Raw genomic sequence first — 71676 nt, 5'->3', positions numbered from 1 at the left:
CAAATATAAGAAAAACGCAAATATTGTGCCACATTTGCGTTGGTGCCGCATTTCCGTTCTTCCCATATTTGCGTTTTTCCCATATTTGCGTTTTTCCCATATTTGCGGTTTTCCCATATTTGCGGTTTTCCCATATTTGCGGTTTTCCCATATTTGCGGTTTTCCCATATTTGCGTTTTTCCCATATTTGCGTTTTTACCATATTTGCGTTTTTACCATCTTTGCGTTTTTCCCATCTTTGCGTTTTTCCCATCTTTGCGTTTTTCCCATCTTTGCGTTTTTCCCATCTTTGCGTTTTTCCCATATTTGCGTATTTCCCATATTTGCGTATTTCCCATATTTGCGTATTTCCCATATTTGCGTATTTCCCATATTTGCGTATTTCCCATATTTGCGTATTTCCCATATTTGCGTTTTTCCCATATTTGCGTTTTTCCCATATTTGCGTTTTTCCCATATTTGCGTTTTTCCCATATTTGTGTTTTTCCCATATTTGCGTTTTTCCCATATTTGCGTTTTTCCCATATTTGCGTTTTTCCCATATTTGCGTTTTTCCCATATTTGCGTTTTTCCCATATTTGCGTTTTTCCCATATTTGCGTTTTTCCCATATTTGCGTTTTTCCCATATTTGCGTTTTTCCCATATTTGCGTTTTTCCCATATTTGCGTTTTTTTCATATTTGCGTTTTTCCCATATTTGCGTTTTTCCCATATTTGCGTTTTTCCCATATTTGCGTTTTTCCCATATTTGCGTCTTTCCCATATTTGCGTCTTTCCCATATTTGCGTCTTTCCCATATTTGCGTCTTTCCCATATTTGCGTCTTTCCCATATTTGCGTCTTTCCCATATTTGCGTCTTTCCCATATTTGCGTCTTTCCCATATTTGCGTCTTTCCCATATTTGCGTCTTTCCCATATTTGCGTCTTTCCCATATTTGCGTCTTTCCCATAATTGCGTCTTTCCCATAATTGCGTCTTTCCCATAATTGCGTCTTTCCCATATTTGCGTCTTTCCCATATTTGCGTCTTTCCCATATTTGCGTCTTTCCCATATTTGCGTCTTTCCCATATCTGCGTCTTTCCCATATTTGCGTTTTTCCCATATTTGCGTTTTTCCCATATTTGCGTTTTTCCCATATTTGCGTTATAATAGCGTTTTTCCCATAATTGCGTTTTTCCCATAATTGCGTTTTTCCCATAATTGCGTTTTTCCCATAATTGCGTTTTTCCCATAATTGCGTTTTTCCCATACTTGCGTTTTTCCCATAATTGCGTTTTTCCCATATTTGCGTTTTTCCCATATTTGCGTTTTTCCCATATTTGCGTTTTTCCCATATTGGCGTTTTTCCCATATTGGCGTTTTTCCCGTATTGGCGTTTTTCCCGTATTGGCGTTTTTCCCGTATTGGCGTTTTTCCCGTATTGGCGTTTTTTCCGTATTGGCGTTTTTCCCGTATTGGCGTTTTTCCCGTATTGGCGTTTTTCCCGTATTAGCGTTTTTCCCCTATTAGCGTTTTTCCCCTATTAGCGTTTTTCCCCTATTAGCGTTTTTCCCCTATTAGCGTTTTTCCCCTATTAGCATTTTTCCCCTATTAGCGTTTTTCCCATATTAGCTTTTTTCCCATATTAGCGTTTTTCCCATATTAGCGTTTTTCCCATATTAGCGTTTTTCCCATATTAGCGTTTTTCCCATATTAGCGTTTTTCCCATATTAGCGTTTTTCCCATATTAGCGTCTTTCCCATATTAGCGTCTTTCCCATATTAGCGTCTTTCCCATATTAGCGTCGTTCCCATATTAGCGTCTTTCCCATATTAGCGTCTTTCCCATATTTGCGTCTTTCCCATATTTGCGTCTTTCCCATATTTGCGTCTTTCCCATATTTGCGTCTTTCCCATATTTGCGTCTTTCCCATATTTGCGTCTTTCCCATATTTGCGTCGTTCCCATATTTGCGTCTTTCCCATATTTGCGTCTTTCCCGTATTTGCGTCTTTCCCATATTTGCGTTTTTCCCATATTTGCGTTTTTCCCATATTTGCGTTTTTCCCATATTTGCGTTTTTCCTATTCCTCATGAACCCATCCTACCAACCATTTCCTTCTTCCAGCCAAGGTGTGCCAAAAATTCTCTGGGGGAAAAACGCAAATATGGGAAAAACGCAAATATTGTGCCATATTTGCGTTTTTCCCATATTTGCGTTTTTCCCATATTTGCGTTTTTCCCATATTTGCGTTTTTCCCATATTTGGGTTTTTCCCATATTTGGGTTTTTCCCATATTTGCGTTTTTCCCATATTTGCGTTTTTCCCATATTTGCGTTTTTCCCATATTTGCGTTTTTCCCATATTTGCGGGTTTTCCCATATTTGCGGTTCTCCCATATTTGCGGTTTTCCCATATTTGCGGTTTTCCCATATTTGCGGTTTTCCCATATTTGCGTTTTTCCCATATTTGCGTTTTTCCCATATTTGCGTTTTTCCCATATTTGCGTTTTTCCCATATTTGCGTTTTTCCCATATTTGCGTTTTTCCCATATTTTCGTTATAATTGCGTTTTTCCCATAATTGCGTTTTTCACATATTTGCGTTTTTCACATAATTGCGTTTTTCACATAATTGCGTTTTTCACATAATTGCGTTTTTCACATAATTGCGTTTTTCACATAATTGCGTTTTTCACATAATTGCGTCTTTCACATAATTGCGTCTTTCACATAATTGCGTCATTCCCATATTTGCGTCTTTCCCATATTTGCGTCTTACCCATATTTGCGTCTTTCCCTTATTTGCGTCTTTCCCATATTTGCGTCTTTCCCATATTTGCGTCTTTCCCATATTTGCGTCTTTCCCATATTTGCGTCTTTCCCATGTTTGCGTCTTTCCCATGTTTGCGTCTTTCCCATGTTTGCGTCTTTCCCATGTTTGCGTCTTTCCCATATTTGCGTCTTTCCCATATTTGCGTCTTTCCCATATTTGCGTCTTTCCCATATTTGCATCTTTCCCATATTTGCGTCTTTCCCATATTTGCGTCTTTCCCATATTTGCGTCTTTCCCATATTTGCGTCTTTCCCATATTTGCGTCTTTCCCATATTTGCGTCTTTCCCATATTTGCGGTTTTCCCATATTTGCGGTTTTCCCATATTTGCGTTTTTCCCATATTTGCGTCTTTCCCATATTTTCGTTTTCCCCATATTTGCGTTTTTCCCATATTTGCGTTATAATTGCGTTTTTCCCATAATTGCGTTTTTCCCATAATTGCGTTTTTCCCATAATTGCGTTTTTCTCATAATTGCGTTTTTCCCATAATTGCGTTTTTCCCATAATTGCGTTTTTCCCATAATTGCGTTTTTCCCATAATTGCGTTTTTCCCATACTTGCGTTTTTCCCATAATTGCGTTTTTCCCATATTGGCGTTTTTCCCATATTGGCGTTTTTCCCATATTGGCGTTTTTCCCATATTGGCGTTTTTCCCATATTGGCGTTTTTCCCATATTTGCGTTTTTCCCATATTGGCGTTTTTCCCATATTGGCGTTTTTCCCATATTGGCGTTTTTCCCATATTGGCGTTTTTCCCGTATTGGCGTTTTTCCCGTATTGGCGTTTTTCCCGTATTGGCGTTTTTCCCGTATTGGCGTTTTTCCCGTATTAGCGTTTTTCCCGTATTAGCGTTTTTCCCGTATTAGCGTTATTCCCGTATTAGCGTTATTCCCGTATTAGCGTTTTTCCCGTATTAGCGTTTTTCCCGTATTAGCGTTTTTCCCGTATTAGCGTTTTTCCCGTATTAGCGTTTTTCCCGTATTAGCGTTTTTCCCATATTAGCGTTTTTCCCCTATTAGCGTTTTTCCCCTATTAGCGTTTATCCCCTATTAGCGTTTTTTCCCTATTAGCGTTTTTTCCCTATTAGCGTTTTTCCCCTATTAGCGTTTTTCCCATATTAGCGTTTTTCCCATATTAGCGTTTTTCCCATATTAGCGTTTTTCCCATATTAGCGTTTTTCCCATATTAGCGTTTTTCCCATATTAGCGTTTTTCCCATATTAGCGTTTTTCCCATATTAGCGTTTTTCCCATATTAGCGTTTTTCCCATATTAGCGTTTTTCCCATATTAGCGTCTTTCCCATATTAGCGTCTTTCCCATATTAGCGTCTTTCCCATATTAGCGTTTTTCCCATATTAGCGTTTTTCACATATTAGCGTTTTTCACATATTTGCGTCTTTCACATAATTGCGTCTTTCCCATAATTGCGTCTTTCCCATAATTGCGTCTTTCCCATAATTGCGTCTTTCCCATAATTGCGTCTTTCCCATAATTGCGTCTTTCCCATAATTGCGTCTTTCCCATAATTGCGTCTTTCCCATATTTGCGTCTTTCCCATATTTGCGTCTTTCCCATATTTGCGTCTTTCCCATATTTGCGTCTTTCCCATATTTGCGTCTTTCCCATATTTGCGTCTTTCCCATATTTGCGTCTTTCCCATATTTGCGTCTTTCCCATATTTGCGTCTTTCCCATATTTGCGTCTTTCCCATATTTGCGTTTTTCCCATATTTGCGTTTTTCCCATATTTGCGTTTTTCCTATTCCTCATCAACCCATCCTACCAACCATTTCCTTCTTCCAGCCAAGGTGTGCCAAAAATTCTCTGGGGGAAAACGCAAATATGGGAAAAACGCAAATATTGTGCCATATTTGCGTTGGTGCCGAATTTCCGTTTTTCCCATATTTGCGTTTTTCCCGTATTTGCGTTTTTCCCGTATTTGCGTTTTTCCCGTATTTGCGTTTTTCCCGTATTTGCGTTTTTCCCGTATTTGCGTTTTTCCCGTATTTGCGTTTTTCCCATATTTGTGTTTTTCCCATATTTGCGTTTTTCCCATATTTGCGTTTTTCCAATATTTGCGTTTTTCCCAAATTTGCGTTTTTCCCATATTTGCGTTTTTCCCATATTTGCGTTTTTCCCATATTTGCGTTTTTCCCATATTTGCGTTTTTCCCATATTTGCGTTTTTCCCATATTTGCGTTTTTCCTTTGTTGCGTTTTTCCCATATTTGCGTTTTTCCCATATTTGCGTTTTTCCCATATTTGCGTTTTTCCCATATTTGCGTTTTTCCCATATTTGCGCTTTTCCCATATTTGCGTTTTTCCCATATTTGCGTTTTTCCCATATTTGCGTTTTTCCCATATTTGCGTTTTTCCCATATTTGCGTTTTTCCCATATTTGCGTTTTTCCCATATTTGCGTTTTTCCCATTCCTCATGAACCCATCCTACGAACCATTTCCTTCTTCCAGCCAAGGTGTGCCAAAAATTCTCTGGGGGAAAAACGCAAATATGGGAAAAACGCAAATATTGTGCCATATTTGCGTTGGTGCCGTATTTCCGTTTTTCCCATATTTGCGTTTTTCCCATATTTGCGTTTTTCCCATATTTGCGTTTTTCCCATATTTGGGTTTTTCCCATATTTGCGTTTTTCCCATATTTGCGTTTTTCCCATATTTGCGTTTTTCCCATATTTGCGTTTTTCCCATATTTGCGTTTTTCCCATATTTGCGTTTTTCCCATATTTGCTTTTTTCCCATATTTGCGTTTTTCCCATATTTGCGTTATAATTGCGTTTTTCCCATAATTGCGTTTTTCCCATAATTGCGTTTTTCCCATATTTGCGTTTTTCCCATATTTGCGTTTTTCCCATATTTGCGTTTTTCCCATATTGGCGTTTTTCCCGTATTAGCGTTTTTCCCATATTAGCGTTTTTCCCGTATTAGCGTTTTTCCCGTATTAGCGTCTTTCCCGTATTAGCGTTTTTCCCGTATTAGCGTTTTTCCCGTATTAGCGTTTTTCCCGTATTAGCGTTTTCCCGTATTAGCGTTTTCCCGTATTAGCGTTTTTCCCGTATTAGCGTTTTTCCCCTATTAGCGTTTTTCCCCTATTAGCGTTTTTCCCGTATTAGCGTTTTTCCCCTATTAGCGTTTTTCCCGTATTAGCGTTTTTCCCCTATTAGCGTTTTTCCCGTATTAGCGTTTTTCCCCTATTAGCGTTTTTCCCGTATTAGCGTTTTTCCCGTATTAGCGTTTTTCCCATATTAGCGTTTTTCCCATATTAGCGTTTTTCCCATATTAGCGTTTTTCCCATATTAGCGTTTTTCCCATATTAGCGTTTTTCCCATATTAGCGTTTTTCCCATATTAGCGTTTTTCACATATTAGCGTTTTTCACATATTAGCGTTTTTCACATATTAGTGTTTTTCACATATTTGCGTTTTTCACATATTAGCGTTTTTCACATATTAGCGTTTTTCACATATTAGCGTTTTTCACATATTTGCGTTTTTCACATATTTGCGTTTTTCACATATTTGCCTTTTTCAAATAATTACGTTTTTCACATAATTGCGTTTTTCACATAATTGCGTTTTTCACATAATTGCGTTTTTCACATAATTGCGTTTTTCACATAATTGCGTTGTTCACATAATTGCGTTTTTCACATAATTGCGTTTTTCACATAATTGCGTTTTTCCCATAATTGCGTTTTTCCCATAATTGCGTTTTTCCCATAATTGCGTTTTTCCCATAATTGCGTTTTCCCATAATTGCGTTTTCCCATAATTGCGTTTTCCCATAATTGCGTTTTTCCCATAATTGCGTTTTTCCCATAATTGCGTTTTTCCCATAATTGCGTTTTTCCCATAATTGCGTTTTTCCCATAATTTTTGGCACACCTTGGCTGGAAAAAGGAAATGGTTGGTAGGATGGGTTCACGAGTAATGGGAAAAACGCAATTATGGGAAAAACGCAAATATGGGAAAAGCGCAAATATGGGAAAAGCGCAAATATGGGAAAAGCGCAAATATGGGAAAAGCGCAAATATGGGAAAAGCGCAAATATGGGAAAAGCGCAATATGGGAAAAGCGCAAATATGGGAAAAGCGCAAATATGGGAAAAGCGCAAATATGGGAAAAGCGCAAATATGGGAAAAGCGCAAATATGGGAAAAGCGCAAATATGGGAAAAGCGCAAATATGGGAAAAGCGCAAATATGGGAAAAGCGCAAAAATGGGAAAAGCGCAAATATGGGAAAAGCGCAAATATGGGAAAAGCGCAAATATGGGAAAAGCGCAAATATGGGAAAAACGCAAATATGGGAAAAGCGCAAATATGGGAAAAGCGCAAATATGGGAAAAGCGCAAATATGGGAAAAGCGCAAATATGGGAAAAGCGCAAATATGGGAAAAGCGCAAATATGGGAAAAGCGCAAATATGGGAAAAGCGCAACTATGGGAAAAGCGCAAATATGGGAAAAACGCAAATATGGGAAAAACGCAAATATGGGAAAAACGCAAATATGGGAAAATATGTGAAACACGCAAATATGTGAAACACGCAAATATGGGAAAAACGCAAATATGTGAAACACGCAAATATGGGAAACACGCAAATATGGGAAACACGCAAATATGGGAAAAACGCAAATATGGGAAAAACGCAAATATGGGAAAAACGCAAATATGGGAAAAACGCAAATATGGGGAAAATGCAAATATGGGAAAAACGCAAATATGGGAAAAACGCAAATATGTGAAAAACGCAAATATGGGAAAAACGCAAATATGGGAAAAACGCAAATATGGGAAAAACGCAATTATGGGAGAAACGCAATTATGGGAAAAACGCAAATATGGGAAAAACGCAACTATGGGAAAAACGCAACTATGGCAAAAACGCAACTATGGGAAAAACGCAACTATGGGAAAAACGCAACTATGGGAAAAACGCAACTATGGGAAAAACGCAACTATGGGAAAAACGCAACTATGGGAAAAACGCAACTATGGGAAAAACGCAACTATGGGAAAAACGCAACTATGGGAAAAACGCAAATATGGGAAAAACGCAAATATGGGAAAAACGCAAATATGGGAAAAACGCAAATATGGGAAAAACGCAAATATGGGAAAAACGCAAATATGGGAAAAACCCAAATATGGGAAAAACGCAAATATGGGAAAAACACAAATATGGGAAAAACGCAAATATGGGAAAAACGCAAATATGGGAAACACGCAAATATGGGAAAAACGCAAATATGTGAAAAACGCAAATACGGGAAAAACGCAAATACGGCACCAACGCAAACATGGCACAATATTCGCGTTTTTCCCATATTTCAGTTTTTCCCCTAGAGAATTTTTGGCACACCTTGGCGGGAAGAAGGAAATGGTTGGTAGGATGGGTTCATGAGTAATAGGAAAAACGCAAATATGGGAAAAACGCCAATATGGGAAAAACGCAAATATGGGAAAAACGCAAATATGGGAAAAACGCAAATACGGCACCAACGGAAATATGGCACGATACTTGCGTATTTCCCCTTGAGAATTTTTGGCACACCTTGGCTGGAAAAAGGAAATGGTTGGTAGGATGGGTTCACGAGTAATGGGAAAAACGCAATTATGGGAAAAACGCAAGTATGGGAAAAACGCAAATATGGGAAAAACGCAAATATGGGACAAACGCAAATATGGGACAAACGCAAATATGGGGCAAACGCAAATATGGGACAAACGCAAATATGGGACAAACGCAAATATGGGACAAACGCAAATATGGGACAAACGCAAATATGGGACAAACGCAAATATGGGACAAACGCAAATATGGGACAAACGCAAATATGGGACAAACGCAAATATGGGACAAACGCAAAAATGGGACAAACTCAAAAATGGGACAAACGCAAAAATGGGACAAACGCAAATATGGGACAAACGGAAATATGGGACAAACGCAAATATGGGACAAACGCAAATATGGGACAAACGGAAATATGGGACAAACGCAAATATGGGACAAACGCAAATATAGGACAAACGCAAATATGTGAAACACGCAAATATGGGAAAAACGCAAATATGTGAAACAGGCAAATATGGGAAACACGCAAATATGGGAAACACGCAAATATGGGAAAAACGCAAATATGGGAAAAACGCAAATATGGGAAAAACGCAAATATGGGAAAAACGCAAATATGGGAAAAACGCAAATATGGGGAAAACGCAAATATGGGAAAAACGCAAATATGGGAAAAACGCAAATATGGGAAAAACGCAAATATGGGAAAAACGCAAATATGGGAAAAACGCAAATATGGGAAAAACGCAAATATGGGAAAAACGCAAATATGGGAAAAACGCAAATATGGGAACAACGCAAATATGGGAAAAACGCAAATATGGGAAAAACGCAAATATGGGAAAAACGCAAATTTGGGAAAAACGCAACTATGGGAAAAACGCAACTATGGGAAAAACGCAACTATGGGAAAAACGCAACTATGGGAAAAACGCAAATATGGGAAAAACGCAAATATGGGAAAAACGCAATTATGGGAAAAACGCAAATATGGGAAAAACGCAAATATGGGAAAAACACAAATATGGGAAAAACGCAAATATGGGAAAAACGCAAATATGGGAAAAACGCAAATATGGGAAAAACGCAAATATGTGAAAAACGCAAATACGGGAAAAACGCAAATACGGCACCAACGCAAACATGGCACAATATTCGCGTTTTTCCCATATTCCAGTTTTTCCCCTAGAGAATTTTTGGCACACCTTGGCGGGAAGAAGGAAATGGTTGGTAGGATGGGTTCATGAGTAATAGGAAAAACGCAAATATGGGAAAAACGCCAATATTGGAAAAACGCCAATATGGGAGAAACGCAAATATGGGAGAAACGCAAATATGGGAGAAACGCAAATATGGGAGAAACGCAAATATGGGAGAAACGCAAATATGGGAGAAACGCAAATATGGGAGAATCGCAAATATGGGAGAAACGCAAATATGGGAGAAACGCAAATATGGGAGAAACGCAAATATGGGAGAAACGCAAATATGGGAGAAACGCAAATATGGGAGAAACGCAAATATGGGAGAAACGCAAATATGGGAGAAACGCAAATATGGGAGAAACGCAAATAAGGGAGAAACGCAAATATTTGCGTTTTTCACATATTTGCGTTTTTCACATATTTGCGTTTTTCACATATTTGCGTTTTTCACATATTTGCGTTTTTCACATATTTGCGTTTTTCCCATATTTGCGTTGTTCACATATTTGCGTTTTTCCCATAATTGCGTTTTTCCCATAATTGCGTTTTTCCCATAATTGGGTTTTTCCCATAGTTGGGTTTTTCCCATAATTGGGTTTTTCCCATAATTGGGTTTTTCCCATAATTGGGTTTTTTCCATAATTGCGTTTTTCCCATAATTGCGTTTTTCCCATAATTGCGTTTTTCCCATAATTGCGTCTTTCCCATAATTGCGTTTTTCCCATAATTGCGTTTTTCCCATAATTGCGTTTTTCCCATAATTGCGTTTTTCCCATAATTGCGTTTTTCCCATAATTGCGTTTTTCCCATAATTGCGTTTTTCCCATAATTGCGTTTTTCCCATAATTGCGTTTTTCCCATTATTGCGTTTTTCCCATAATTGCGTTTTTCCCATATTTTCGTTTTTCCTATTACTCATGAACCCATCCTACCAACCATTTCCTTCTTCCCGCCAAGGTGTGCAAAAAATTCTCTAGGGGAAAAACGCAAATATGGGAAAAAAGCAAATATTGTGCCATATTTGCGTTGGTGCCGTATTTGCGTTGGTGCCGTATTTGCGTTGGTGCCGTATTTGCGTTGGTGCCGTATTTGCGTTGGTGCCGTATTTGCGTTGGTGCCTTATTTGCGTTGGTGCCGTATTTGCGTTGGTGCCGTATTTGCGTTGGTGCCGTATTTGCGTTGGTGCCGTATTTGCGTTGGTGCCGTATTTGCGTTGGTGCCGTATTTGCGTTGGTGCCGTATTTGCGTTGGTGCCGTATTTGCGTTGGTGCCGTATATGCGTTGGTGCCGTATTTGCGTTGGTGCCGTATTTGCGTTGGTGCCGTATTTGCGTTGGTGCCGTATTTGCGTTGGTGCCGTATTTGCTTTTATCCCATAATTGCTTTTTTCCCATAATTGCTTTTTTCCCATAATTGCTTTTTTCCCATTACTCATGATCCCATCCTACCAACCATTACCTTCTTCCTGCCAAGCTGTGCCAAAAATTCTCTAGGGGAAAAACGCAAATATTGTGCCATATTTGCGTTGGTGCCGTATTTGCGTTTGTCCTATATTTGCGTTTGTCCCATATTTGCGTTTGTCCCATATTTGCGTTTGTCCCATATTTGCGTTTGTCCGATATTTGCGTTTGTCCCATATTTGCGTTTGTCCCATATTTGCGTTTGTCCCATATTTGCGTTTGTCCCATATTTGCGTTTGTCCCATATTTGCGTTTGTCCCATATTTGCGTTTGTCCCATATTTGCGTTTGTCCCATATTTGCGTTTGTCCCATATTTGCGTTTGTCCCATATTTGCGTTTGTCCCATATTTGCGTTTGTCCCATATTTGCGTTTGTCCCATATTTGCGTTTGTCCCATATTTGAGTTTGTCCCATATTTGCGTTTGTCCCATATTTGCGTTTGTCCCATATTTGCGTTTGTCCCATATTTGCGTTTGTCCCATATTTGCGTTTGTCCCATATTTGCGTTTGTCCCATATTTGCGTTTGTCCCATATTTGCGTTTGTCCCATATTTGCGTTTGTCCCATATTTGCGTTTGTCCCATTTTTGCGTTTGTCCCATTTTTGCGTTTGTCCCATTTTTGCGTTTGTCCCATTTTTGCGTTTGTCCCATTTTTGCGTTTGTCCCATATTTGCGTTTGTCCCATATTTGCGTTTGTCCCATATTTGCGTTTGTCCCATATTTGCGTTTGTCCCATATTTGCGTTTGTCCCATATTTGCGTTTGTCCCATATTTGCGTTTGTCCCATATTTGCGTTTTTCCCATATTTGCGTTTTTCCCATATTTGCGTTTTTCCCATATTTGCGTTTTTCCCATACTTGCATTTTTCCCATAATTGCGTTTTTCCCATTACTCGTGAACCCATCCTACCAACTATTTCCTTTTTCCAGCCAAGGTGTGCCAAAAATTCTCAAGGGGAAATACGCAAGTATCGTGCCATATTTCCGTTGGTGCCGTATTTGCGTTTTTCCCATATTTGCGTTTTTCCCATGTTTGCGTTTTTCCCATGTTTGCGTTTTTCCCATGTTTGCGTTTTTCCCATGTTTGCGTTTTTCCCATGTTTGCGTTTTTCCCATGTTTGCGTTTGTCCATGTTTGCGTTTGTCCCATGTTAGCGTTTGTCCCATGTTTGCGTTTGTCCCATGTTTGCGTTTGTCCCATGTTTGCGTTTGTCCCATGTTTGCGTTTGTCCCATGTTTGCGTTTGTCCCATGTTTGCGTTTGTCCCATGTTTGCGTTTGTCCCATGTTTGCGTTTGTCCCATGTTTGCGTTTGTCCCATGTTTGCGTTTGTCCCATGTTTGCGTTTGTCCCATGTTTGCGTTTGTCCCATGTTTGCGTTTGTCCCATGTTTGCGTTTGTCCCATGTTTGCGTTTGTCCCATGTTTGCGTTTGTCCCATGTTTGCGTTTGTCCCATATTTGCGTTTGTCCCATGTTTGCGTTTGTCCCATGTTTGCGTTTGTCCCATGTTTGCGTTTGTCCCATGTTTGCGTTTGTCCCATGTTTGCGCTTGTCCCATGTTTGCGCTTGTCCCATGTTTGCGCTTGTCCCATGTTTGCGCTTGTCCCATGTTTGCGTTTGTCCCATGTTTGCGTTTGTCCCATGTTTGCGTTTGTCCCATGTTTGCGTTTGTCCCATGTTTGCGTTTGTCCCATGTTTGCGTTTGTCCCATGTTTGCGTTTGTCCCATGTTTGCGTTTGTCCCATGTTTGCGTTTGTCCCATGTTTGCGTTTGTCCCATGTTTGCGTTTGTCCCATGTTTGCGTTTGTCCCATGTTTGCGTTTGTCCCATGTTTGCGTTTGTCCCATGTTTGCGTTTGTCCCATGTTTGCGTTTGTCCCATGTTTGCGTTTGTCCCATGTTTGCGTTTGTCCCATGTTTGCGTTTGTCCCATGTTTGCGTTTGTCCCATGTTTGCGTTTGTCCCATGTTTGCGTTTGTCCCATGTTTGCGTTTGTCCCATGTTTGCGTTTGTCCCATGTTTGCGTTTGTCCCATGTTTGCGTTTGTCCCATGTTTGCGTTTGTCCCATGTTTGCGTTTGTCCCATGTTTGCGTTTGTCCCATGTTTGCGTTTGTCCCATGTTTGCGTTTGTCCCATGTTTGCGTTTGTCCCATGTTTGCGTTTGTCCCATGTTTGCGTTTGTCCCATGTTTGCGTTTGTCCCATGTTTGCGTTTGTCCCATGTTTGCGTTTGTCCCATGTTTGCGTTTGTCCCATGTTTGCGTTTGTCCCATGTTTGCGTTTGTCCCATGTTTGCGTTTGTCCCATGTTTGCGTTTGTCCCATGTTTGCGTTTGTCCCATGTTTGCGTTTGTCCCATGTTTGCGTTTGTCCCATGTTTGCGTTTGTCCCATGTTTGCGTTTGTCCCATGTTTGCGTTTGTCCCATGTTTGCGTTTGTCCCATGTTTGCGTTTGTCCCATGTTTGCGTTTGTCCCATGTTTGCGTTTGTCCCATGTTTGCGTTTGTCCCATGTTTGCGTTTGTCCCATGTTTGAGTTTGTCCCATGTTTGAGTTTGTCCCATGTTTGAGTTTTTCCCATGTTTGAGTTTTTCCCATAATTGAGTTTTTCCCATAATTGCGTTTTTCCCATTACTCATGAACCCATCCTACCAACCATTTCCTTCTTCCAGCCAAGGTGTGCCAAAAATTCTCTGGGGGAAAAACGCAAATATTGTGCCATATTTGCGTTGGTGCCATATATGCGATGGTGCCGTATTTGCGTTTGTCCCATATTAGCGTTTGTCCCATATTAGCGTTTGTCCCATATTAGCGTTTGTCCAATATTAGCGTTTGTCCCATATTAGCGTTTGTCCCATATTAGCGTTTGTCCCATATTAGCGTTTGTCCCATATTAGCGTTTGTCCCATATTTGCGTTTGTCCCATATTTGCGTTTGTCCCATATTTGCGTTTGTCCCATATTTGCGTTTGTCCCATATTTGCGTTTGTCCCATATTTGCGTTTGTCCCATATTTGCGTTTGTCCCATATTTGCGTTTGTCCCATATTTGCGTTTGTCCCATATTTGCGTTTGTCCCATATTTGAGTTTGTCCCATATTTGCGTTTGTCCCATATTTGCGTTTGTCCCATATTTGCGTTTGTCCCATATTTGCGTTTGTCCCATATTTGCGTTTGTCCCATATTTGCGTTTGTCCCATATTTGCGTTTGTCCCATATTTGCGTTTGTCCCATATTTGCGTTTGTCCCATATTTGCGTTTGTCCCATATTTGCGTTTGTCCCATGTCTGCGTTTGTCCCATGTCTGCGTTTGTCCCATGTCTGCGCTTGTCCCATGTCTGCGCTTGTCCCATGTCTGCGCTTGTCCCATGTCTGCGCTTGTCCCATGTCTGCGCTTGTCCCATGTCTGCGCTTGTCCCATGTCTGCGCTTGTCCCATGTCTGCGCTTGTCCCATGTCTGCGCTTGTCCCATGTCTGCGCTTGTCACCGAGCGAGGTGGCGCAGTGGTTAGCACACTGCACTCGCATTCGGGAGGACGACGGTTCAATCCCGTCTCCGGCCATCCTGATTTAGGTTTTCCGTGATTTCCCTAAATCGCTTCAGGCAAATGCCGGGATGGTTCCTTTGAAAGGGCACGGCCGATTTCCTTCCCCATCCTTCCCTCACCCGAGCTTGCGCTCTGTCTCTAATGACCTCGTTGTCGACGGGACGTTAAACACTAATCTCCTCCTCCTCCTCTGCGCTTGTCCCATGTCTGCGCTTGTCCCATGTCTGCGCTTGTCCCATGTCTGCGCTTGTCCCATGTCTGCGCTTGTCCCATGACTGCGCTTGTCCCATGTCTGCGCTTGTCCCATGTCTGCGCTTGTCCCATGTCTGCGCTTGCCCCATGTCTGCGCTTGTCCCATGTCTGCGCTTGTCCCATGTCTGCGCTTGTCCCATGTCTGCGCTTGTCCCATGTCTGCGCTTGTCCCATGTCTGCGCTTGTCCCATGTCTGCGCTTGTCCCATGTCTGCGCTTGTCCCATGCCTGCGCTTGTCCCATGCCTGCGCTTGTCCCATGCCTGCGCTTGTCCCATGCCTGCGCTTGTCCCATGCCTGCGCTTGTCCCATGCCTGCGCTTGCCCCATGCCTGCGCTTGTCCCATGCCTGCGCTTGTCCCATGCCTGCGCTTGTCCCATGCCTGCGCTTGTCCCATGCCTGCGCTTGTCCCATGCCTGCGCTTGTCCCATGCCTGCGCTTGTCCCATGCCTGCGCTTGTCCCATGCCTGCGCTTGTCCCATGCCTGCGCTTGTACCATGCCTGCGCTTGTCCCATGCCTGCGCTTGTCCCATGCCTGCGCTTGTCCCATGCCTGCGCTTGTCCCATGCCTGCGCTTGTCCCATGCCTGCGCTTGTCCCATGCCTGCGCTTGTCCCATGCCTGCGCTTGTCCCATGCCTGCGCTTGTCCCATGCCTGCGCTTGTCCCATGCCTGCGCTTGTCCCATGCCTGCGCTTGTCCCATGCCTGCGCTTGTCCCATGCCTGCGCTTGTCCCATGCCTGCGCTTGTCCCATGCCTGCGCTTGTCCCATGCCTGCGCTTGTCCCATGCCTGCGCTTGTCCCATGCCTGCGCTTGTCCCATGCCTGCGCTTGTCCCATGCCTGCGCTTGTCCCATGCCTGCGCTTGTCCCATGCCTGCGCTTGTCCCATGCCTGCGCTTGTCCCATGCCTGCGCTTGTCCCATGCCTGCGCTTGTCCCATGCCTGCGCTTGTCCCATGCCTGCGCTTGTCCCATGCCTGCGCTTGTCCCATGCCTGCGCTTGTCCCATGCCTGCGCTTGTCCCATGCCTGCGCTTGTCCCATGCCTGCGCTTGTCCCATGCCTGCGCTTGTACCATGCCTGCGCTTGTCCCATGCCTGCGCTTGTACCATGCCTGCGCTTGTACCATGCCTGCGCTTGTACCATGCCTGCGCTTGTACCATGCCTGCGCTTGTACCATGAATGCGCTTGTACCATGCCGGCGCTTGTACCATGCCGGCGCTTGTACCATGCCGGCGCTTGTACCATGCCGGCGCTTGCCCCATGCCGGCGCTTGCCCCATGCCTGCGCTTGCCCCATGCCTGCGCTTGCCCCATGCCTGCGCTTGCCCCATGCCTGCGCTTGCCCCATGCCTGCGCTTGCCCCATGCCTGCGCTTGCCCCATGCCTGCGCTTGCCCCATGCCTGCGCTTGCCCCATGCCTGCGCTTGCCCCATGCCTGCGCTTGCCCCATGTCTGCGCTTGCCCCACGACTGCGTTTTTCCTATTACTCATGAACCTATCCTACCAACCATTTCCTTCTTCCAGCCAAGGTGTGCCAAAAATTCTCTAGGGGAAAAACGCAAATATTGTGCCATATTTGCGTTGGTGCCGTATTTGCGTTTTTCCCATATTTACGTTTTTCCCATATTTGCGTTTTTCCCATATTTGCGTTTTTCCCATATTTAGGTTTTTCCCATATTTGAGTCTTTCCCATATTTGCGTTTTACCCATATTTGCGTTATACCCATATTTGCGTTTTTCCCATATTTGCGTTTTTCCCATATTTGCGTTTTTCCCATATTTGCGTTTTTCCCATATTTGCGTTTTTCCCATATTTGCGTTTTCCCCATATTTGCGTTTTCCCCATATTTGCGTTTTCCCCATATTTGCGTTTTCCCCCTATTTGCGTTTTCCCCCTATTTGCGTTTTTCCCATATTTGCGTTTTTCCCATATTTGCGTTTTCCCCATATTTGCGTTTTTCCCATATTTGCGTTTTCCCCATATTTGCGTTTTCCCCATATTTGCGTTTTTCCCATATTTGCGTTTTTCCCATGTTTGCGTTTTTCCCATGTTTGCGTTTTTCCCATGTTTGCGTTTTTCCCATGTTTGCGTTTTTCCCATGTTTGCGTTTTTCCCATGTTTGCGTTTTTCCCGTAATTGCGTTTTTCCCATGTTTGCGTTTTACCCATGTTTGCGTTTTTCCCGTAATTGCGTTTCTCCCACGTTTGCGTTTTTCCCACGTTTGCGTTTTTCCCACGTTTGCGTTTCTCCCACGTTTGCGTTTCTCCCACATTTGCGTTTCTCCCACATTTGCGTTTCTCCCACATTTGCGTTTCTCCCACATTTGCGTTTCTCCCACATTTGCGTTTCTCCCACATTTTCGTTTCTCCCACATTAGCGTTTCTCCCACATTTGCGTTTCTCCCACATTTGCGTTTCTCCCACATTTGCGTTTCTCCCACATTTGCGTTTCTCCCACATTTGCGTTTCTCCCACATTTGCGTTTCTCCCACATTTGCGTTTCTCCCACATTTGCGTTTCTCCCACATTTGCGTTTCTCCCACATTTTCGTTTCTCCCACATTTGCGTTTCTCCCACATTTGCGTTTCTCCCACATTTGCGTTTCTCCCACATTTGCGTTTCTCCCACATTTGCGTTTCTCCCACATTTTCGTTTCTCCCACATTTGCGTTTCTCCCACATTTGCGTTTCTCCCACATTTGCGTTTCTCCCACATTTGCGTTTCTCCCACATTTGCGTTTCTCCCACATTTGCGTTTCTCCCACATTTGCGTTTCTCCCATATTTGCGTTTCTCCCATATTTGCGTTTCTCCCATATTTGCGTTTTTTCCATAATTGCGTTTTTCCTATTACTCACGAACCCATCCTACCAACCATTTCCTTCTTCCAGCCAAGGTGTGCCAAAAATACACTAGGGGAAAAACGCAAATATTGTGCCATATTTGCGTTGTTGCCTTATTTGCTTTTTTCCCATATTTGCGTTTTTCCCATATTTGCGTTTTTCCCATATTTGCGTTTTTCCCATATTTGCGTTTTTCCCATATTTGCGTTTTTCCCATATTTGCGTTTTTCCCATATTTGCGTTTTTCCCATATTTGCGTTTTTCCCATATTTGCGTTTTTCCCATATTTGCGTTTTTCCCATATTTGCGTTTTTCCCATATTTGCGTTTTTCCCATATTTGCGTTTTTCCCATATTTGCGTTTTTCCCATATTTGCGTTTTTCCCATATTTGCGTTTTTCCCATATTTGCGTTTTTCCCATAATTGCGTTTTTCCCATAATTGCGTTTTTCCCATAATTGCGTTTTTCCCATAATTGCGTTTTTCCCATAATTGCGTTTTTCCCATTACTCATGAACCCATCCTACCAACCATTTCCTTCTTCCAGCCAAGGTGTGCCAAAAATTCTCTAGGGGAAAAACGCAAATATTGTGCCATGTTTGCGTTGGTGCCGTATTTGCGTTTTTCCCATATTTGCGTTTTTCCCATATTTGCGTTTTTCCCATATTTGCGTTTTTCCCATATTTAGGTTTTTCCCATATTTGAGTCTTTCCCATATTTGCGTTTTACCCATATTTGCGTTATACCCATATTTGCGTCTTTCCCATATTTGCGTTTTTCCCATATTTGCGTTTTTCCCATATTTGCGTTTTTCCCATATTTGCGTTTTTCCCATATTTGCGTTTTCCCCATATTTGCGTTTTCCCCATATTTGCGTTTTCCCCATATTTGCGTTTTCCCCCTATTTGCGTTTTCCCCCTATTTGCGTTTTTCCCATATTTGCGTTTTTCCCATATTTGCGTTTTCCCCATATTTGCGTTTTTCCCATATTTGCGTTTTCCCCATATTTGCGTTTTCCCCATATTTGCGTTTTTCCCATATTTGCGTTTTTCCCATGTTTGCGTTTTTCCCATGTTTGCGTTTTTCCCATGTTTGCGTTTTTCCCATGTTTGCGTTTTTCCCATGTTTGCGTTTTTCCCGTAATTGCGTTTTTCCCATGTTTGCGTTTTACCCATGTTTGCGTTTTTCCCGTAATTGCGTTTCTCCCACGTTTGCGTTTTTCCCACGTTTGCGTTTTTCCCACGTTTGCGTTTCTCCCACGTTTGCGTTTCTCCCACATTTGCGTTTCTCCCACATTTGCGTTTCTCCCACATTTGCGTTTCTCCCACATTTGCGTTTCTCCCACATTTGCGTTTCTCCCACATTTGCGTTTCTCCCACATTTGCGTTTCTCCCACATTTGCGTTTCTCCCACATTTGCGTTTCTCCCACATTTGCGTTTCTCCCACATTTGCGTTTCTCCCACATTTGCGTTTCTCCCATATTTGCGTTTCTCCCATATTTGCGTTTCTCCCATATTTGCGTTTTTTCCATAATTGCGTTTTTCCTATTACTCACGAACCCATCCTACCAACCATTTCCTTCTTCCAGCCAAGGTGTGCCAAAAATACACTAGGGGAAAAACGCAAATATTGTGCCATATTTGCGTTGTTGCCGTATTTGCTTTTTTCCCATATTTGCGTTTTTCCCATATTTGCGTTTTTCCCATATTTGCGTTTTTCCCATATTTGCGTTTTTCCCATATTTGCGTTTTTCCCATATTTGCGTTTTTCCCATATTTGCGTTTTTCCCATATTTGCGTTTTTCCCATATTTGCGTTTTTCCCATATTTGCGTTTTTCCCATATTTGCGTTTTTCCCATATTTGCGTTTTTCCCATATTTGCGTTTTTCCCATAATTGCGTTTTTCCCATAATTGCGTTTTTCCCATAATTGCGTTTTTCCCATAATTGCGTTTTTCCCATAATTGCGTTTTTCCCATTACTCATGAACCCATCCTACCAACCATTTCCTTCTTCCAGCCAAGGTGTGCCAAAAATTCTCTAGGGGAAAAACGCAAATATTGTGCCATGTTTGCGTTGGTGCCGTATTTGCGTTTTTCCCATATTTGCGTTTTTCCCATATTTGCGTTTTTCCCATATTTGCGTTTTTCCCATATTTAGGTTTTTCCCATATTTGAGTCTTTCCCATATTTGCGTTTTACGCATATTTGCGTTATACCCATATTTGCGTCTTTCCCATATTTGCGTTTTTCCCATATTTGCGTTTTTCCCATATTTGCGTTTTTCCCATATTTGCGTTTTTCCCATATTTGCGTTTTTCCCATATTTGCGTTTTCCCCATATTTGCGTTTTCCCCATATTTGCGTTTTCCCCATATTTGCGTTTTCCCCCTATTTGCGTTTTCCCCCTATTTGCGTTTTTCCCATATTTGCGTTTTTCCCATATTTGCGTTTTCCCCATATTTGCGTTTTTCCCATATTTGCGTTTTCCCCATATTTGCGTTTTCCCCATATTTGCGTTTTTCCCATATTTGCGTTTTTCCCATGTTTGCGTTTTTCCCATGTTTGCGTTTTTCCCATGTTTGCGTTTTTCCCATGTTTGCGTTTTTCCCATGTTTGCGTTTTTCCCATGTTTGCGTTTTTCCCGTAATTGCGTTTTTCCCATGTTTGCGTTTTACCCATGTTTGCGTTTTTCCCGTAATTGCGTTTCTCCCACGTTTGCGTTTTTCCCACGTTGGCGTTTTTCCCACGTTTGCGTTTCTCCCACGTTTGCGTTTCTCCCACATTTGCGTTTCTCCCACATTTGCGTTTCTCCCACATTTGCGTTTCTCCCACATTTGCGTTTCTCCCACATTTGCGTTTCTCCCACATTTGCGTTTCTCCCACATTTGCGTTTCTCCCACATTTGCGTTTCTCCCACATTTGCGTTTCTCCCACATTTGCGTTTCTCCCACATTTTCGTTTCTCCCACATTTGCGTTTCTCCCACATTTGCGTTTCTCCCACATTTGCGTTTCTCCCACATTTGCGTTTCTCCCACATTTGCGTTTCTCCCACATTTTCGTTTCTCCCACATTTGCGTTTCTCCCACATTTGCGTTTCTCCCACATTTGCGTTTCTCCCACATTTGCGTTTCTCCCACATTTGCGTTTCTCCCACATTTGCGTTTCTCCCACATTTGCGTTTCTCCCACATTTGCGTTTCTCCCACATTTGCGTTTCTCCCATATTTGCGTTTCTCCCATATTTGCGTTTCTCCCATATTTGCGTTTCTCCCATATTTGCGTTTTTTCCATAATTGCGTTTTTCCTATTACTCACGAACCCATCCTACCAACCATTTCCTTCTTCCAGCCAAGGTGTGCCAAAAATACACTAGGGGAAAAACGCAAATATTGTGCCATATTTGCGTTGTTGCCGTATTTGCTTTTTTCCCATATTTGCGTTTTTCCCATATTTGCGTTTTTCCCATATTTGCGTTTTACCCATATTTGCGTTTTTCCCATATTTGCGTTTTTCCCATATTTGCGTTTTTCCCATATTTGCGTTTTTCCCATATTTGCGTTTTTCCCATATTTGCGTTTTTCCCATATTTGCGTTTTTCCCATATTTGCGTTTTTCCCATATTTGCGTTTTTCCCATATTTGCGTTTTTCCCATAATTGCGTTTTTCCCATAATTGCGTTTTTCCCATAATTGCGTTTTTCCCATAATTGCGTTTTTCCCATAATTGCGTTTTTCCCATTACTCATGAACCCATCCTACCAACCATTTCCTTCTTCCAGCCAAGGTGTGCCAAAAATTCTCTAGGGGAAAAACTCAAATATGGGAAAAACGCAAATATTGTGCCATATTTGCGTTGGTGCCGTATTTGCGTTTTTCCCGTATTTGCGTTTTTCCCATATTTGCCTTTTTCCCATATTTGCCTTTTTCCCATATTTGCCTTTTTCCCATAATCACCTTTTTCCCATAATCGCCTTTTTCCCATAATCGCCTTTTTCCCATAATCGCCTTTTTCCCATAATCGCCTTTTTCCCATAATCGCCTTTTTCCCATAATCGCCTTTTTCCCATAATCGCCTTTTTCCCATAATCGCCTTTTTCCCATAATCGCCTCTTTCCCATAATCGCCTCTTTCCCATAATCGCCTCTTTCCCATAATCGCCTCTTTCCCATAATCGCCTTTTCCCCATAATCGCCTTTTCCCCATAATCGCCTTTTCCCCATAATCGCCTTTTCCCCATAATCGCCTTTTCCCCATAATCGCCTTTTTCCCATAATCGCCTTTTTCCCATAATCGCCTTTTTCCCACAATTGCGCTTTTTCCCACAATTGCGCTTTTTCCCACAATTGCGCTTTTTCCCACAATTGCGCCTTTTCCCACAATTGCGCCTTTTCCCACAATTGCGCCTTTTCCCACAATTGCGCCTTTTTCCACAATTGCGTTTTTCACACAATTGCGCTTTTTCCCATAATTGCGTTTTTCCCATAATTGCGTTTTTCCCATGTTTTCGTTTTTCCTATTACTCATCAACCCATCCTACCAACCATTTCCTTCTTCCAGCCAAGGTGTGGCAAAAATTCTCTAGGGGAAAAACGCAAATATTGTGCCATATTTGCGTTGGTGCCATGTTTGTGTTGGTGCCATGTTTGCGTTGGTGCCATGTTTGCGTTGGTGCCATGTTTGCGTTGGTGCCATGTTTGTGTTGGTGCCATGTTTGCGTTGGTGCCATGTTTGCGTTGGTGCCATGTTTGCGTTGGTGCCATGTTTGCGTTGGTGCCATGTTTGCGTTGGTGCCATGTTTGCGTTGGTGCCATGTTTGCGTTGGTGCCTGCCATGTTTGCGTTGGTGCCATGTTTGCGTTGGTGCCATGTTTGCGTTGGTGCCATGTTTGCGTTGGTGCCATGTTTGCGTTGGTGCCATGTTTGCGTTGGTGCCATGTTTGCGTTGGTGCCCGTGTTTGCGTTGGTGCCCGTGTTTGCGTTGGTGCCCGTGTTTGCGTTGGTGCCCGTGTTTGCGTTGGTGCCCGTGTTTGCGTTGGTGCCCGTGTTTGCGTTGGTGCCCGTGTTTGCGTTAGTGCCCGTGTTTGCGTTGGTGCCCGTGTTTGCGTTGGTGCCCGTGTTTGCGTTGTTGCCCGTGTTTGCGTTGTTGCCCGTGTTTGCGTTGGTGCCCGTGTTTGCGTTGGTGCCCGTGTTTGCGTTGGTGCCCGTGTTTGCGTTGGTGCCCGTGTTTGCGTTGGTGCCCGTGTTTGCGTTGGTGCCCGTGTTTGCGTTGGTGCCCGTGTTTGCGTTGGTGCCCGTGTTTGCGTTGGTGCCCGTGTTTGCGTTGGTGCCCGTGTTTGCGTTGGTGCCCGTGTTTGCGTTGGTGCCCGTGTTTGCGTTGGTGCCCGTGTTTGCGTTGGTGCCCGTGTTTGCGTTGGTGCCCGTGTTTGCGTTGGTGCCCGTGTTTGCGTTGGTGCCCGTGTTTGCGTTGGTGCCCGTGTTTGCGTTGGTGCCCGTGTTTGCGTTGGTGCCCGTGTTTGCGTTGGTGCCCGTGTTTGCGTTGGTGCCCGTGTTTGCGTTGGTGCCCGTGTTTGCGTTGGTGCCCGTGTTTGCGTTGGTGCCCGTGTTTGCGTTGGTGCCCGTGTTTGCGTTGGTGCCCGTGTTTGCGTTGGTGCCCGTGTTTGCGTTGGTGCCCGTGTTTGCGTTGGTGCCCGTGTTTGCGTTGGTGCCCGTGTTTGCGTTGGTGCCCGTGTTTGCGTTGGTGCCCGTGTTTGCGTTGGTGCCCGTGTTTGCGTTGGTGCCCGTGTTTGCGTTGGTGCCCGTGTTTGCGTTGGTGCCCGTGTTTGCGTTGGTGCCCGTGTTTGCGTTGGTGCCCGTGTTTGCGTTGGTGCCCGCGATTGCGTTGGTGCCCGCGATTGCGTTGGTGCCCGCGATTGCGTTGGTGCCCGCGATTGCGTTGGTGCCCGCGATTGCGTTGGTGCCCGCGATTGCGTTGGTGCCCGCGATTGCGTTGGTGCCCGCGATTGCGTTGGTGCCCGCGATTGCGTTGGTGCCCGCGATTGCGTTGGTGCCCGCGATTGCGTTGTTGCCCGCGATTGCGTTGTTGCCCGCGATTGCGTTGTTGCCCGCGATTGCGTTGTTGCCCGCGATTGCGTTGTTGCCCGCGATTGCGTTGTTGCCCGCGATTGCGTTGTTGCCCGCGATTGCGTTGTTGCCCGCGATTGCGTTGTTTTCCGCGATTGCGTTTTTTTCCGCGATTGCGTTTTTTTTCCATATTTTCGTTTTTCCTATTACTCATGAACACATCCTACCAACCATTTCCTTCTTCCAGCCAAGGTGTGCCAAAAAATCTCTAGGGGAAAAACGCAAATATGGGAAAAGCGCAAATATTGTGCCATATTTGCATTGGTGCCATATTTGCGTTTTTCCCATATTTGCGTTTTTCCCATATTTGCGTTTTTCCCATATTTGCCTTTTTCCCATATTTGCCTTTTTCCCATATTTGCGTTTTTCCCATATTTGCGTTTTTCCCATATTTGCGTTTTTCCCATATTTGCTTTTTTCCCATATTTGCGTTTTTCCCATATTTGCTTTTTTCCCATAACTCATGAACCCATCCTACCAACCATTTCCTTCTTCCCGCTGAGGTGTGCCAAAAATTCTCTAGGGGAAAAACGGAAATATTGCGCCATATTTGCGTTGGTGCCATATTTGCGTTGGTGCCATATTTGCGTTGGTGCCATATTTGCGTTGGTGCCATATTTGCGTTGGTGCCATATTTGCGTTGGTGCCATATTTGCGTTGGTGCCATATTTGCGTTGGTGCCATATTTGCGTTGGTGCCATATTTGCGTTGGTGCCATATTTGCGTTTTTCCCGTATTTGCAATTTTCCCGTATTTGCGTTTTTCCCGTATTTGCGTTTTTCCCTTATTTGCGTTTTTCCCATATTTGCGTTTTTCCCATATTTGCGTTTTTCCCATATTTGCGTTTTTCCCATATTTGCGTTTTTCCCATATTTGCGTTTTTCCCATATTTGCGTTTTCCCATATTTGCGTTTTTCCCATATTTGCGTTTTTCCTATAATCTCAGTGTTCCCATAATCGCCTTTTTCCCGCAATTGTGCTTTTTCCCGCAATTGTGCCCTTTCCCGCAATTGCGCCTTTTCCCATAATTGCGTTTTTCCCATAATTGCGTTTTTCCCATAATTGCGTTTTTCCCATAATTGCGTTTTTCCCATAATTGCGTTTTTCCCATAATTGCGTTTTTCCCATAATTGCGTTTTTCCCATATTTTCGTTTTTCCTAATACTCATCAACCCATCCTACCAACCATTTCATTCTTCCAGCCAAGGTGTGCCACAAATTCTCTAGGGGAAAAACGCAAATATTGTGCCATATTTGCGTTGGTGCCGTATTTGCGTTTTTCCCACATTTGCGTTTTTCCCATATTTGCGTTTTTCCCATATTTGCGTTTTTCCCATATTTGCGTTTTTCCCATAATTTGCGTTTTTCCCATAATTTGCGTTTTTCCCATAATTTGCGTTTTTCCCATAATTGCGTTTTTCCCATAATTTGCGTTTTTCCCATATTTGCGTTTTTCCCATATTTGCGTTTTTCCCATATTTGCGTTTTTCCCACAATTGCGCCTTTTCCCGCAATTGCGCCTTTTCCCAAAATTGCGTTTTTCCCATAATTGCGTTTTTCCCATAATTGCGTTTTTCCCATAATTGCGTTTTTCCCGTAATTGCGTTTTTCCCGTAATTGCGTTTTTCCCGTATTTGCGTTTTTCCCGTAATTGCGTTTTTCCCGTATTTGCGTTTTTCCCGTATTTGCGTTTTTCCCGTATTTGCGTTTTTCCCGTATTTGCGTTTTTCCCATATTTGCGTTTTTCCCATATTTGCGTTTTTCCCATATTTGCCTTTTTCCCATATTTGCCTTTTTCCCATATTTGCCTTTTTCCCATATTTGCCTTTTTCCCATATTTGCGTTTTTCCCATATTTGCGTTTATCCCAAAATCGCCTTTTTCCCCATATTTGCCGTTTTCCCAAAATCGCCTTTTTCCCAAAATCTCCTTTTTCCCATAATCGCCTTTTTCCCAAAATCGCCTTTTTCCCATAATCGCCTTTTTCCCATAATCGCCTTTTTCCCATAATCGCCTTTTTCCCATAATCGCCTTTTTCCCATAATCGGCTTTTTCCCACAATTGCGCTTTTTCCCACAATTGCGCTTTTTCCCACAATTGCGCCTTTTCCCACAATTGCGCCTTTTCCCACAATTGCGCCTTTTCCCACAATTGCGCCTATTCCCACAATTGTGCCTTTTCCCACAATTGCGCCTTTTCCCACAATTGCGCCTTTTCCCACACAATTGCGTTTTCCACACAATTGCGTTTTTCACACAATTGCGTTTTTCACACAATTGCGTTTTTCACACAATTGCGTTTTTCACACAATTGCGTTTTCACACAATTGCGTTTTTCACACAATTGCGTTTTTCACACAATTGCGTTTTTCACACAATTGCGTTTTTCACACAATTGCGTTTTTCACACAATTGCGCTTTTTCCCATAATTGCGTTTTTCCCATGTTTTCGTTTTTCCTATTACTCATCAACCCATCCTACCAACCATTTCCTTCTTGCAGCCAAGGTGTGGCAAAAATTCTCTAGGGGAAAAACGCAAATATTGTGCCATATTTGCGTTGGTGCCATATTTGCGTTGGTGCCATATTTGCGTTGGTGCCATATTTGCGTTGGTGCCATGTTTGCGTTGGTGCCATGTTTGCGTTGGTGCCATGTTTGCGTTGGTGCCATGTTTGCGTTGGTGCCATGTTTGCGTTGGTGCCATGTTTGCGTTGGTGCCATGTTTGCGTTGGTGCCATGTTTGCGTTGGTGCCATGTTTGCGTTGGTGCCATGTTTGCGTTGGTGCCATGTTTGCGTTGGTGCCATGTTTGCGTTGGTGCCATGTTTGCGTTGGTGACATGTTTGCGTTGGTGCCATGTTTGCGTTGGTGCCATGTATGCGTTGGTGCCATGTATGCGTTGGTGCCATGTATGCGTTGGTGCCATGTATGCGTTGGTGCCATGTATGCGTTGGTGCCATGTATGCGTTGGTGCCATGTATGCGTTGGTGCCATGAATGCGTTGGTGCCATGTATGCGTTGGTGCCATGTATGCGTTGGTGCCATGTATGCGTTGGTGCCATGTATGCGTTGGTGCCATGTATGCGTTGGTGCCATGTATGCGTTGGTGCCATGTATGCGTTGGTGCCATGTATGCGTTGGTGCCATGTATGCGTTGGTGCCATGTATGCGTTGGTGCCATGTATGCGTTGGTGCCATGTATGCGTTGGTGCCATGTATGCGTTGGTGCCATGTATGCGTTGGTGCCATGTATGCGTTGGTGCCATGTATGCGTTGGTGCCATGTATGCGTTGGTGCCATGTATGCGTTGGTGCCATGTATGCGTTGGTGCCATGTATGCGTTGGTGCCATGTATGCGTTGGTGCCATGTATGCGTTGGTGCCATGTATGCGATGGTGCCATGTATGCGTTGGTGCCATGTATGCGTTGGTGCCATGTATGCGTTGGTGCCATGTATGCGTTGGTGCCATGTATGCGTTGGTGCCATGTATGCGTTGGTGCCATGTATACGTTGGTGCCATGTATGCGTTGGTGCCATGTATGCGTTGGTGCCATGTATGCGTTGGTGCCATGTATGTGTTGGTGCCATATTTGCGTTTTTCCCATATATGCGTTTTTCCCATAACTCTTGAACCCATCCTACCAACCATTTCCTTCTTCCAGCCGAGGTGTGCCAAAAATTCTCTAGGGGAAGAACGCAAATATTGTGCCATATTTGCGTTGGTGCCATATTTGCGTTGGTGCCATATTTGCGTTGGTGCCATATTTGCGTTGGTGCCATATTTGCGTTGGTGCCATATTTGCGTTGGTGCCATATTTGCGTTGGTGCCATATTTGCGTTGGTGCCATATTTGCGTTGGTGCCATATTTGCGTTGGTGCCATATTTGCGTTGGTGCCATATTTGCGTTGGTGCCATATTTGCGTTGGTGCCATATTTGCGTTGGTGCCATATTTGCGTTGGTGCCATATTTGCGTTTTTCCCATATTTGCGTTTTTCCCATATTTGCGTTTTTCCCATATTTGCGTTTTTCCCAAATTTGCGTTTTTCCCATTTTTGCGTTTTTCCCGTTTTTGCGTTTTTCCCGTATTTGCGTTTTTCCCGTATTTGCGTTTTTCCCGAATTTGCGTTTTTCCCGTATTTGCGTTTTTTCCGTATTTGCGTTGTTTCCGTATTTGCGTTGTTTCCGTAATTGCGTTGTTTCCGTAATTGCGTTGTTTCCGTATTTGCGTTGTTTCCGTAATTGCGTTGTTTCCGTAATTGCGTTGTTTCCGTAATTGCGTTGTTTCCGTAATTGCGTTTTTTCCGTAATTGCGTTGTTTCCGTAATTGCGTTTTTTCCGTAATTGCGTTTTTTCCGTAATTGCGTTTTTTCCGTAATTGCGTTTTTTCCGTAATTGCGTTTTTGCCGTAATTGCGTTTTTGCCGTAATTGCGTTTTTGCCGGAATTGCGTTTTTGCCGTAATTGCGTTTTTGCCGTAATTGCGTTTTTCCCTTATTTGCGTTTTTTCCCGTATTTGCGTTTTTTCCGCGATTGCGTTTTTTCCGCGATTGCGTTTTTTCCGCGATTGCCTTTTTTCCGCGATTGCCTTTTTTTCCGCGATTGCCTATTTTTCCGCGATTGCGTTTTTTCCGCGATTGCGTTTTTTTCTGCGATTGCGTTTTTTTCCGCGATTGCGTTTTTTTCCGCGATTGCGTTTTTTTCCGCGATTGCGTTTTTTTCCGCGATTGCGTTTTTTTCCGCAATTGCGTTTTTTTCCGCAAATGCGTTTTTTTCCGCAATTGCGTTTTTTTCCGCAATTGCGTTTTTTTCCGCAATTGCGTTTTTTTCCGCAATTGCGTTTTTTTCCGCAATTGCGTTTTTTTCCGCAATTGCGTTTTTTCCATATTTTCGTTTTTCCTATTACTCATGAACACATCCTACCAACCATTTCCTTCTTCCAGCCAAGGTGTGCCAAAAATTCTCTAGGGGAAAAACGCAAATATGGGAAAAGCGCAAATATTGAGTCATATTTGCATTGGTGCCGTATTTGCGTTGGTGCCGTATTTGCGTTGGTGCCGTATTTGCGTTGGTGCCGTATTTGCGTTGGTGCCGTATGTGCGTTGGTGCCGTATTTGCGTTGGTGCCGTATTTGCGTTGGTGCCGTATTTGCGTTGGTGCCGTATTTGCGTTGGTGCCGTATTTGCGTTGGTGCCGTATTTGCGTTTGTGCCGTATTTGCGTTGGTGCCGTATTTGCGTTGGTGCCGTATTTGCGTTTTCCCCGTATTTGCGTTTTCCCCGTATTTGCGTTTTCCCCGTATTTGCGTTTTCCCCGTATTTGCGTTTTCCCCGTATTTGCGTTTTCCCCGTATTTGCGTTTTCCCCGTATTTGCGTTTTCCCCGTATTTGCGTTTTCCCCGTATTTGCGTTTTTCCCCGTATTTGCGTTTTTCCCATAATCGCCTTTTTCCCGCAATTGCGCTTTTTCCCGTAATTGCGCCTTTTCCCGCAATTGCGCCTTTTCCCGCAATTGCGCCTTTTCCCGCAATTGCGCCTTTTCCCGCAATTGCGTTTTTCCCATAATTGCGTTTTTCCCATAATTGCGTTTTTCCCATAATTGCGTTTTTCCCATATTTGCGTTTTTCCCGTAATTGCGTTTTTCCCGTAATTGCGTTTTTCCCGAGTTTGCGTTTTTTTCGAGTTTGCGTTTTTTCCGAGTTTGCGTTTTTTCCGAGTTTGCGTTTTTTCCGAGTTTGCGTTTTTTCCGAGTATGCGTTTTTTCGAGTATGCGTTTTTTCCGAGTATGCGTTTTTTCCGAGTATGCGTTTTTTCCGAGTATGCGTTTTTCCTATAACTCATGAACGCATCCTACCAACCATTTCCTTCTTCCAGCCAAGTTGTGCCAAACATTCTCTAGGGGAAAAACGCAAATATGGGAAAAACGCAAAGATTGTGCCATATTTGTGTTGGAGCCGTATTTGCGTTTTTCCCATATTTGCGTTTTTCCCATATTTGCGTTTTTCCCATATTTGCGTTTTTCCCATATTTGCGTTTTTCCCATATTTGCGTTTTTCCCATATTTGCGTTTTTCCCATATTTGCGTTTTTCCCATATTTGCGTTTTTCCATATTTGCGTTTTTCCCATATTTGCGTTTTTCCCATATTTGCGTTTTTCCCATATTTGCGTTTTTCCCATATTTGCGTTTTTCCCTTATTTGCGTTTTTCCCTTATTTGCGTTTTTTCCATGTTTGCGTTTTTTCCATGTTTGCGTTTTTTCCATGTTTGCGTTTTTTCCATGTTTGCGTTTTTTCCATGTTTGCGTTTTTTTCCATGTTTGCGTTTTTTTCCATGTTTGCGTTTTTTTCCATGTTTGCGTTTTTTTCCATGTTTGCGTTTTTTTCCATGTTTGCGTTTTTTTCCATGTTTGCGTTTTTTTCCATGTTTGCGTTTTTTTCCATGTTTGCGTTTTTTTCCATGTTTGCGTTTTTTTCCATATTTGCGTTTTTTTCCATGTTTGCGTTTTTTTCCATGTTTGCGTTTTTTTCCATGTTTGCGTTTTTTCCATGTTTGCGTTTATTCCATGTTTGCGTTTTTTCCATGTTTGCGTTTTTTCCATGTTTGCGTTTTTTCCATGTATGCGTTTTTTCCATGTATGCGTTTTTTCCATACATGCGTTTTTTCCATACATGCGTTTTTTCCATACATGCGTTTTTTCCATACATGCGTTTTTTCCATACATGCGTTTTTTCCATATATACTTTTTTTACATATGCGTTTTTTCCAAATTTTCGTTTTTCCTATAACTCATGAACGCATCCTACCAACCATTTCCTTCTTCCAGCCAAGTTGTGCCAAACATTCTCTAGGGGAAAAACGCAAATATGGGAAAAACGCAAATATTGTGCCATATTTGCGTTGGAGCCGTATTTGCGTTTTTCCCATATTTGCGTTTTTCCCATATTTGCGTTTTTCCCATATTTGCGTTTTTCCCATATTTGCGTTTTTCCCATATTTGCGTTTTTCCCATATTTGCGTTTTTCCCATATTTGCGTTTTTCCCATATTTGCGTTTTTCCCATATTGCGTTTTTCCCATATTTGCGTTTTTCCCATATTTGCGTTTTTCCCATATTTGCGTTTTTCCCATATTTGCGTTTTTCCCATATTTGCGTTTTTCCCATATTTGCGTTTTTCCCATATTTGCGTTTTTCCCATATTTGCGTTTTTCCCATATTTGCGTTTTTCCCCATATTTGCGTTTTTCCCCATAGTTGCGTTTTTCCCATAGTTGCGTTTTTCCCATATTTGCGTTTTTCCTTATTTGCCTTTTTCCCATTTTTGCCATTTTTCCCATTTTTGCCTTTTTCCCATTTTTGCCTTTTCCCCCTTAATTATCTTTTTCCCCTTAATTGCCTTTTTCCCCTTAATTGCCTTTTTCCCCTTAATTGCCTTTTTCCCCTTAATTGCCTTTTTCCCCTTAATTGCCTTTTTCCCCTTAATTGCCTTTTTCCCCTTAATTGCCTTTTTCCCCTTAATTGCCTTTTTTTTTCCCCTTAATTGCCTTTTTCCCCTTAATTGCCTTTTTCCCCTTAATTGCCTTTTCCCCTTAATTGCCTTTTTCCCCTTAATTGCCTTTTCCCCCTTAATTGCCTTTTTCCCCTTAATTGCCTTTTTCCCCTTAATTGCCTTTTTCCCCTTAATTGCCTTTTTCCCCTTAATTGCCTTTTCCCCCTTAATTGCCTTTTCCCCCTTAATTGCCTTTTTCCCCTTAATTGCCTTTTCCCCTTAATTGCCTTTTCCCCCTTAATTGCCTTTTCCCCCTTAATTGCCTTTTTCCCATATTTCCGTTTTTCCCATATTTCCGTTTTTCCTATTACTCATGATCCCTTCCTACCAACCATTTCCTTCTTCCAGCCAAGGTGTGCCAAAAATTCTCTAGGGGAAAAACGCAAATATGGGAAAAACGCAAATATTGTGCCATATTTGCGTTGGTGCCGTATTTGCGTTGGTGCCGTATTTGCGTTTTTCCCGTATTTGCGTTTTTCCCGTATTTGCGTTGGTGCCGTATTTGCGTTTTTCCCGTATTTGCGTTTTTCCCGTATTTGCGTTTTTCCCGTATTAGCGTTTTTCCCGTATTTGCGTTTTTCCCGTATTTGCGTTTTTCCCGTATTTGCGTTTTTCCCGTATTTGCGTTTTTCCCATATTTGCGTTTTTCCCATATTTGCGTTTTTCCCATATTTGCGTTTTTCCCATATTTGCGTTTTTCCCATATTTGCGTTTTCCCCATTTTTGCGTTTTTCCCATATTTGCGTTTTTCCCATATTTGCGTTTTTCCCATATTTGCGTTTTTCCCATATTTGCGTTTTTCCCATATTTGCGTTTTTCCCATATTTGCGTTTTTCCCATATTTGCGTTTTTCCCATATTTGCGTTTTTCCCATATTTGCGTTTTTTCCATAATTGCGTTATTTCCATATTTGCTTTTTTTCTATATTTGCGTTTTTCCCATATTTGCGTTTTTCCCATAATTACCTTTTTCCCATAACTGCGTTTTTCCCATAATTGCCTTTTTCCCTTAATTGCCTTTTTCCCTTAATTGCCTTTTTCCCTTAATTGCCTTTTCCCTTAATTGCCTTTTTCCCTTAATTGCCCTTTTTCCCTTAATTGCCTTTTTTCCCATAATTGCGCTTTTTTCCCATAATTGCGCTTTTTTCCCATAATTGCGCTTTTTTCCCATAATTGCGCTTTTTTCCCATAATTGCGCTTTTTTCCCATAATTGCGCTTTTTTCGCATAATTGCGCTTTTTTCCCATCTCTGCGCTTTTTTCCCATCTCTGCGCTTTTTTCCCATCTCTGCGCTTTTTTCCCATCTCTGCGCTTTTTTCCCATCTCTGCGCTTTTTTCCCATCTCTGCGCTTTTTTCCCATCTCTGCGCTTTTTTTCCCATCTCTGCGCTTTTTTCCCATCTCTGCGCTTTTTTTCCCATCTCTGCGCTTTTTTTCCCATCTCTGCGCTTTTTTTCCCATCTCTGCGCTTTTTTTCCCATCTCTGCGCTTTTTTTCCCATCTCTGCGCTTTTTTTCCCATCTCTGCGCTTTTTTTCCCATCTCTGCGCTTTTTTTCCCATCTCTGCGCTTTTTTTCCCATCTCTGCGCTTTTTTTCCCATCTCTGCGCTTTTTTTCCCATCTCTGCGCTTTTTTCCCATCTCTGCGCTTTTTTCCCATCTCTGCGCTTTTTTTCCCATCTCTGCGCTTTTTTTCCCATCTCTGCGCTTTTTTTCCCATCTCTGCGCTTTTTTTCCCATCTCTGCGCTTTTTTTCCCACCTCTGCGCTTTTCTTCCCACCCCTGCGCTCTTTTTCCCACCCCTGCGCTCTTTTTCCCACCCCTGCGCTCTTTTTCCCACCCCTGCGCTCTTTCCCACCCCTGCACTCTTTCCCACCCCTGCGCTCTTTCCCACCCCTGCACTCTTTCCCACCCCTGCGCTCTTTCCCACCCCTGCGCTCTTTCCCACCCCTGCGCTCTTTCCCACCCCTGCGCTCTTTCCCACCCCTGCGCTCTTACCCACGCCTGCGCTCTTTCCCACGCCTGCGCTCTTTCCCACGCCTGCGCTCTTTCCCACGCCTGCGCTCTTTCCCACGCCTGCGCTCTTTCCCACGCCTGCGGATTTTCCATTACTCATGAACCAATACTACCAACCATTCCCTTCCTCCCTAAAAGTTGTGCCAAAAATTCTCTTCTCCCATATTTGAGTTTTTCCATTACCCATCAACTCATGCTAACAACCAATTCCTTCTTTTAATCAAGTTGTGCCCCAAATTTATCTACTCCCATATTTGCGTTTTTCCCATACTTGCGTTTTTCCCATATTTGCGTTTTTCCCACATTTTCGTTTTTCCCACATTTGCGTTTTTCCCACATTTGCGTCTTTGCCACATTTGCGTCTTTGCCACATTTGCGTCTTTGCCACATTTGCGTCTTTGCCACATTTGCGTCTTTGCCACATTTGCGTCTTTGCCACATTTGCGTCTTTGCCACATTTGCGTCTTTGCCACATTTGCGTCTTTGCCACATTTGCGTCTTTGCCACATTTGCGGCTTTGCCACATTTGCGGCTTTGCCACATTTGCGGCTTTGCCACATTTGCGGCTTTGCCACATTTGCGGCTTTGCCACATTTGCGGCTTTGCCACATTTGCGGCTTTGCCACATTTGCGTCTGTCCCATATTTGGGTTTTTCCCATATTTGCGTTTTTCCCATATTTGCGTTTTTCCCATATTTGCGTTTTTCCCATATTTGCGTTTTTCCCATATTTGCGTTTTTCCCATATTTGCGTTTTTCCCATATTTGCGTTTTTCCCATATTTGCGTTTTTCCCATATTTGCGTTTTTCCCATATTTGCGTTTTTCCCATATTTGCGTTTTTTCCATAATTGCGTTATTTCCATATTTGCTTTTTTTCTATATTTGCGTTTTTCCCATATTTGCGTTTTTCCCATAATTACCTTTTTCCCATAACTGCGTTTTTCCCATAATTGCCTTTTTCCCTTAATTGCCTTTTTCCCTTAATTGCCTTTTTCCCTTAATTGCCTTTTCCCTTAATTGCCTTTTTCCCTTAATTGCCCTTTTTCCCTTAATTGCCTTTTTATCCATAATTGCGCTTTTTTCCCATAATTGCGCTTTTTTCCCATAATTGCGCTTTTTTCCCATAATTGCGCTTTTTTCCCATAATTGCGCTTTTTTCCCATAATTGCGCTTTTTTCGCATAATTGCGCTTTTTTCCCATCTCTGCGCTTTTTTCCCATCTCTGCGCTTTTTTCCCATCTCTGCGCTTTATTCCCATCTCTGCGCTTTTTTCCCATCTCTGCGCTTTTTTCCCATCTCTGCGCTTTTTTCCCATCTCTGCGCTTTTTTTCCCATCTCTGCGCTTTTTTTCCCATCTCTGCGCTTTTTTTCCCATCTCTGCGCTTTTTTTCCCATCTCTGCGCTTTTTTCCCATCTCTGCGCTTTTTTTCCCATCTCTGCGCTTTTTTTCCCATCTCTGCGCTTTTTTTCCCATCTCTGCGCTTTTTTTCCCATCTCTGCGCTTTTTTTCCCATCTCTGCGCTTTTTTTCCCATCTCTGCGCTTTTTTTCCCATCTCTGCGCTTTTTTTCCCATCTATGCGCTTTTTTTCCCATCTCTGCGCTTTTTTTCCCATCTCTGCGCTTTTTTTCCCATCTCTGCGCTTTTTTCCCATCTCTGCGCTTTTTTTCCCATCTCTGCGCTTTTTTTCCCATCTCTGCGCTTTTTTTCCCATCTCTGCGCTTTTTTTCCCATCTCTGCCCCTTTTTTCCCATCTCTGCCCCTTTTTTCCCATCTCTGCCCCTTTTTTCCCATCTCTGCGCTTTTTTTCCCATCTCTGCGCTTTTTTTCCCATCTCTGCGCTTTTTTTCCCATCTCTGCGCTTTTTTTCCCATCTCTGCGCTTTTTTCCCATCTCTGCGCTTTTTTCCCATCTCTGCGCTTTTTTTCCCATCTCTGCGCTTTTTTTCCCATCTCTGCGCTTTTTTTCCCATCTCTGCGCTTTTTTTCCCATCTCTGCGCTTTTTATCCCATCTCTGCGCTTTTTTTCCCATCTCTGCGCTTTTTTTCCCATCTCTGCGCTTTTTTTCCCACCTCTGCCCTTTTTTTCCCACCCCTGCGCTCTTTTTCCCACCCCTGCGCTCTTTTTCCCACCCCTGCGCTCTTTTTCCCACCCCTGCGCTCTTTCCCACCCCTGCGCTCTTTCCCACCCCTGCGCTCTTTCCCACCCCTGCGCTCTTTCCCACCCCTGCGCTCTTTCCCACCCCTGCGCTCTTTCCCACCCCTGCGCTCTTTCCCACCCCTGCGCTCTTACCCACGCCTGCGCTCTTTCCCACGCCTGCGCTCTTTCCCACGCCTGCGCTCTTTCCCACGCCTGCGCTCTTTCCCACGCCTGCGCTCTTTCCCACGCCTGCGGATTTTCCATTACTCATGAACCAATACTACCAACCATTCCCTTCCTCCCTAAAAGTTGTGCCAAAAATTCTCTTCTCCCATATTTGAGTTTTTCCATTACCCATCAACTCATGCTAACAACCAATTCCTTCTTTTAATCAAGTTGTGCCCCAAATTTATCTACTCCCATATTTGCGTTTTTCCCATATTTGCGTTTTTCCCATATTTGCGTTTTTCCCATATTTGCGTTTTTCCCATATTTGCGTTTTTCCCATATTTGCGTTTTTCCCATATTTGCGTTTTTTCCATAATTGCGTTATTTCCATATTTGCTTTTTTTCTATATTTGCGTTTTTCCCATATTTGCGTTTTTCCCATAATTACCTTTTTCCCATAACTGCGTTTTTCCCATAATTGCCTTTTTCCCTTAATTGCCTTTTTCCCTTAATTGCCTTTTTCCCTTAATTGCCTTTTCCCTTAATTGCCTTTTTCCCTTAATTGCCCTTTTTCCCTTAGTTGCCTTTTTTCCCATAATTGCGCTTTTTTCCCATAATTGCGCTTTTTTCCCATAATTGCGCTTTTTTCCCATAATTGCGCTTTTTTCCCATAATTGCGCTTTTTTCCCATAATTGCGCTTTTTTCGCATAATTGCGCTTTTTTCCCATCTCTGCGCTTTTTTCCCATCTCTGCGCTTTTTTCCCATCTCTGCGCTTTTTTCCCATCTCTGCGCTTTTTTCCCATCTCTGCGCTTTTTTCCCATCTCTGCGCTTTTTTCCCATCTCTGCGCTTTTTTTCCCATCTCTGCGCTTTTTTCCCATCTCTGCGCTTTTTTTCCCATCCCTGCGCTTTTTTTCCCATCTCTGCGCTTTTTTTCCCATCTCTGCGCTTTTTTTCCCATCTCTGCGCTTTTTTTCCCATCTCTGCGCTTTTTTTCCCATCTCTGCGCTTTTTTCCCATCTCTGCGCTTTTTTTCCCATCTCTGCGCTTTTTTTCCCATCTCTGCGCTTTTTTTCCCATCTCTGCGCTTTTTTCCCATCTCTGCGCTTTTTTCCCATCTCTGCGCTTTTTTTCCCATCTCTGCGCTTTTTTTCCCATCTCTGCGCTTTTTTTCCCATCTCTGCGCTTTTTTTCCCATCTCTGCGCTTTTTTTCCCACCTCTGCGCTTTTTTTCCCACCCCTGCGCTCTTTTTCCCACCCCTGCGCTCTTTTTCCCACCCCTGCGCTCTTTTTCCCACCCCTGCGCTCTTTCCCACCCCTGCACTCTTTCCCACCCCTGCGCTCTTTCCCACCCCTGCGCTCTTTCCCACCCCTGCGCTCTTTCCCACCCCTGCGCTCTTTCCCACCCCTGCGCTCTTTCCCACCCCTGCGCTCTTTCCCACCCCTGCGCTCTTACCCACGCCTGCGCTCTTTCCCACGCCTGCGCTCTTTCCCACGCCTGCGCTCTTTCCCACGCCTGCGCTCTTTCCCACGCCTGCGGATTTTCCATTACTCATGAACCAATACTACCAACCATTCCCTTCCTCCCTAAAAGTTGTGCCAAAAATTCTCTTCTCCCATATTTGAGTTTTTCCATTACCCATCAACTCATGCTAACAACCAATTCCTTCTTTTAATCAAGTTGTGCCCCAAATTTATCTACTCCCATATTTGCGTTTTTCCCATACTTGCGTTTTTCCCATATTTGCGTTTTTCCCACATTTTCGTTTTTCCCACATTTGCGTTTTTCCCACATTTGCGTCTTTGCCACATTTGCGTCTTTGCCACATTTGCGTCTTTGCCACATTTGCGTCTTTGCCACATTTGCGTCTTTGCCACATTTGCGTCTTTGCCACATTTGCGTCTTTGCCACATTTGCGTCTTTGCCACATTTGCGTCTTTGCCACATTTGTGTCTTTGCCACATTTGCGTCTTTGCCACATTTGCGTCTTTGCCACATTTGCGTCTTTGCCACATTTGCGGCTTTGCCACATTTGCGGCTTTGCCACATTTGCGGCTTTGCCACATTTGCGGCTTTGCCACATTTGCGGCTTTGCCACATTTGCGGCTTTGCCACATTTGCGGCTTTGCCACATTTGCGTCTGTCCCATATTTGGGTTTTTCCCATATTTGCGTTTTTCCCATATTTGCGTTTTTCCCATATTTGCGTTTTTCCCATATTTGCGTTTTTCCCATATTTGCGTTTTTCCCATATTTGCGTTTTTCCCATATTTGCGTTTTTCCCATATTTGCGTTTTTCCCATATTTGCGTTTTTTCCATAATTGCGTTATTTCCATATTTGCTTTTTTTCTATATTTGCGTTTTTCCCATATTTGCGTTTTTCCCATAATTACCTTTTTCCCATAACTGCGTTTTTCCCATAATTGCCTTTTTCCCTTAATTGCCTTTTTCCCTTAATTGCCTTTTTCCCTTAATTGCCTTTTCCCTTAATTGCCTTTTTCCCTTAATTGCCCTTTTTCCCTTAATTGCCTTTTTTCCCATAATTGCGCTTTTTTCCCATAATTGCGCTTTTTTCCCATAATTGCGCTTTTTTCCCATAATTGCGCTTTTTTCCCATAATTGCGCTTTTTTCCCATAATTGCGCTTTTTTCGCATAATTGCGCTTTTTTCCCATCTCTGCGCTTTTTTCCCATCTCTGCGCTTTTTTCCCATCTCTGCGCTTTTTTCCCATCTCTGCGCTTTTTTCCCATCTCTGCGCTTTTTTCCCATCTCTGCGCTTTTTTTCCCATCTCTGCGCTTTTTTTCCCATCTCTGCGCTTTTTTTCCCATCTCTGCGCTTTTTTCCCATCTCTGCGCTTTTTTTCCCATCTCTGCGCTTTTTTTCCCATCTCTGCGCTTTTTTTCCCATCTCTGCGCTTTTTTTCCCATCTCTGCGCTTTTTTTCCCATCTCTGCGCTTTTTTTCCCATCTCTGCGCTTTTTTTCCCATCTCTGCGCTTTTTTTCCCATCTCTGCGCTTTTTTTCCCATCTCTGCGCTTTTTTTCCCATCTCTGCGCTTTTTTTCCCATCTCTGCGCTTTTTTTCCCATCTCTGCGCTTTTTTCCCATCTCTGCGCTTTTTTTCCCATCTCTGCGCTTTTTTTCCCATCTCTGCGCTTTTTTTCCCATCTCTGCGCTTTTTTTCCCATCTCTGCCCCTTTTTTCCCATCTCTGCCCCTTTTTTCCCATCTCTGCCCCTTTTTTCCCATCTCTGCGCTTTTTTTCCCATCTCTGCGCTTTTTTTCCCATCTCTGCGCTTTTTTTCCCATCTCTGCGCTTTTTTTCCCATCTCTGCGCTTTTTTCCCATCTCTGCGCTTTTTTCCCATCTCTGCGCTTTTTTTCCCATCTCTGCGCTTTTTTTCCCATCTCTGCGCTTTTTTTCCCATCTCTGCGCTTTTTTTCCCATCTCTGCGCTTTTTATCCCATCTCTGCGCTTTTTTTCCCATCTCTGCGCTTTTTTTCCCATCTCTGCGCTTTTTTTCCCACCTCTGCCCTTTTTTTCCCACCCCTGCGCTCTTTTTCCCACCCCTGCGCTCTTTTTCCCACCCCTGCGCTCTTTTTCCCACCCCTGCGCTCTTTCCCACCCCTGCGCTCTTTCCCACCCCTGCGCTCTTTCCCACCCCCGCGCTCTTTCCCACCCCTGCGCTCTTTCCCACCCCTGCGCTCTTTCCCACCCCTGCGCTCTTTCCCACCCCTGCGCTCTTACCCACGCCTGCGCTCTTTCCCACGCCTGCGCTCTTTCCCACGCCTGCGCTCTTTCCCACGCCTGCGCTCTTTCCCACGCCTGCGCTCTTTCCCACGCCTGCGGATTTTCCATTACTCATGAACCAATACTACCAACCATTCCCTTCCTCCCTAAAAGTTGTGCCAAAAATTCTCTTCTCCCATATTTGAGTTTTTCCATTACCCATCAACTCATGCTAACAACCAATTCCTTCTTTTAATCAAGTTGTGCCCCAAATTTATCTACTCCCATATTTGCGTTTTTCCCATACTTGCGTTTTTCCCATATTTGCGTTTTTCCCACATTTTCGTTTGTCCCACATTTGCGTTTTTCCCACATTTGCGTCTTTGCCACATTTGCGTCTTTGCCACATTTGCGTCTTTGCCACATTTGCGTCTTTGCCACATTTGCGTCTTTGCCACATTTGCGTCTTTGCCACATTTGCGTCTTTGCCACATTTGCGTCTTTGCCACATTTGCGTCTTTGCCACATTTGCGTCTTTGCCACATTTGCGGCTTTGCGGCTTTGCCACATTTGCGGCTTTGCCACATTTGCGGCTTTGCCACATTTGCGGCTTTGCCACATTTGCGGCTTTGCCACATTTGCGGCTTTGCCACATTTGCGTCTGTCCCATATTTGGGTTTTTCCCATATTTGGGTTTTTCCCATATTTGGGTTTTTCCCATATTTGGGTTTTTCCCATATTTGGGTTTTTCCCATATTTGGGTTTTTCCCATATTTGGGTTTTTCCCATATTTGCGTTTTTCCCATTACTCATGAACCCATCCTACCAACCATTTCCTTCTTCCAGTCAATGTGTGCCAAAAATTCTCTTCTTCCATATTTGAATTTTTCCATTACTCATGAACTCATGCTAACAACCAATTCCTTCTTTCAATCAAGTTGTGCCCCAAATTTATCTACTCCCATATTTGCGTTTGTCCCATATTTGCGTTTGTCCCATATTTGCGTATGTCCCATATTTGCGTTTGTCCCATATTTGCGTTTGTCCCATATTTGCGTTTGTCCCATATTTGCGTTTGTCCCATATTTGCGTTTTTCCCATATTTGCGTTTGTCCCATATTTGCGTTTGTCCCATATTTGCGTTTGTCCCATATTTGCGTTTGTCCCATATTTGCGTTTGTCCCATATTTGCGTTTGTCCCATATTTGCATTTGTCCCATATTTGCGTTTGTCCCATATTTGCGTTTGTCCCATATTTGCGTTTGTCCCATATTTGCGTTTGTCCCATATTTGCGTTTTTCCCATATTTGCGTTTTTCCCATATTTGCGTTTTTCCCATATTTGCGTTTTTCCCATATTTGCGTTTTTCCCATATTTGCGTTTTTCCCATATTTGCGTTTTTCCCATGTTTGCGTTTTTTTATATTTGCGTTTTTTCCATAATTGCGTTTTTTCCATAATTGCGTTTTTTCCATAATTGCGTTTTTTCCATAATTGCGTTATTTCCATATTTGCTTTTTTTCTATATTTGCGTTTTTCCCATATTTGCGTTTTTCCCATAATTACCTTTTTCCCATAACTGCGTTTTTCCCATAATTGCCTTTTTCCGTTAATTGCCTTTTTCCCTTAATTGCCTTTTTCCCTTAATTGCCTTTTTCCCTTAATTGCCTTTTTCCCTTAATTGCCTCTTTCCCTTAATTGCCTTTTTTCCCATAATTGCGCTTTTTTCCCATATTTGCGCTTTTTTCCCATAATTGCGCTTTTTTCCGATAATTGCGCTTTTTTCCCATCTCTGCGCTTTTTTCCCATCTCTGCGCTTTTTTTCCCATCTCTGCGCCTTTTTTCCCATCTCTGCGCTTTTTTTCCCATCTCTGCGCTTTTTTTCCCATCTCTGCGCTTTTTTTCCCATCGCTGCGCTTTTTTTCCCATCTCTGCGCTTTTTTTCCCATCTCTGCGCTTTTTTTCCCATCTCTGCGCTTTTTTTCCCATCTCTGCGCTTTTTTCCCATCTCTGCGCTTTTTTTCCCATCTCTGCGCTTTTTTTCCCATCTCTGCGCTTTTTTTCCCATCTCAGCCCCTTTTTTCCCATCTCTGCCCCTTTTTTCCCATCTCTGCCCCTTTTTTCCCATCTCTGCCCCTTTTTTCCCATCTCTGCGCTTTTTTTCCCATCTCTGCGCTTTTTTTCCCATCTCTGCGCTTTTTTTCCCATCTCTGCGCTTTTTTTCCCATCTCTGCGCTTTTTTTCCCATCTCTGCGCTTTTTTTCCCATCTCTGCGCTTTTTTTCCCATCTCTGCGCTTTTTTTCCCATCTCTGCGCTTTTTTTCCCATCTCTGCGCTTTTTTTCCCACCTCTGCGCTTTTTTTCCCACCTCTGCACTTTTTTTCCCACCTCTGCGCTTTTTTTCCCATCTCTGCGCTTTTTTTCCCATCTCTGCGCTTTTTTTCCCATCTCTGCGCTTTTTTTCCCATCTCTGCGCTTTTTATCCCATCTCTGCGCTTTTTTCCCATCTCTGCGCTTTTTTCCCCATCTCTGCGCTTTTTTTCCCACCTCTGCCCTTTTTTTCCCACCCCTGCGCTCTTTTTCCCACCCCTGCGCTCTTTCCCACCCCTGCGCTCTTTCCCACCCCTGCGCTCTTTCCCACGCCTGCGCTCTTTCCCACGCCTGCGCTCTTTCCCACGCCTGCGCTCTTTCCCACGCCTGCGCTCTTTCCCACGCCTGCGCTCTTTCCCACGCCTGCGCTCTTTCCCACGCCTGCGCTCTTTCCCACGCCTGCGGATTTTCCATTACTCATGAACCAATACTACCAACCATTCCCTTCCTCCCTAAAAGTTGTGCCAAAAATTCTCTTCTCCCATCTTTGAGTTTTTCCATTACCCATCAACTCATGCTAACAACCAATTCCTTCTTTTAATCAAGTTGTGCCCCAAATTTATCTACTCCCATATTTGCGTTTTTCCCATACTTGCGTTTTTCCCATATTTGCGTTTTTCCCACATTTTCGTTTTTCCCACATTTGCGTTTTTCCCACATTTGCGTCTTTGCCACATTTGCGTCTTTGCCACATTTGCGTCTTTGCCACATTTGCGTCTTTGCCACATTTGCGTCTTTGCCACATTTGCGTCTTTGCCACATTTGCGTCTTTGCCACATTTGCGTCTTTGCCACATTTGCGTCTTTGCCACATTTGCGTCTTTGCCACATTTGCGTCTTTGCCACATTTGCGGCTTTGCCACATTTGCGGCTTTGCCACATTTGCGGCTTTGCCACATTTGCGGCTTTGCCACATTTGCGGCTTTGCCACATTTGCGGCTTTGCCACATTTGCGGCTTTGCCACATTTGCGTCTGTCCCATATTTGGGTTTTTCCCATATTTGGGTTTTTCCCATATTTGGGTTTTTCCCATATTTGGGTTTTTCCCATATTTGGGTTTTTCCCATATTTGGGTTTTTCCCATATTTGGGTTTTTCCCATATTTGGGTTTTTCCCATATTTGGGTTTTTCCCATATTTGCGTTTTTCCCATTACTCATGAACCCATCCTACCAACCATTTCCTTCTTCCAGTCAATGTGTGCCAAAAATTCTCTTCTCCCATATTTGAATTTTTCCATTACTCATGAACTCATGCTAACAACCAATTCCTTCTTTCAATCAAGTTGTGCCCCAAATTTATCTACTCCCATATTTGCGTTTGTCCCATATTTGCGTTTGTCCCATATTTGCGTTTGTCCCATATTTGCGTTTGTCCCATATTTGCGTTTGTCCCATATTTGCGTTTGTCCCATATTTGCGTTTGTCCCATATTTGCGTTTGTCCCATATTTGCGTTTGTCCCATATTTCGTTTGTCCCATATTTGCGTTTGTCCCATATTTGCGTTTGTCCCATATTTGCGTTTGTCCCATATTTGCGTTTGTCCCATATTTGCGTATGTCCCATATTTGCGTATGTCCCATATTTGCGTTTGTCCCATATTTGCGTTTGTCCCATATTTGCGTTTGTCCCATATTTGCGTTTGTCCCATATTTGCGTTTGTCCCATATTTGCATCTGTCCCATATTTTCGTCTGTCCCATATTTTCGACTGTCCCATATTTTCGTCTGTCCCATATTTTCGTCTGTCCCATATTTTCGTCTGTCCCATATTTTCGTCTGTCCCACAGTTGCGTCTGTCCCACAGTTGCGTCTGTCCCACAGTTGCGTCTGTCCCACAGTTGCGTCTGTCCCACAGTTGCGTCTGTCCCACAGTTGCGTCTGTCCCACAGTTGCGTCTGTCCCACAGTTGCGTCTGTCCCACAGTTGCGTCTGTCCCACAGTTGCGTCTGTCCCACAGTTGCGTCTGTCCCACAGTTGCGTCTGTCCCACAGTTGCGTCTCTCCCACAGTTGCGTCTGTCCCACATTTTCGTCTGTCCCACAGTTGCGTCTGTCCCACAGTTGCGTCTGTCCCACAGTTGCGTCTGTCCCACAGTTGCGTCTGTCCCACAGTTGCGTCTGTCCCGTTGTTGCGTCTGTCCCGTTGTTGCGTCTGTCCCGTTGTTGCGTCTGTCCCGTTGTAGCGTTTTTCCCGTTGCAGCGTTTTGCCCGTTGCAGCGTTTTGCCCGCAGTAGCGTTTTGCCCGCAGTAGCGTTTTGCCCGCAGTAGCGTTTTGCCCGCAGTAGCGTTTTGTGCCGCACTTGCGTTTTGTGCCGCACTTGCGTTTTGTGCCGCACTTGCGTTTTGTGCCGCACTTGCGTTTTGTGCCGCACTTGCGTTTTGTGCCGCACTTGCGTTTTGTGCCGCACTTGCGTTTTGTGCCGCACTTGCGTTTTGTGCCGCACTTGCGTTTTGTGCCGCACTTGCGTTTTGTGCCGCATTTGCGTTTTGTGCCGCACTTGCGTTTTGTGCCGCACTTGCGTTTTGTGCCGCACTTGCGTTTTGTGCCGCAATGCGTTTTGTGCCGCACTTGCGTTTTGTGCCGCACTTGCGTTTTGTGCCGCACTTGCGTTTTGTGCCGCACTTGCGTTTTGTGCCGCACTTGCGTTTTGTGCCGCACTTGCGTTTTGTGCCGCACTTGCGTTTTGTGCCGCACTTGCGTTTTGTGCCGCACTTGCGTTTTGTGCCGCACTTGCGTTTTGTGCCGCACTTGCGTTTTGTGCCGCACTTGCGTTTTGTGCTGCACTTGCGTTTTGTGCCGCACTTGCGTTTTGTGCCGCACTTGCGTTGTTCCCATATTTGCCTTTTTTCCCATATTTGCCTTTTTTCCCATATTTGCCTTTTTTCCCATATTTGCCTTTTTTCCCATATTTGCCTTTTTTCCCATATTTGCCTTTTTTCCCATATTTGCCTTTTTTCCCATATTTGCCTTTTTTCCCATATATGCAAAATTCTCTTCTCCCATATATGCGTTTCGCCCGTTACTCATAACCCATGGTACCAACCGTTCCTTCTTTTAGTCAAGTTGTGTCCCAAACTTTCTCTTGTCCCATATATGCATTTGTCCCATATTTGCGTTTGTCCCATATTTGCGTTTGTCCCATATATGCGTTTGTCCCATATATGCATTTGTCCCATATATGCATTTGTCCCATATATGCGTTTGTCCCATATATGCGTTTGTCCCATATATGCGTTTGTCCCATATATGCGTTTGTCCCATATATGCGTTTGTCCCATATATGCGTTTGTCCCATATTTGCGTTTGTCCCATATTTGCGTTTTTCCGGTATTTGCGTTTTCCCCATATTTGCGTTTTTCCGGTATTTGCGTTTTCCCCATATTTGCGTTTTTCCGGTATTTGCGTTTTCCCCATATTTGCGTTTTATCGATATTTGCGTTTTCCCCATATTTGCGTTTTATCGATATTTGCGTTTTTCCCATATTTGCGTTTTTCCCATATTTGCGTTTTTGCCATTACTCATGAACCCATCCTACCAACCATTTCCTTCTTCCAGTCAAGGTGTGCCAAAAATTCTCTTCTCCCATATTTGAGTTTTTCCATTACTCATGAACGTATGCTAACAACCAATTTTTTTAAATCAAGTTGTGCGCCAAATTTATCTACTCCCATATATGCGTTTGTCCCGTATTTGCGTTTGTCCCGTATTTGCGTTTGTCCCGTATTTGCGTTTGTCCCGTATTTGCGTTTGTCCCGTATTTGCGTTTGTCCCGTATTTGCGTTTGTCCCGTATTTGCGTTTGTCCCGTATTTGCGTTTGTCCCGTATTTGCGTTTGTCCCGTATTTGCGTTTGTCCCGTATTTGCGTTTGTCCCGTATTTGCGTTTGTCCCGCATCTGCGTTTGTCCCGCATCTGCGTTTGTCCCGCATCTGCGTTTGTCCCGCATCTGCGTTGGTGCCGCATCTGCGTTGGTGCCGCATCTGCGTTGGTGCCGCAGCTGCGTTGGTGCCGCAGCTGCGTTGGTGCCGCAGCTGCGTTGGTGCCGCATCTGCGTTGGTGCCGCATCTGCGTTGGTGCCGCATCTGCGTTGGTGCCGCATCTGCGTTGGTGCCGCATCTGCGTTGGTGCCGCATCTGCGTTGGTGCCGCATCTGCGTTGGTGCCGCAGCTGCGTTGGTGCCGCAGCTGCGTTGGTGCCGCAGCTGCGTTGGTGCCGCAGCTGCGTTGGTGCCGCAGCTGCCTTGGTGCCGCAGCTGCCTTGGTGCCGCAGCTGCCTTGGTGCCGCAGCTGCGTTGGTGCCGCAGCTGCGTTGGTGCCGCAGCTGCGTTGGTGCCGCAGCTGCGTTGGTGCCGCAGCTGCGTTGGTGCCGCAGCTGCGTTGGTGCCGCAGCTGCGTTGGTGCCGCAGCTGCGTTGGTGCCGCAGCTGCGTTGGTGCCGCAGCTGCGTTGGTGCCGCAGCTGCGTTGGTGCCGCAGCTGCGTTGGTGCCGCAGCTGCGTTGGCGCCGCAGCTGCGTTGGCGCCGCAGCTGCGTTGGCGCCGCAGCTGCGTTGGCGCCGCAGCTGCGTTGGCGCCGCAGCTGCGTTGGCGCCGCAGCTGCGTTGGCGCCGCAGCTGCGTTGGCGCCGCAGCTGCGTTGGTGCCGCAGCTGCGTTGGTGCCGCAGCTGCGTTTGTCCCATAGTTGCGGTTTTTTACCCATACTTGCGTATTTCCCAATACTCATGAACCCATCGTAGCAAGCATTACCTTCTTCTAGTGAAGATTTGCCACAAAATTCTCTTCTCCCATATTTGCGTTTCTCCCATTACTCATATACCCATGGTACCAACCGTTCCTTCTTTTAGTCAAGTTGTGTCCGAAAATTTCTCTTCTCCCATATTTGCGTTTGTCCCATATTTGCGATCGTCCCATATTTCCGTTTGTCCCACATATGCGTTTGTCTCATATTTGCGTTTGTCCCATATTTGCGTTTTCCCCAAAATTTACATACAGGGAGTGAAAGGCTATTTGCAATTTGTACAGAAACTAGAGTGGAATTATAAGAGTGGATGGGCACGTAAGGGAAGCAATAATTGAGAAAGGAGTGAAACATGTTTGTTGCCTGTCCCCAATGATATTCAATTTGTGCATTGGACAAACAGTAAAGTAAAGGAAATAAAAACTTGAGGTTTGCCTATGACATTGTAATTCTATCAGAGACAGCAAACGACTTGGAAGAACAGCTGAACAGAATGGACAGTGCCTTAAAAGGTGGATATGAAGTGAACATCAACAAAATCAAAACGAGGATAATGGAATGTAGCCGAATTAAATCAGTTGCTGCTGAGAGAATTAAATTAGGAAATGAGACACTTGAAGTATTATATAAGTTTTGCTATTTGGGCAGCAACGTAAATGAGGATGCTCGAAATAGAGGAGATATAAACAGGTAGACTGGCGATGGCAAGGAAAGCGTTTTTGGTGAAGAGGAATTTGTTGACGTCGATTATAGATTTAAGTATCAGGAAGTCGTTTCTGAAAATATTTCTATGGGGTGTAGCCATGTATGGATTGGAAACATCGACGATAAACAGTTTAGAGAAGAAGAAAATAGAAGCATTTGGAACTTGGTGCTGCAGAAGAATGCTGAAGATTATATGGGTAGATGACGCAACTAATGAGAAAATTTCCGAATAGAATTGGTGAGAAGAATAATATTGTGGCAAAACTTGACTTGAATAAGGGATAGGTTTGTAAGACACGTTCTGAGGTTTCAAGGGTATTACCAATTTAATATTGGAGGGAAGTGTGGGGGTAAAAATTGTAGAGGGACACCAAGAGATCAATACACTAAGCAGATTCAGAAGGCTGTAGGTTGCAGTAGTTTGTAGTGTATTGTATTGTATGGAACTGGGGACCTAGAAACGGCGGAGAGGCTTCGTTCCCGCCGTAGCCCTCAGTGGTTCACAACCCCACAACAGGCTACAGCAGTCCACTCACCCCACCGACGCCCCTCACCGAACCCAGGATTATTGTGCAGTTCAGGCAGCTCGGCCCCCAATGGACTCCGGCCCCCAGTGGACTCCGGCCCCCAGTGGACTCCGGCCCCCAGTGGACTCCGGCCCCCAGTGGACTCCGCCCACTGCCCCACCTCCCCCCCCCCCGCGCGATCGTGTTACACCAGACGAATGTAGCCCGAATGTCTGCGAGGTAGATTAATTATGGAGTACGCGTACGAGGAGAAAGTGTTTGCGCAGCAATCGCCGATATGGTGTAACTGACGAAGAATAAGGGGAGCCAGCCCGCATTCGCCGAGGCAGATGGAAAACCGCCTTCAAAACCATCCACAGACTGGCCGGCACGCTGCACCTCGACACTAATCCGCCAGGCGGATTCGTGCCGGGGACCGGCACGCCTCCGCGTCCGGAAATCAGTGCGTTAGATCGCACGGCTAACCGGGCGGGCTTGCAGTAGTTACTCGGAGATAAAGAAACTTGCACAGAATAGAGTAGCATTAAGAGTTGCATCAATCCAGTCTTTGGACTGCAGACCACAATAGTAACAATTTACAACCAGCCATATAAATTTCATATAAATTACAATCACATTCCTAAAAAGCGATTTGCGTAAATAAGTTCGTATTCAAGAGCAGGGTAGCTACATAGATTCCAGATCGGAATATGTAATTGGAATTTAAAAATCAAACACTTTTCAGAGGGTTGCAGAGAAATGCATTCGTGGTCTAGGGGTGGTGTCTCTGATAAGTAACGATAACGTCTTCCGTTCTGGCTTCGAATTGCGTCAGTGCTTAAATTTTGACTAATATTCATCATTGGTGGCCGAAGACTTCCGGCACAAAAAGTCACCCTCATTCTGCCAACGGCTTTGTCAAGTAGGGCGGAAGAGCGGGCAGAGGTTCAGGGCACTCTCTTGTCCTAGGGGTAGCAAATTGCCCACGAAGGCATTAGAATCAGAAATGATCAACGGCAAGAAGATGCAGAAGGCAGCGGAAAACTCTGTATTAAAAACATAACCTGTATCCATAACACATGTGTCATGATGATCTCTCCACTGGCTAAAGAAGTAGGCCCCCATTCGGATTTCCGGGAGGCGAAGTCCCGGGAGGTGACGATAAGAGAGAGACTGAATAATCAACGGAAGGATAACGTTCTACAAGATGAGGCAAGGAATGTCAGAAGCTTGAAAGTAGTAGGGAAACTAGAAAATCTTAAAAGGGAAATGCAGGGGCTCAATCTAGATTTAGTAGGGGACAGAGAAGTGAAGTAGAAAGAAGACAAGGATTTATGGTCAGATGAATATAGAGTAATATCAACAGCAACAGAAAATTGTATAACAAGAGTTGTTGTTGTTGTGGTCTTCAGTCCTGAGACTGGTTTGATGCAGCTATCTATGCTACCCTACCATGTGCAAGCTTCATCATCTCCCAGTACCTACTGCAGCCTACATCCTTCTGAATCTGCTTAGTGTATTTATCTCTTGGTCTTCCTCTACGATTTTTACCCTCCACGCAGCCCTCCAATACTAAATTGGTGATCCCTCGACGTCTCAGAACATGTTCTACCAACCGATCCCTTCTTCTAGTCAAGTTGTTCCACAATCTCATCTTTTCCCCAATTTTATTCAATACCTCCTCATTAGTTATGTGATCTACCCATTTAATCTTCAGCATTCTTCTGTAGCACCACATTTCGAAAGCTTCTATTCTCTTATTGTCTAAACTATTTATCGACCACGTTTCACTTCCATACATGGCTACACTCCATACAAATACTTTAAGAAACGACTTCCTGACATTTACATCTATACTCGATGTTAACAAATTTTTCTAACAAGAATAGGATTCGTTACGAACAGGAAGGTATGGCAGAGAGTGTATTACTGTGAACAGTTCAATGATAGAGATGATCTTAGCAGAAAACCAACACCGACAACGACAGTTAAGGTATACTTTCCGAAGTCGCAAGCTGAAGGATGAAGAGACGGAGAAAGTATATGAGGATATTGAAAGGTTAAATTATTAAGACATGGCTACAAAATGAATATTCACGTTGGTGTTTAGAATGTATGAGTCTGGCGACATACCATCTGACTTTCAAAAAAATATCATCCACACAATTCCGAAGACCGCAAGAGCTACCAAGTGCGAGATTTATCGCAGAACTAGTTTAGCACATCACGTATCAAAATTTCTGACAAGAAAAATGGTTCAAATGGCTCCGAGCACTATGGGACTTATCTTCTGAGGTCATCAGTCCCCTAGAACTACTTAAACCTAACTAACCTAGGGACATCACACACATTGATGCCCGAGGCAGGATTCGAACCTGCGACCGTAGCGGTCTCGCGGTTCCAGACTGTAGCGCTTAGAACCGCTCGGCATCACCGGCCGGCTTCTGACACGAATAATATACTGAAGAATGTAAAAGAAAATTGATAAAGTGCTAGATGACGACCAGTTTGGCTTTAGAATAGGAAAATCTGAGGAAGAAATTTCTGAGAATGTAGGTTTGGAGCATAGTATTATATGGCAGTGAAAGGTGGACTGTGGGAAAGCTGAACAGAAGAGAATCGAAGCATTTGAGATGTGATGTCACAGATGAATGTTGAAAATTGAGTGGACTGATAAGGTAAGGTTCTAAGCAGAATCGGAGAGGAAAGGAATATGTGGAAAACACTGAAAAGGAGAAGAGACAGGATGATAGGACATCTGTTAAGACATGAGAAAACGACTTCCATGGTAGCAGAGGGAGCTGGAGGGGCAAAAACTGTTGAAGAAGCAGAAATAGGAATACGTCCACCAGTAGATAATTGAGGATGTAGATTGCAAGTGCTATACTGAGTTGAAGAGGCTGGCACAGGAGACGAATTTGTGTGTGTGTGTGTGTGTGTGGTATCAAACCAGGCATAAACTAGTGACTCAAAGGAGAGAGAGAGAGAGAGAGAGAGAGAGAGAGAGAGAGAGAGAGAGAGAAAAAAAAGAAAACGACGGTGTTGGCGGAATGCTGAATGTGGACAGCAGTGAGTCGCCAGCTTGTTGCGCACGCTTACCTGCTCCCACACCTCTGTCCTGTCGGGTCTCTTTGCCTGCCGCGCATAAATGGATGCCGTTAACCGTCTGGCCGTTCTACCCGGCGGGCATATATTTATGCGCATAGCCGCAAAAGTGTAAGGTCTCTACTGATCAATGCACATACTGTTCAGTTTGCTGTCACATTCCCTCTTCACGCAATATATTCGAACTGTGAACTTCGTCTGAAATATTACACATTAGCTTTCACAAAATAAAAGTCCCGCAATCTTGCATCTCTAAGATCAGCGATCGCCGGAAATATTTCGAACTACAGCCATACATACTTTAATGTCGTAAAAATGGGCACAGTGGCTATATTTCCACAAGTGCGGTCATTTGTTGCTCAGCTCCTGACGCAATCTTCACAAGAAGAACAGGTCTTGTGCAAGTTTCCTGTTGAACGAACGACACGAGCATAAAGTATGGCATAAAGTACTTGTGTGAAGATAAATGAAACCAGCAGCTGTGTTACAATCCAACGATTTTTATCCAAAACATGCTACCAGTTTCGATGCTAGAAAGCGTCATCTTCAGGCCCCAGCGTAATTCGTCATCAACGTACAAACCAAAATGAAGGACGAAGTAAGGAGGACATCAAAAGCAGACTAGCAATGGAAAAAGGGCACTCCTCGCCGAGAGAAGTCTGCTAGTGTCCAACATAGGTCTTAATTTGAGGAAGAAATTCCTGAGAATGTACGTTTGGAGCATAGGTTGTATCGTAGTAAAACTCTGACTGTGCAAATCCTGAACAGAAGAGAATCGAAGCATTTGAGATGTGGTGCCAAAGACGAATGATGAAAATTCGGTGGACTGATAGGGTCCCGAGTTCGAGTCTCGGTCTGGCACACAGTTTTAATCTGCCAGGAAGTTTCATATCAGTGCACACTCCACTGCAGAGTGAAAATTTGATTCTGTAATCCCTCCATTTGACGACTCTGTTGGCTACAGTCGCAGGTTCGAATCCTGCCTCGGGCATGTATGTGTGTGATCTCTTTAGGATAGTTAGGTTTAAGTAGTTCTAAGTTGTAGGGGACTGATGACCCCAGAAGTTAAGTCCCATGGTGCTCAGAGCCATTTGAACCATTTGAACGACTCTTGTGGTCTTTGTCACTGAGGTTCGTACGTTGATGGCAGATTACGCTTGTGGCCTGAAGATGACGCTTTGTGGCGTCGAAACTGGAAGCATGTCTTGATGAAACGACGTTGGATTACAACACATCTGTTGGTTTTAATTATCATTATTCAACTACGTAATGCCTGACTGCTGTCCAACTGTCCTCTATGGATTACCAGGGACACTGACATTTGTCAGAGATTAGTTAGAAGTCTTAAAGAAACGTATAAGCTCGCTAAAATAAAGCTTCCTACAAAATATATGTCATACTCTTCCACTAATCGATTAAGACCACTTCCTTAAATTCAACTGTCTCCAATTAGAAATGCGTCAGAATTGTTAGATGCCATATGTGCAGCATAAAACTCATTATGTGTGAGGGGTTAAAAATCACTTAAAAACGCGTTTCTGTCCTACACACATGCTGTGTTAGATGCTGTAGCACCACAACAGGCCATGGAAGCAGACACACACACACACACACACACACACACACACACACACACACACACACTCAAGAGTAGACCAAAACATCCGTACATCAGAGGCAGTGAAGCATCTGGCTTATTTCTAGATGGCGAGCTGGTGGCCAGTGACGCAAAAAAATCAGTGCAGAAGAAAGGCAGGAAGACTGTGGGCTCAGCTGGTGATTTACTATACCTCAGGGACAAGAGCTGGCTTTGGTTTACATGGCCGGGAGCTGTTCTTCAACAAAACAAAGAGGTACCATAGCTGCCAAAGGCATCTGAGCTGGGCTGCAGCATCTATGAGGAAGGTCAACACTGGCTGATGAACTGACATCATTCTGCAAGCTCCCATCGCTAGATACTATTCCTGGTAGTGTCAAACTCAATGCTGATGACATAGTGCTTTAGAACCAGCGAGTCTCCTGAAGGCCTGCAATCAGACACTGCCGGCCTCATAAAAACCAATGACATGTGTTGGCAACCAACACATTGGGCCCAGGCCAGTACAGCTGTTCACTTGTCTGCCTGGGTAGGCAGACTTGATGGTGCTCACCATCACTAGCATATGTGACATTGTAGCTAAGGTTATCTTCCCCATACTGAGGCACTGGCATGATTTAACACTTCACAGCTCATGAGCAGCTAATCTATCTGCCGCCACTGCTGGATCATCAGCTTGGCAGAGTCCAGCGCTAATGCTGCTCCTCTAACCAGGTGACACGTGGCTGTGGGGCAAATGGTGCACCACTAAACATCCCGTAAATAGGCGTGTGACTGTGGGGACATGGGACATAGCCGAACACTGCCGCTGTTTATTAATCCTAGGAGTAGTATAAATCCAGATTAATAATGAGCTTTTTGTGAGTGACCAACTGCCTCAACTCAGCCCTGCCACTGTAGAGGTAATCCACCACTAGGTCAGCAGCAGGACCAGGTATCTCATCCCCAACTGCAACTCACGGTGCCAGCATTCTGGAGATGAGATTTAGTTGCCTCAAGGAAGCTAAGGCAGTATTATGTGGATGAGTAAATACAAGATACTTACCGTGGTTGATATGGACAATATGTCTCATCACGAGCAAAGGGCGTGGCTCAGTTTTAGAAGTGTGTAGGGTGTTAACCATGTTTAGTGATTCAGGAGATGAACCTAAGATTTGATGAGAAGTGCTATGATAGTCTTATATATTAGTTTTGCTTCTCATGATTCGTCTTTGCTGCTTCTGCGTTGTATTTATTGAAGAGAGTATGCAAAACGGCAGAATCTGGGAACTGTAGTACTTTGCATTGTTTGGAATTGTCAGTGTATTTTGTTTGGAGCAAATGGTTCGTTAGGTCTAAGCATATATAGCAGATATTATGAACACCTGCTCAAGGGGAGAAGTGATATTACATTTATGTTCCCTTCTCGTCGATCTGTTTCGTTCTCGTCGTTTGTTATTGTTTGAGTATTGACAAGGATGAATCTGTTGAGGGCTGAGCACCTATGTATCAGAAGCTTGCAGTAATTTTAGCATCAGGCAGCAACTTGCACAGTAGTAGACCATACAAGTGGTTGACACAGGCTGTTGAAATAGAACCACGGTTCATTGCGCACGATGGGTGGAGGATATTGGGGAAACTTAGCGTTAAAATTGCTGTCCGAGCAACATGACAGAATTAACCTTCAGCGATGCATTGAGGAACTCAGAGATACAGTATTCGAAACTGGGGAAACTGTCGCTAATGAAATACTGTCGCAAGGTCTATCTTAAGGGTCAAACCAGATGAACTGCGGACAAAATCACTAAGTTTTAATTCGCATGTTACAGTGCTATTGGGCATCAGGATGTAGTTGTGGGTTAGTGGGGTACAGGAAAGTGTAGCACTGCATCAGTTATTGCATTCTGTGATCAGCATTACAGTTATGGAAACAAGTGAAAATGCCTGCCAGGCTACTGCGTGTAGTAGAACAGTATTTGGTATATGTGTGAGGATTATTTAAGGGGAGCCGGAGGTGGTCAAATCCAAAAAATTACGATTTTTTTGCTACCGAAAATTAATTGGAATATTCCTCTTTAATGTAAACTTTGAATTATTGTTCTACTCGCCCTAGAAGTGGAGTTGTTATCCTGCAGAGGAAATGGGCGGCCGCTGAATGCATCTCGTGACTTCCTGGCGAACTGCTTGGGATTTTCTCGGCCTGTTACGCATACAGCGCTTTATGTTACGCATACAGCGAGTGTGCAATGGTTGGCTACATTGTTTTCTGTGACAAATGAAGCGCTAAGAGCGCGGAACATCGTCTCTTTGCTGTTTACCGTTTCGAATTAGTTCAGTGTTGCGCCTGTTGTTGGTAGTATTATACTTCTTGTGTAAAGCGTTGTTCTGGTTACGATGCCATGTTTTAGTAACCGTGTATATAAGAGGAGGAAGAACGTAGGGAAACGAAAATTAACACTAATACCAAGTTGCGATAGTACAATTACTGAAACAGTGCGTTATTCTGCTAAGCAACACATGTCTGGCCATAGCCCTGTGACATCTTCTAGGAAATACTACCTTGGGGATTGTGACTCCAAATATTTCAAGACTATAGAGGAACTGAAACCACATGGAAATGAATTTGTAGTTGAAAAGTTGGAATGCATTGGGTATGTGCAAAAGTGTGTGGGTGCACGACTTCGAAGGCTCAAACAAACTTTGGGTTCAAGTAAGCTCAGTGATGGAAAGACAATAGGAGGGAGAGGTAGGCTTACTGATGAGGTGATTGAACGTCTACAGAGATACTATGGATATGCTATAAGGCAAAATACTAGTAATGTTAGTGACATGCGAAAAGCAGTGTGGGCATTGTTCCTTCATACTGCCTCTTCCAATGAATACCCTCAACACAGCCTGTGCCCAAAAGATTCCTGGTGCAAATATAATGCAAAAAAGGACTATGATCACAAACATGGTTTGCGAGCAGCTGTGATAAATGCAATAAAACCAACTTTTCATGACTTAGCACATCCAGAATTCTTACACAAATGTCTACACAGAAAGACGCAGAATCCAAATGAGAGCGTAAACAATTTGATTTGGAAAGTGATTCCTAAAAGGGTGTTTGTAAGCATAAAAACACTGCACTTCGGCATTTATGATGCAATAGCAACCTACAACCAAGGGAACACTGTGAAGTGTGAAGTTCTGAAGGCATTAGGATTTACAGCTGGGGTGAACACTGTACGAGCACTAAGAAATATTGACAGAGAAAAGATAAGAGGAGCAGAAAGAAGAGAAAGGCATATGAAGTATGAGGGAACAACAGGCCAGAAAAGAAGACAGAAGAGGAAGCTTTTGGAGGATGAAGAAGAAGACCCTGATAATCCATCCTATAGTGCAGGAATGTATTGAGAAACTTTGATAGCCATTTCCCGTAAATTAGAATTTTTCGAATATAAGGAATATTTTCTCAAAATCCACTCAAGCTAGAGAGATGAAATTTTTATACAGCACTCCTAGTGGTCAAACTGACATTGTAACACAGCCATTTGGTAATATGTTCAGTAGTTTCATTTCAGTTTAATTATAAAGCAATTATTTGTAAAAAAATTTGGGTCATTAATAAAGAAAATAATTGGAAGGAAACTAGAAAAGATACTCCAAAATCCTTCTGTCATAACTGCAATACTAAACCACTCTATATGTAAACAAAAAATTTTTCTATTTGGTAGTTTATTCATAAATGTTCCTCAAACTTAGTGATTTTAACATGGGCAGCATAGGCATCTCCGGCTCCCCTTAAGGGGTTGATTGCTGGGCAAACGTATCACAAACTATCGTCACAGGGACAAAGTTCCGAATGCTGTACCAAAAGGGAGGAAGAAGAAACCATCACACAGACGAAGGGGAATGCATAGCATAAGAGATCAATATGATACGACCATATACTGTTAAAGACGATGGATGATTTGTTATGGATGGTTTGTTAGGAGACAAAAACATTTCGAGTATTATTTTTAGTTTGGTTCTAATTTTCAGTTCGGTACTTCACATGACCATTTATTAAGATTTGTGGTAAGAAGAATATGCCTATCTGTTTAGACCAGTCGTGCTAGACAAGCACTTGGATGGATGACCATCCGGTCTGCGGGGTGCTGTTGGCAAGCGGGGTGCACTCAGCTCTTGTGAGGGAAATTGAGGAGCTACTTGACTGAGAAGTAGCAGCACCAGTCTCGTAAACTGACATACGGACGGGAGACCACTGTGCTGACAACATGCCTATCCATATCCGCATCCAGTGACGCCTGTGGGATCAGGACGACACCGCGGCCGGTCGGCACCGTTGTGCCCTCATGGACTGTTCGGGCGGCGTTTAGTTTAGTTTTTATATTCTCTTCGGTGATTAAAATTTTGCACATTGTTTTCTTTCGTTCCATAATGGATCTACGAGATTAACGGTAAGTTATAATGGCTTTTGTATGATGATGGATAGAGGATGTAAGCAATTTACAGCACCATGAAGATTTTCCAGTGGTTACGTGGACTCGTGGGAGCCAGAATTGGCATCTGTATTTTAAATTGTGTAATTTTGTTGGGAATTTATCAAGCCACTTTACTAATAAGAAGTTACTAAGGGATTACAAACCGAGGGAAAACATAGGTAAGGTCACACTATTAGTGTGCAAGTGAAACTAGCGGGCTAATACCAAAGGGAAGAACGGAACCAAACATCATACGTCAAGGCAGTAACGCGACTGGTGGTTTTCGATACGAGGGGATGAGGGCCTGAACGGCACAAAAGCGTCGATGAAACATCAATAGCTGGAAGACTGCGGGATTGGCAACCCAGACCTGGGAACTGCGAGGTGGTTTTGGTGTACGTGGTTGGGAGCGGTGCTTCGGCAAAACTTGCGGGCACTGTGCCCCTCACATTTAGTTACACTCACCTCAGTCTGCTGCAGCATCTACTAGCGCAGGATTAATTGGTTGAAGGCGTGACGTGGATCTGCAGACCGCCACCACCAGACTAGTTCTTCTAGCAGCAAATACAATGCTGGCAGGTTAGCGCCCAGTTGGCTTCCTACAGGCTATCAGAGGCTCCCCCTTCGTGGTCTCCTTTTTGGGCCTAAGGCAGTGTAAGCTCTCGGTCTTCTAGCGTGGGCAGGCAGACTAAGACGCTGGTTTTGATGTCCATGTGCTAGAGGCCATCGCTTCCTTGCTAGGGCACTGACATGATTCCATGCGCCATAGTACGCTAGATCCTGGGCGTACAGGCTGTCTTCCCTCTACCCCACGAGTTCCCACTGCTGCCGGATCAGCTCCTCTGGGCAGGTGGCACGTGCCCACATGGCAACTTGCTGACGGTGCACCACTCCACACGCTGTAAACAGAATCCACTGCGGGGTTCGTGGACACTTCTGGTCATCGTCACCGTCATGGACATTGTTGTGTGATCCCAGTTGTAATAATATGTCTGATTAATAGTGACATTTCGATGAGTGATAAACGGCCATCATCTTGATAACAATCCACTGCCTCAACGAAGCCCTGACACCACTGAGTTAATGTACCCCAGGCCTCTACAGTAGGATGATTGGAGTTTAACGTATCGTACACTGAGAACTTTAGAGAACTTTAGAGACTAAAAACTAGCTCACACCGACGGGATCATAGCAAATCTGGCAGTATCGTTAGGTCTGCTATCTGGGATCGCGACCTTATAAAGCAGAAAAACAATGCCGGCTGCACCAGTATCCTCAGGTCACTCATCTTGGATCGTTGTCTTGGATGTAAGAGATCTGGTCATCATGCAGATTGTGCCACTATCTCCAGGACCACCTCATAGGATCTCCATCTTGATTTTACTGGTTTTCCTACCAACAGGACACATGACCATACTGGTTTTTTTTTTTTTTAAATTTCCGTCATTTTACACGTAGATACACAACTGACGTCACAGAAGTGATGGAAACCCTCTGACACAACTAGGCTGTATTGAATGTTCCTCCAGTTTTGGAATTTCCTGCCATTTTATACCCAAGGCAGCTGGCTTATGATGTCAAAGCAGCGGACGAGTGGACATCTGGCAACAACAGATGATATCATCGTTCAAAATGGTTGAAATGGCTCTGAGCACTATGGGACTTAACATCTTAGGTCATCAGTCCCCTAGAACTTAGAACTACTTAAACCTAACGAACCCGAGGCAGGATTCGAACCTGCGACCGTAGCGCCTAGAACCGCACGGCCACCGCGGCCGGCGATGATATCATGTTTGAGCCCGCATCTCGTGGTCGTGCGGTAGCGTTCTCGCTTCCCACGCCCGGGTTCCCGGGTTCGATTCCCGGCGGGGTCAGGGATTTTCTCTGCCTCGTGATGGCTGGGTGTTGTGTGCTGTCCTTAGGTTAGTTAGGTTTAAGTAGTTCTAAGTTCTCGGGGACTTATGACCACAGCAGTTGAGTCCCATAGTGCTCAGAGCCATTTGGCCATATCATGTTTGACATCATAGAGTCAGGGGAAAGACGGAGTGGAAGTGTGAAACTGCTAACAGTGCGGACTGCAGAACATGTCTGACTACCCGACTGAGATAAGCACAGCTTCGGCTGCTGCTGCTGCTGCTGCTGCTGCTGCTACTGCTGCTAGACATAGGTCCTTCGTACATGTGGCACAACGCCATCTTCTCATGAAGAAATATTAAAATGCAATCTATAAACGAGATAAGCGGATGTTACCTTATTTACTAATGTGGTTCCTCTGAAATATTAGCCATTTGTATATGCAAACTATACGAATTTCATGTACGTTGGATGTCACCTTATGGTGTTTCTCATTCATTGGCAAGCGCTGTAGATGCCTCACAAATGTGTCCTCCCTCCATACTTGTGTCCGTCTCACATGACCACCTCAGCGACAAAATGTGCTCTAATCTTCCCTTTATAGTCTAAGGAAAATTATTTTATTTCTTATCAGAATTGATAGAGATATCTAACATTTGTATATATTTAACACAAAGCATTTTTACTGAAACGGGATGCATCTTAACCCACTGTGTGTAATGGGTGTCCTAAATAGCGCTGAAGGTAAGATGCAATCTAAGAAAGCAAGTTACATTACTAAATGATAGACAGAAAGATTTTGTCTAAAACGAGTTTTACAAATTTCTCCAATTTTATATGGATTTGTTTTTTCATCTCCCTATTACGTTTGCGTGTATTCTTTTAAATTTATTTAACCACAATATGATTCGAAATAAGATACAGTTTGTAGAATATTTATAATTTTCTGGCTAAGCACATGTTTAAATCTCTGTATTCCTCAGTAGCTACTAACCCTTTCGTTGCTACGGACGTGTTCTCTGCATTCCGTGTTGAGGCGCCATCTGTTATATCTGCACTAATCGCCAAATGCTACTGCTTGAGCTGGGCGACAACGTTCTGACCGATTTTAAATACTTATCCTAGGATTATTAGAAAACTGTTAGGTGAAAAAATATTATTTTTGCACATATTAAAGTCTATCTTCACTCTGTAAAGGACTGATTTATTTTTTGGTTAAGTGTCATAGCACTACGCTGCATCAAAGTAGGTAAAACATTCCACAAATTATTAAATATTTTCTGAGGTAAAAACCTACGCGTAAACTTCGAGTATGGCTGATTTTAGTTCATATACTGAACTGAATGTAATGTGGATACTATATCGAAATTTTATTTACAATTGAGAGCAGAGTGATATTCGTTTATTTCGGAGGAAAGATATGCGAAGCGTCCATTCACGTACTTGTGCATCGCGAATGACGTAGTCATAACAATCATTATATTTGATAAACGATTCAAGATATCGAAAAAGTTTCTTTTTTTTACAGTTATAGTACGCAATGAGACACATATGCTGTATGGTAAACACACAAAACATTTTTATTCACCCAGATATGGAAGTGACTTGTCGGCGGATCAGGACGCATACAGACATCCATAGCACTGCAGGAAAGTCTAGGGTTGAGCACATCTACACGACTACAGCACCTGGGAAACGGCGTAACAGGACGTGTATAGACATCCACGTCAGCGAATGGGTTAATATGACAATGCCAATCTTTAAAGGAGCGATCCAGAAATATAAAAATTGTGGGAAATAGGCATTTAGCGAAAGACTACATCAACGCTGTGGATTATCATCGAATAGTTCCGGGATGATTCCATCATCTATATCAAGGGCGAAACCGTTTTTGTTGTGACGTAATGCACGAATTTAAAGCAGTGTGGCAACTCGCATAAGATACGGTTGATGGAAAGTTACTTACTCTACTAAATAAAAAGTAGCTCCGTCCAAATTAGTCACATTTTGTGCACAGAACATCTCAAAACCTGTGAAGTAATGAAAACAAATAACAATAATAACTGTTAAAATGTACATTAATGTAAATGTCGTGTGACTATGGCCTCTCATCGGGTAGACCGTTCACCGGGTGCAAGTCTTTCGATTTGACGCCACTTAGGCGACTTGCGAGTCGATTGGGATGGAATGATGATGATTAGGACAACACAACATCCATTCCCTGAGACGAGAAAATCTCCAACCCAGCCGGGAATAGAAGCCGGGCCCTTAGGACTGACATTCTGTCGCGCTGACAACTCAGCTACCGCGGGTGGACATAATTGTTATAGATATTAATTATTATTGGTACTAACAGCAATAATAATAATAATATTGGTTAGAATTTTGTTACAAGGAATCAGCCTTACAGCTGAGTAACCTTTGTCATTCCCATCATTCATAAACACATCTAATGACTATGTGTCCATAGTTCGTGTTTGACAATTTATGATATTTTAAGATACTATATTGTAACAGATACGTTATAAAAACTTACTGCTGTACAACAGCAAGCATAGAGATCAATATACGGCGTTTATAATCACTGATTAACAGATTTCGCCATCTATCACAGTTTCACGATGGCATAAGAAGCCCAAATCCGGTTCGCGGCAGAATTCAATTTGCAGAACTTTGAGAATTATTTCCTTGTCAATAGTGTTATCGTGTACTACCAAGTGCTGATGGAAAGTTAAATTAATGTTGTCAGACGTCTGTACTTACTTTTGTCATTGGATGTATACTATTTATCAACAAACATGAAAATGTCATGTATATGCCTATTGACCGATAACACGATTAGTATCCTAGACTATTAGGCTACCAATTTAATTTGAATTGTTGTTGGTTTTCTATGAATGACACATATAACCATAAAAGATATTGCATATTATTTGAACTGTTTCGTTTCGTATCACTACTATACAAATCAAGCAGATCAATTTCACATGAAATTCGTAAAAATATAACAAATTCCGAATGTGATGTTTTTTATCAATGTACACAGACACTTGTAAGCTCTTATGTGCACGAAATGGAAATGGAAAACCGTTCTTCGGCTTCCCATAACGAATCAGATATAAAAAGCTACTTGATAAAAAAAGCACTGGTATATCGGTACTATCGATACTAATTATTATGAAGAGAAACCGGAGAACTTGTAGTGTAAGACTGAAAAATTCGTATTTCAATAGAAAACACGCAGAAACAGCGGCTCGTGACGTACCTTTACATGCAAGTTGCTGATGAACAACGTGTGAAATTTTTCAAATCCTTCAGTAGTACGCGCCATCTTAAAAGCTAATGGATTATTAAATACGCTACTGAAAGGAACGTAACAATGTACATAAAACTAGAACATGACCTTCCTTCTTAGTTAAATATCTACATTACATTGCGAGATTCTGCTACCTCTTACTGTGTGAATCGATAACATTCCAAGACACGAGAAAGTGTTCCATCCCTCTCGCATTTATCACCCTCCCTTTCCATCCCATTCTTCCATTCTTCGCCACCTTCCAGCATTTCCTCTTGACAGAAACCGGTGCCTTGGGAGCCTTTAATTTTGCCGGATTAGGAAATTCTTGAAATTCCTCCGCCCATCCCTGCAGTGTCCAGGAGAAGCGGCTGTGGTTTAACAGCCATTACTTTTATCTTACTCGGCACTCACTCCTGCTTATAATACTCACGAGTAAAATATAGTTTACTGGTTGTCCAGTAAGCAACATTCCACAGCGCTAACATTTCTATTCTAAATTAAACCGTTGTTCGAAAATCATGCAAAAATGGATCGCTTCCATCACAGTTAAAGTTCAAATAGCGTAGCTTGTCGGTACATATTAACGAGGGCATGTATTGACCAACATCGATCAATGACACATTCTACTAATACAGTCGTTTAACCAAGCCTTCGAGAGCAGGGACGAGCGCCATATTAAGCCGAATATGGTTCTCTGTCTAATTTTACGATTAACGCAAGGGCGTTTGCTATAGCACATCAAGAAAAGCAGCTGCAGTCACACATACTTCGAACTAGACGATTTGGGATAAAATTACTCTCAGGATCTAATAGAAAATACTTCGGGCTTTGTCCAGCTTTGTTCCTACTGCATTTTCTTCAAGAGAAAAGGATTCTAGAGACAATAATGAGTCAATAGAAATAATTAAATCTGGAGAAAAATTATTATAACAGTAAATTTCAGAGTTAGTGACAAAAAAGCGGATGAAGGATTACAAATCGTCGAAAGAAGAACCGTGCTGTAACTACTCATCGTAAAGGAGACAAACAAACGAACGAGACCTGAATTGATGTGACAAAAACATTCTGTCAGTAACTTTCAAGGTGTCAAGTAAAATTGTTGCCAGTTACATAAAAAGAAACAATAAAATTATATCCAACAAACGAACAAACTGTAGAAGTGGAGGTAGCAAATATGACCACTTCTAACACATCTACCGCGTTATGGAAATTTGTGTGAATTACCACTTTGTCTGGAATCCACGTATTTTTGGAATGCAAGACAATGAACATGAAAATACGAAATGCGCAGTGACTGTAACGGATTTAAAAAACGCACTTAGTGAACCTAAAAATAACACATAACCTGCTCCTGGTGTCATCATAATTTCTACAGTCTTATCATTTACTTACGAATATGCCACACACAGATAAAACCACCACCAAAAAGAATAACATACAAGACGTACACATTTACAGTCCAGTCTCACTATTACCAAGCTTTTCTGAAATATATCCATTCATTGTAGGTTATCTAACGTTTTCAAAGAAAGTAAGACACAAGACAGTGCTCAAGTTTCATAAATAGCTATTGGGACATCTGTTTTAGACTTCTTCAAGTAAATTCTCAACGTAGCAGGATCCAGGAAACTTAGTTAAGACCGTAGGTCTCTAGAAGAGCATAGCGTTCCAAAGGACTGGAAAAGGACACAGGTCATCCCAGTTTTGAAGAAGGGACGTCGAACAGATATGCAGAACAATAGACATACCTCTAACGTCGATCAGTTGTAGAATTTTGGAACACGTATTATATTCGAGTATAATGACTTTTCCGGAAACTAGAAATCTACTCTGCAGGAATCAGCATGGGTTTCGAATAAGACGATCGTGTGAAACCCTGCTCGCGTTATTCGTCCACGAGACTCAGACGGCCATAGACACGGGTTCCCAGGTAGATGCCGTGTTTCTTGACTTCCGCAAGGCGTTTGATACAGTTCCCCACAGTCGTTTAATGAACAATGTAAGCGTATGGACTACCAGACCAATTGTGTGATTGGATTGAAGAGTTCCTAGATAACAGAACGCAGCATGCCATTCTCAATGGAGAGAAGTCTTGCGAAGCAAGAGTGATTTCTGGTGTGCCGCAGGGGAGTGTCGTAGGACCGTTGCTATTCACAATATACATAAATGACCTTTTGGATGACATCGGAAGTTCACTGAGGCTTTTTGCGGATGATACTGTAGTATATCGAGAGGTTGTGACAATGGAAAATTGTACTGAAATGGAGGAGGATCTACAACGAATTGACGCGTGGTTCAGGGAATGACAATTGAATCTCAATGTAGCCAAGTGTAATGTGCTGCGAATACATAGAAAGAAAGATCCTTTATCATTCAGCCACAATATAGCAGGTCAGCAACTGGAAGCAGTTAATTCCATAAATTATCTGGCATTAGGAGTGATTTAAAAATGGCCGGCACGAGTGGCCAAGTGGTTGTAGGCGCTACAGTCTGGAACCGCGCGACCGCTACGGTCGCAGGTTCGCATCCTGCCTCGGGCATGGATGTGTGTGATGTCCTTAGGTTAGTTAGATTTAAGTAGTTCTAAGCTCTAGGGGACTGATGACCTCAGAAGTTAAGTCCCATAGTGCTCAGAGCCATTTTTGTGATTTAAAATGGAATGACCATATAAAATTAATCGTCGGTAAAGCAGATTCCAGTCTTAGATTCATTGTAAGAATCCTAAGGAAATGTAACCCGAAAACAAAGGAAGTAGGTTACAGTACACTTGTTCGCCCAATGCTTGAATACTATTGACCGGTGTGGGATCCGTACCAGATAGGGTTCACAGATGAGGTAGAGAAGATCCAACGGAGAGCAGCGCACTTCGTTACAGGATCATTCAGTAATCGTAAAAGCGTTACGGAGGTGATAGGTAAACCCCAGTGGAAGACTCTGCAAGAGAGACGCTCAGTAGCTCGGTACGGGCTTTTGTTGAAGTTTCGAGAACATACCTTGTTTGAGGAGTATATTGCTCCCTCCTACTTATATCTCGCGAAGAGACCATGAGGATAAAATCAGAGAGATTAGAGCCTACACAGAGGCATACCGACAATCTTTCTTTCCACGAACAATACGAGACTGGAATAGAAGGGAGAACGGATATACTCAAAGTACCCTACGCCACACACCGTCAGGTGGCTTGTGGAGTATGGATGTTGATGTAGAAGTAATTTAAGGCTCTGTCTAAGGACGCCTGTCAATTTTTATTTTCACTAAAGGTTTATCATACCACTTACGTGGCAAATGTGCCAGTGTTCCTCACAAAGTACGCTAGGCCCTTTCTCAGGATCACTATTTTTAGTGAGCAAAAGAGCAACTATTGTTCCCAAAAGAAGGTAACCTCTTTACTGAAGGACTCAAAGAACATGATATAAAGCAGAATGTCTTTGGAGCACAGAGAATGGAGGAGAATGGTTTGGTGACAGCCACATGGTGGTATACGTGAAAGAAAATTTTAAGGTTGAACTTTAGATACATAAAAACAAAAGCCAACAGTAATATAACGCAAGAATTATGACCAGCACAAGTGTTTTCTAACCACCGCGGCTCCCAGGGGCGCCACAGTGGTATCATAAAAATAATAATTTAGTCTCTCTGTTTTTTGAGTTAAGGTACAATGTTTGTGCCATAGTAATAGCCGGCAATTAGGTGTTGTTACCGTGACAGCGTGGCAGATGGTATAGAATCGCACTTTAATCCCAGAGCTTCGTTCTTGGTCGCCCCACTCTTTTTACTCCCTCTTGGCACTTGTACACATTGTATATTACCAGTCACTTCCTATAGCTTACCCCTATTTTTCTCAGAATTTCCAACATCTTGCACCATCTTACATTGTCGAACGCTTTTTTCAGGTCGACAAATCGCATGATTGTGTCTTGATTCTTCTTCAGCCTTGCTTCGGTTATTAGTTGCAACGTTAGAACTGCCTCTCTGGTGCCTTTACGTTTCCAAACTGATCGTCATCTAACATCCTCAATTTTATTTCCGTCTTCTGTATATTACTCTTGTCAGCAATTCGGATGCTTGAGCTGTTAAGCTGATTGTGCGATAATTGTCACATTTGTGAGTTCTAGCAGCTTTCGGGATTGTATGGGTCATATTTTTCCGAAAGTCAGATGCTATTTTGGCAGAGTCATACATTCTACACATCAACGTGAACAGTCGTTTTGTTGCCACTTCCCCCAATGATTTTAGAAATTCTGATGGAATGTAATCTATCCGTTCTGCCTAGAAGACTGATTCCTCAAAAGACAATGGAATGACCTACAGTGTAAAAAATAATGACTCTGGTTTACAGAAGCAAAGACTAGTGACCTGCGAGAAGCACTTCAAATGTCTTACACCAGGCCTGGCAGCAAAGTGTTTCGTAGTAGAAAAGGATTCTACGCCAATGGGGTCCCTCCACTAGAGTCTTGTACCTTTTTTATGGCTATTGTTGGTCTGCTCGGGGTGTTACCTCGGAAAACCAAAATTAGAAGCTAGGCGTGTTGCAGAATTAAATACATACTTTTCAATACTTTGAATGTAACTGAGAGTCTTAACTTGGTTTTCAGAAGATAGTATCAGCATTGACGTTAGGAGTGCCATTTCCATATTGTTGTAGAAATTAAGAAAAGCATGAGTAAATATTAGTTTCACATTTATCATCGTAATGATCGTCTAGAATCAGTTCCCTTCCTTTCCTTGTTGCTTCCAATTTTTCCAATGCTCCATCACTTTCTTCCCATGTTGTAGTTTTCATTCTTCTGTCCAAAAATGGTTCAAATGGCTCTGAGCACTATGGGACTTAACTTCTGAGGTCACCATTCCCCTAGAACTTGGGACTACTTAAACCTAACTAACTTAAGGACATCACACACATCCATGCCCGAGGCAGGATTCGAACCTGCGACCGTAGCGGTCGCGCTCATCCAGACTCTAGCGCCTAGAACCGTTCGGCCACTCAAGCCGGCTCTTCTGTCCAAGTGTTCCTGATGTCTTATTGTTTCTGCACTGACAGCCCTATAAGTTTATCATTACATAAATATTCTTTCTGTTTTTTATGCTTCTCTGATGTTACTGCTTTCTACTTCGTTTCTTCTCTCTGTATTCCAACCCATTGTTTACCTCATTTACGAGAACTGCAGGCGCATTCGTTTCGTTAACCTATTCTCATTCACTCTGTAGAGGTGTCTGAAGAAGATTAACCTCCCCTTTGTCAATTGTATCGATATTTACCACATGTTTTATTAAATAACAGCATTCTAATTTCCCAACCATCTGCAGTTTGCCATACACATGTTTTCCCTAATAATACTTTAAGTACATCTATTCGAATTTGTATATGATTTTTAAGCATTAACACGCATGAAAATGTTCTGGTCTTCCCATGCGGTATATATCTTGAAGTAGCTTCAAATATTGGTATACACACACAAATTCGCTACTGGTTCCAGAAGGTCACTTGTGACGGGTGTAGGCAGTTACAAGTTTTAGATGCCAATTACAGTATTATTGTGAACTGAAATTTCAAGCTCGGCTTCGTTTCTTTATTTTTTCATATATTTATTCTCGTTTGAAATTTTATTTTTTTCGCTGCAGTAATCAGTTCTGTGACTAGTTCAATGGGGCCCGCCACGAATTCCTATCCTGTGTGAACCTCTTCTTCCCTGTGTACCACTTGCATCCTACATCCTCAGATATTTGTTGTATATATATTACGACCAGCCCCATGAACCATGGACCTTGCCGTTAGTGGGGAGGCTTGCGTGCCTCAGTGATATAGATGGCCGTACCGTAGGTGCAACCACAACGGAGGGGCATCTGTTGAGAGGCCAGACAAACGTGTGGTTCCTGAAGAGGGGCAGCAGCCTTTTCAATAGTTGCAGGGGCAACAGGCTGGATGATTGACTGATCTGGCCTTGTAACATTAACCAAAACGGCCTTGCTGTGCTGGTACTGCGAACGGCTGATAGCAAGGGGAAACTACAGCCGTAATTTTTCCCGAGGACGTGCAGCTTTACTGTATGATTAAATGATGATGGCGTTCTCTTGGGTAAAATATTCCGGAGGTAAAATAGTCCCCCATCCGGATCTCCGGGCGGGGGCTACTCAAGAGGACGTCGTTATCAGGAGAAAGAAAACTGGCGTTCTACGGACCGGAGCGTGGAATGTCAGATCCCTTAATCGGGCAGGTAGGTTCGAAAATTTAAAAAGGGAAATGGATAGGTTAAAGTTAGATATAGTGGGAATTAGTGAAGTTCGGTGGCAGGAGGAACAAGACTTTTGGTCAGGTGATTACAGGGTTATAAATACAAAATCAAATAGGGGTAATGCAGGAGTAGGTTTAATAATGAATAAAAAAATAGGAGTGCGGGTAAGCTACTACAAACAGCATAGTGAACGCATTATTGTGGCCAAGATAGACACAAAGCCCATGCCTACTACAGTAGTACAAGTTTATATGCCAACTAGCTCTGCTGATGATAAAGAAATTGATGAAATGTATGACGAGATAAAAGAAATTATTCAGGTATTGAAGGGAGACGAAAATTTAATAGTCATGGGTGACTGGAATTCGTCAGTAGGAAAAGGGAGAGAAGGAAACATAGTAGGTGAATATGGATTGGGGGGAAGAAATGAGAGGAAGCCGCCTTGTAGAATTTTGCACAGAGCATAACTTAATCATAGCTAACACTTGGTTCAAGAATCATAAAAGAAGGTTGTATACCTGGAAGAATCCCGGAGATACTAAAAGGTATCAGATAGATTATATAATAGTAAGACAGAGATTTAGGAACCAGGTTTTAAATTGTAAGACATTTCCAGGGGCAGATGTGGATTCTGACCACAATATATTGGTTATGAACTGCAGATTGAAACTGAAGAAACTGCAAAAAGGTGGGAATTTAAGGAGATGGGACCTGGATAAACTGAAAGAACCAGAGGTTGTAGAGAGTTTCAGGGAGAGCATAAGGGAACAATTGACAGGAATGGGGCAAAGAAATACAGTAGAGGAAGAATGGGTAGCTCTGAGGGATAAAGTAGTGAAGGCAGCAGACGACAAGTAGGTAAAAAGACGAGGGCTAATAGAAATCCTTGGGTAACAGAAGAAATATTGAATTTAATTGATGAAAGGAGAAAATATAAAAATGCAGTAAATGAAGCAGGCAAAAAGGAATACAAACGTCTCAAAAATGAGATCGACAGGAAGTGCAAAATGGCTAAGCAGGGATGGCTAGAGGACAAATGTAAGGATGTAGAGGCTTGTCTCACTAGGGGTAAGATAGATACTGCCTACAGGAAAATTAAAGAGACCTTTGGAGAGAAGAGAACCATTTGCATGAATATCAAGAGCTCAGATGGCAACCCAGTTCTAAGCAAAGAAGGGAAGGCAGAAAGGTGGAAGGAGTATATAGAGGGTTTATACAAGGGCGATGTACTTGAGGACAATATTATTGAGATGGAAGAGGATGTAGATGAAGACGAAATGGGAGATAAGATACTGCGTGAAGAGTTTGACAGAGCACTGAAAGACCTGAGTCGAAACAAGGCCCCGGGAATAGACAACATTCCAATAGAACTACTGATGGTCTTGGGAGAGCCAGTCACGACAAAACTCTACCATCTGGTGAACAAGATGTATGAGACAGGCGAAATACCCTCAGACTTCAAGAAGAATATAATAATTCGAATCCCAAAGAAAGCAGGTGTTGACAGATGTGAAAATTACCGAACTATCAGTTTAATAAGTCACAGCTGCAAAATACTAACGCGAATTCTTTACAGACGAATGGAAAAACTGGTAGAAGCGGACCTCGGGGAAGATCAGTTTGGATTCCGTAGAAATGTTGGAACACGTGAGGCAATACTAACCTTACGACTTATCTTAGAAGAAAGATTAAGAAAAGGCAAACCTACGTTTCTAGCATTTGTAGACTTAGAGAAAGCTTTTGACAATGTTAACTGGAATACTCTCTTTCAAATTCTGAAGATGGCAGGGGTAAAATACAGGGAGCGAAAGGCTATTTACAATTTGTACAGAAACCAGATGGCAGTTATAAGAGTCGAGGGGCATGAAATGGAAGCAGTGGTTGGGAAAGGAGTGAGACAGGGTTGTAGCCTGTCCCCGATGTTATTCAATCTGTATATTGAGCAAGCAGTAAAGGAAACAAAAGAAAAATTCGGAGTAGGTATTAAAATCATGGAGAAGAAGTAAAAACCTTGAGGTTCGCCGATGACATTGTAATTCTGTCAGAGACAGCAAAAGACTTGGAAGAGCAGTTGAACGGAATGAACAGTGTCTTGAAAGGACGATATAAGATGAACATCAACACAAGCAAAACAAGGACAATTGAATGTAGTCAAATTAAATCGGGTGATGCTGAGGGAATTAGATTAGGAAATGAGACACTTAAGGGGCTCTGGAACGCCCTATACTTGCAATGTTAAAATAACGCTTATAAATTACATCTTTCCTCACAAAGTATTTGAGGTAGGAAATTGAACTTTTTACAGATTATTTACTGGAATATGGGCTACAACTTAACACAGAGATTTTACAAAATTTTAGTTCAGTTATTAAAGATGATCTTTTTTTTCAATTGTAATGAAAATTCACATTTTTTTGCAATTTTTTATTTATATATTCAAAAATATACAGTTTTTTGGAAAAAGGCTGTGTTAAATTATGCAGAAGGTACTGTGTAACATTTACTGAAAGTTTGAAACAAATATGTTTGGAGATCCTTAGAAAACATGTAATTAGTATGAAAAAATAAAAGTTTTGGGAATCGAGCGACAAAGATTGGATTAACTTTTTAGTGCATTCCAGGTCCATAGGATGGATTATCTTCATCCTCTGCAAACTCCTTCTCCAGCTTCCTCTTGTTCCTTCTCCTGTTTACTCTTGCTTGTATTTCTAGACTGTTTAAGCCCTGTCTGCAGCCCGAAGGCGTTCCTTGTCTAAAGCAAGCATCGCTCGTACCATGTTAGAACCTATCTTCATTCCCATATTTCTAAATACCTTGCACCTTACAATGTTGCCGTCATTGAAAGTCGCAACAGCATCATACACACCAAAGTGAAGTGTTTCTATTCCAACAAATACAGTCTTGGGGATTCTCGACCATATAACACTATTTACACTTTCATTGGGGTTTTGAGTTTTTCCGTGAATACACTTTTTCAACAGTTCAGGTGCTGCTAAGTCTCTGAAAATAGGTTTTATCACCTCCATTATTGCATGAGGCAGACTATACTTATGAGTGTACACTTCACCAGTTAGCAATCCTTTGTTATATTTACACCAACTGTCTTCTTCTTTGGGACACAAACTATGTTGGGGATTTTCATCGTCTTTATTGTTTACAGTAATAACACATACCTTTGGCTTTCCAACATTTCTCCTTTTCTTAAAAGCCTTCAGAGGATTTCTAATAACTTTACTTTTACTCATTATTATACTTCAACAAAACAGAGACTCAAGAAACAGAATTAATTAAGAATATTTTCGAGATAACGACAGAGTAAATAAACATGAAACAATCGACAATCACACCAGCGATATATATTGAACCATCACAGGTTAGCCACAACACATACTTTCTCACATCACTAAAATGTACCTGATGA

General features: G+C 43.2%; 2 protein-coding genes across 2 annotated transcripts; both read right to left on the bottom strand.

The window, feature by feature from the left end:
* Positions 1–14774: 14774 nt before the first annotated feature.
* On the bottom strand, positions 14775–16175 carry LOC126195698 (hornerin-like). Its single transcript, XM_049934326.1, has one exon. It carries the CDS (start codon positions 16173–16175, stop codon positions 14775–14777), a length of 1401 nt encoding a protein of 466 aa, XP_049790283.1.
* A 17177-nt stretch (positions 16176–33352) lies between these two features.
* On the bottom strand, positions 33353–46473 carry LOC126195697 (pre-mRNA-splicing factor 38B-like). The gene is made up of 5 exons (XM_049934325.1): positions 45737–46473; positions 41957–42178; positions 39429–39524; positions 35667–35762; positions 33353–33452 (listed from the first exon to the last, which is right to left on the bottom strand). Exons 1-5 carry the CDS (start codon positions 46471–46473, stop codon positions 33353–33355), a joined length of 1251 nt encoding a protein of 416 aa, XP_049790282.1.
* Between the last annotated feature and the right edge of the window lie 25203 nt (positions 46474–71676).

The sequence above is a fragment of the Schistocerca nitens genome, chromosome 7, assembly GCF_023898315.1.
Source record: "Schistocerca nitens isolate TAMUIC-IGC-003100 chromosome 7, iqSchNite1.1, whole genome shotgun sequence".
Lineage (NCBI taxonomy): Eukaryota > Metazoa > Arthropoda > Insecta > Orthoptera > Acrididae > Schistocerca > Schistocerca nitens.
The sequence above is the reverse complement of the archived record's forward strand: the minus strand, read 5'-3'. Positions and strand labels throughout refer to the sequence as shown.

Excerpts from the sequence above, each read along its gene's own strand:
- LOC126195698 (XM_049934326.1), bottom strand. The coding sequence starts at position 16,175 with ATGGGGCAAGCGCAGGCATGGGGCAAGCGCAGGCATGGGGCAAGCGCC.
- LOC126195697 (XM_049934325.1), bottom strand. The coding sequence starts at position 46,473 with ATGGGTAAAAAACCGCAACTATGGGACAAACGCAGCTGCGGCACCAAC. Across the intron at positions 42,179-45,736 it reads GCGGCACCAACGCAGATGCG|GCGTGGGAAAGAGCGCAGGC; the intron begins GCACCAACGCAG and ends GAAAATCCGCAG. Across the intron at positions 39,525-41,956 it reads GTGGGAAAAAAAGGGCAGAG|GCGTGGGAAAGAGCGCAGGC; the intron begins GTGGGAAAAAAA and ends GAAAATCCGCAG.